Here is a 70,590-nt window from a genome sequence, read left to right as displayed (position 1 = left end):
TAATCTGTTCAACTAGTATTCTTCGATATGATGCAACACGAAGTTACAGTTTTGCATTTTCAAACACGTCATAATGACAAAGAAATATATATAGAATAGGCGAAAACAGGAAATTTAAACTATCGTAAATATCGTTAAATTTCATATTTTGAGTGAATCATTATGGATTCGCCGAACAATAAATGTTTTGTTTAATTTTAACATGTTATAAAATAATATATGTTTATTATGGAACATAAGATACAAGTATCACTTATTCCACGTCATTAAATTTGAATAGGTAGACATTTCTACTCATAGGCAAAGAAGACCGACAGAAAAAGACGGAGTAAAAAAACTCTCGGTACTCTTTTAAAATATCAAATCATCAAACAACACTTTTTTTAAAACTAATATCGCAAATTAATAGCAAATTAAAAGCAGCCTAGTCTAGCACTAGTCCCAGGCCCTTTTAATAAACTAGGTAATCGTTAAATTTGTAAAAAGGCTTTTACACAGCTTCTTTAATAAATTTATTAAAAGGCAGAGATAAAAGAGCCTCTGGAATTTTATTAAAGAAGAGTATCCTTTTTCCCAAAAATGAAATACTAACTTTAGATAGTCTAGTACGGGGAAATTGTAGCTAGACGTATAGTAACTAGTAGAGCTAAAAAGTTTTACCTTCAGCGAAATATGATTATTAACTCTATTGAAGCTTTATGGACATGTATTTGCTGTATTGCCTTATAACAGGGTAATTGAATTCGACTTAGGGTCCTTCAAGAAAAGAGCGTACCAATTATTAAAAGACCCGCAACGCACTTGCGAGCCTTCTAGCAATGAGTATCCATGGGCGTCGATATCACTTAACATCCGGTGAGCCTCCTGCCCGTTTGCCTCTTATTACATAAAAAAGAAATTCAGAAACTAGACTCAGTGCGAGCTTTCACTCCAAATAGTAGTATATACTAGTATATCGAAGTCCAATACGATTTTAACATATGAGTGGAGAACACTTGGCGCTATGTCGTCGTCTACATTATTTATTATTTACATCATCGTCAGTCCTATTTTTCTCAAAAATCGACACAGAACACAAACTAATCTCTACCTACCTTCTACCTTCATGTAATCCTAGTAAGTTTAGTTTAATTAAAAAATTGCAAAAATAAAATACATCAAAAACTTCATCCTTCACATTCATGTTTTTTTTTTTGTATAATCAACGTGCTGTTTTTTTTTAATATAGGCAGCTTTTGGATGGAAACGGAGGCTACGGAACAGCTGGGCGTTTCTCTGTGGAGGCAGTCTCATAAGCCCGAACTTCATCCTGACAGCTGCTCATTGTGGCTCACAATCTAGCGCAGTAGTAGTGAATAAATACTTGAGGAAAGCACAACCAGACATCGTCCGATTGGGATCTAGGTATATCAAGGTCAGTGGGAAGATTTTTACAAAATACATTCAATTTAATATTATATTAGGAGAGAAATACCAAAAAATATACAGGAACATAAAAAGACAACATTAAAAAAATATATTTTATACTATGGATCTAGTGGCTATCTAGTTTGTATTGTATTTTTTTTCACTGAATTTATAAGCCGTAAGAACGAAGTTTATATTAGATGAACCGTACACCGATTTTGACGAGTCAGTTTATTACAGAGACGCTATAATCCAAAAACTGATGTAACAATCAAACAGTTCATACAACATCCATATTGGGATCCGCCCAAACATTATTACGACATAGCGCTGGTGGAGTTGGCCAAACCAGTGTCGTTTTCAAAAACTGTCCAACCAGCATGTCTGCCAGGATCATTTTCATCGAAATATGATGCTTATATTACTGGTTGGGGAGTTACTGATGGTACGTAGTAAATTGAAATCATATAAATAAAAAATACTCAAGTGAGCGTTTAAGTATTACGTAACGAATTTTGGGGGGGGGGTGTTGTCACGAAACGTCTTACTATTTCATGGGAGGGGGTCAAGAATCTCCAAAATTGCGTGACGTAATACTTGAACGGTCCCCAACTCACTCTACTTGTAAAAATTGTTATGAATAATATGAAAAGGAAAAATTTATTACCGCCTCACAATCATTATTTTATATCCTATAATCATCTGATACTACAAATTATATTTTAGAAACAGCTAAAACCCTATCATCAATACTTCGAGCAGCAGAAGTCGACATTATAGATTCAAGTGAATGCAACGCACTGCTTAATCCATTTTCAAATAGAAATTGGTGGGGTCTTATGGACCACCAGTTATGCGCAGGGAAACTTGAAGGTGGTGTTGATACTTGCCAAGTAAGTATAATCTGTAAATAGTATGAGTAGGTACCCTAACCGAAATAAGCGAATCGCAAATATTATTTTAAGCCAACGTATTTTTTTAACCTAAGAGAAAATGTTATTTCCTCATTCCTCGTAACTCAAAGGCTACGGGGATATGTGGGACTGGACTCATACCAGGCACTCTCTATGATCAGAGAGCCGAGTGATCAATACCCACTAAAACAGTCATTAAGTGCATTCCGGCTTACCGCAAATAGATTCCCCCGGGGTCGGTTTCGCATTCTACCGGAGCCCAGAGAAGAGTCTGTTGGCGTAAACCAAAACATCTTCACACCTATTTTCAATATTTATTTAATAAAAAATTTAAAACAATGACAAGCATTCCCAAGTGATGGACCAAAGAGGCAAATCGAGTTTCGTTTTACATTATTTAAGCCTGGGTGAATTTTATAAAGAAAACCAGTATAATCGACATTTTCAAATAGTAAGCAAATCTAATTTATTTATAATTTTTAGGGAGACTCTGGTGGACCTTTACAAGTAAAGCTTCAAGAGACGAAGTATGAAGGAAATATGCACATGGTGATTGGGGTGACATCATTTGGGTTTAAATGCGGAGTCAAAGATCAGCCCGGCATATACACTAGGGTTTCTAGTTTTGTGGAGTGGATAGAAAGTATAGTATGGCCACAATAACTAGGAATTAATGGTATTTCTAACCTTGAAATTTGTGAATAATTGTTAAGTGAAGTGAAGTTACACTTAATAAGCCTACTTGATACTTTATTTGTTGATCGAAAAAACATCCCTGAGTGAAGTGAAGTTATATGATTTTTTGCGGCCTTTTTGACAATTTATTGTCACGATAATTAAGCTGGGCTTATTTAGGAACATGAAGTACAAACACTCATTGTGGTAACGTTACCATAGTCTTTAGTTTTAAGGTAATATTAATAATTTATTCTGTAAATAATTTTATCCATATAAATAAACATAACAAGCAAGTATACAGTATTTACAATTTTTTTACCTACTCAGTAATAACAAAAATAATTAAAATTTGGTAAATTAAAACAAATTTATAAAAAAATATTTATAAATGGTTATTTTTTTATTTTTTTATTATGTAAATTAAAATGTGATATACATTTAAGTAATCTTAGGAAAATACTTTTGTTATATTAGCATAAACCATAACATAGTTGCGATACACTGGATTTTGTATGTAACGACAAAATAACGCATTACTATTATAATGATAAATTAACTAATTAGGTTTTATTAAAACCCTAAGAACAAATCAGGCTCAACCAAGCTATTCCTATTATGTTAATAAGAATTTAATAAATTGCACTTACGGTAGTCAGACCGCAAATATTTTCCTGTTAATATTACCAATTTTATCTGTTAATATGTGGATAATTAGTTCAAATGTCAATTTAATTGTTAATTATTTAAAATAAATTATATGTTAATATATGGTAAATGTATTTATATTTGTTACGAAGGAAACGCAATGTGAAACTATCTACATTCAGTTATATGTTATCAGAATCAAAAATGGACTTGTAGTATGCTGTATAACGCACCATTGTACGTATTTTCAAAAAACACTATTATTACCTAATCTGAACAAGAAGTAAACTAACAGTTTGTTAATCTTTTATTTGGATCACCAAAGGCCTTTCTCCACTCTTTCCCAATCACTGTGATCCTTCAATACGTTCCTCTCTATATACATTATCGTGAATTTGACTTTTGTAATCGTTCTCCAGTACGCTTTTCGTTACGTAGGTACGATTACCACTCCTGACAAACTTTTATAATTTGATCAATCCACTTCCTAGTCGCTCCAACATCCCCCGAGACAAAAGACCATTCTCAAAAATCGTGGTTTTGCACCTGTCAGCTCTTTTTATTCCGGTATATTCCTAATCACTGCCAATTTCTGGACTGAAACAAATACAAATTGACTTGTAACCGTCTGATACAGTAAATAGAATAAAATTGCACGTTTGACATCTGGCATAGCCTTTTAATTACTAGAAAATAATTGATAAGCAATCAATTATTGGTGCGGAAATAACTATACATAGTCTTGGCCCATTTATAAATGTTATTGTTATATAATGATAATGAATTAAAAATATTGTGATTACACTATATTATTTAAAACAATAATTCTCGAGTCGAGTCCATTAAAAAAATATTATGTGTAAAAATACTAGCAATAATAGAATATATTATTTTTTCCGCAAACACATTATTCGTAATAGTACTAGTATACTTCTATAATAATAGATATAATCATTAAAATATTTTAGGTAATATTAATATTTTAATTTAATTTTTTACCCATTAATGTGTCGCATTTATTAATTTTTTATTAGATTTCTGTTTGATACGTTGTTTTTATTTAATTTTAAATCATTGCCTTCATAATATGTAAGACACATTCGATCAAAGTATTAAACAACTCAAGAATTGAGGTATGGAAATACGGACATAAGAGGTTAAACGAGTATTATTATAATTAGTCAGCCATTTTATGATAATATCTCAGAAGAGATACAGATGTGCAGATGACATTACGTTTTGGAGCTATTTTTCCTTAAACGAATTTTTGTAAACATAATGTTTTTGTGTTTTAAAATAAATATTAATCTATGGATTTTTGTGGGTGTTATTATATACAGTACCGGTAAGCTTTGGATATATAACTTATTAATAAGAATAAACAAATATGTTTTTAATATTTTTCAACATTGTTTCTTTGTTATGTATATGCACATATATATTAAATCTTACAGTTAGACTCGTGAACACAAACATTTAAAGTGCTAAAATATTGACTAGTAAAATTTTTCATTGTTATTAATAAAAGATCCCAGACATTCTAATACAAATTATATTTAAAATATATTTGTATATTATAATTATAATTTGTATTAGAATGTCAATTTTTTTAAGGCACGCTTAAATTAGATTTGTAATGCCCGGATTCTATAAAAACATCTAATAATAAATTACGACTTGTGATAAGTAATGGATATAGTAATCAAGGTAAGGGATTGTATTGTAACTAAAATATTAATATAATAATATAGATATTTAATTAAAATCCAGTGGCCTGCGTAGCTAGTAAAGGCAGGTTAGTTCTTATGTTTAATTCCAGGGAAAACAGAAAATCCTTATGGCACATACCGACAAAAGGGTAATGAAACATATATGCTCTGACGTCCACATTTTTAATATATTTTACAGGGTCATTTGCCGTTCTCCACGAATACAAGCCATTTCGGACAAGATATTCAAACGGTACATTATCCGAGGAAGTTCATATTACCTTTAGAGTGAATACAAATTATACCACAGATAGAAATATCAGAAAACCAGTAAATATAGACCCATGTATCAGTTTCACCCCGGTAAAACCACGGTTCTCAATGAATGGTGCTAGAATGAGTGATTTGAGTAGGTTTGCATTATTTAAATCTTTGTAAGAAAATAATAGATTTATATTAAGCACAAAAGCATATATTGCTATAAGATACAATATTGTATTGGGGTATGGGGCAGACAAATATCTGTTGATATTTTATAAGGCAAGTCACTTTTCTGTACAAAACACTTAATATCGGGAATCAAAACATAAACTCTAAATGGAGGGTCCAAGCTACAAGCCAAGCTGTTTACATTTCTAAGTTGTTAATAACTATTTAAAATTATTTTGACAGAATGCGCAGAATTCATGGTAGATCTGGTTAATCGTGAAACGATTAGGGACCGAGAAGAAAGATGTAAGTTTATTATACTTATTTGTTTTACCCAGTGACAATCTCAGGTGATCAGCATAAGCATTGTTAATTAATTATATTTGTGCTTAACTGCAATTGAAATTTACAAACAAAAATTACGAATTTTGAGAGTCTTTTAAAAGGTAATCAGTTTGTTGTTTGAATATTATATTTGATTACGACTTACTCGGATTCCTAGAACGTGTACTAAATTTCGTACGTGTTTGTATGTTTGTCCACAAATTTCTCGGGAAGTAGCTTTATAACATGGATCCAGGCATTTCTATCTATAATGTTAGATGTAGGGAATCACAGGTAAACTCGTCCTTCTCGTGTACATCTTAATAATTAGAGACATTACTTTTATAGAAAAACACGTTACATATAGTATGTAATAGGTATCTTATTTTATACTGACATCACAGGTATTTGAAGGCGGTTTGATTTTATAAATTACTTTTACTCTAAATAATGTTTTCATCAATGGTAATCGAAATAAATGGCTATAATCTTTGAAACTGAAGAATGAGGTTTTTATTATTTCTCACACTTTTTTTTTATTTTGTACAAAATATCTTGTGTCATTCCAGGCAAAGTAAAGCGAGGTCAAAAACCTTCCGAAGTACCAATTCGATTAATAATAAGCAAGTACTCAACCAAACAGGGTGATTATCCGCATATGGTACGAATCATTCTCTAAACTAGAAACATTTAGTTAATTATAATATTTGCCAGTTAGAGACTGCAATATGTGCTTTTATTTTAAAAATCGCCACTTCAGAGGGCTAAGTGGTTTTGTAAACTGCAGCCAGGGTTTCGATTCCGTGCTGAAATTAAATATAAATATAGATAGATGGTAGTTCTCCGCACCTGTAGGTTATATGAACTCGATCCTCTTACATGACAGCTATGGCGAAATTATACTCTTAGGTAGCGTATGTCTAAAGCCAAAAGGGGTAATTTCGCCTTAATAATTCCCATATCAGTTATATTCTCTGAACCTTTAGATCAGTATTTCCTAACTGGGGCCCCCGCCCACAGGGCGGCAATTTGTTATTGATGACGTTGATATTGATTTGTAATTTCGGTTTTCTTATTATATATTTTCAAAATATTTTTGTTTTTTAAGTGAGCAATGCAATTTTAGATATTAAAATTTATGTATAATCCATAGGGGGTGGGTATAAGAATTTTAGGAAAGCTAAGGTGGGGCAGGGCAATAAACATTTTGGTAAACACTGCTTTAGATTGAATAACTTAAACAACCCGGTGACTATTGCACAAATAGACTCAGAACTTAAACCAGAAACTTTTGTGACTCATATAAACCCACAAATTATTGTTTTTCAGGCAGCAATTGGCTGGAAAATAAAAGCGATAAACAAATGGGCATTCCTCTGTGGAGGCTCTTTGATAAGCCCTAGTTTTGTATTAACAGCTGCACATTGCTCTAAAGCTATGAACAGGGAATTGGAGAGTCCAGGACCAGACATTGTTAGACTGGGTACAAGGGATCTAGAGGTAGTGTAAGTTATTTTTGGATATTTTTAAATGATAAATACATCCTTTAGTCACTGTGTTTCGCCTGGGTACCCGGAAGCTATATCCAGGATGCTCCCTTCCCTCGGTGAAATAAAATGCGCTGGTTCGGCTGTCGCGTGTCAGTATAATAAAAAGGAATCCAATAATCGATAAGACTTAAACTAGCACTTATCATCAACGGTGGCCTATCTCACTAAAACACTGGATCCTTCAATAATGAATCAAAAAAAAGTAAATGCTTTACGGTATGCGGTATATATTTAGTGCGCACGCGATAGCGGTTAAAATTTAACTCCCTTGCGCCATTACGCCGGGTACCACCTACCATCTCCGGTTCGTGTGTCAAAGTCAAATCGACAATTGTCATCCTTCTTTGATTGACACCGATTTAGCGCGAACAGTCACATAAATACTTATTGTAGTTATCAGGATTGTAAATGCCTGAGATAAAGCAGAATGTTCTAATCTTTTCTATCAATTTTGTTAAAAGTAGTAGATCATTTGACATGAGCAATAGCCACATTTGATCTCATAATTAATTCTTGCTTTGTCGTATCGCTTAACAAAAGGCATTTGTAGTTGTTGAAATATTCGACAATGTTGACTTTATTATTAATAACGCCCTCAATATTATATTATTTCGTGAGTGGTTTATGCAGGCTGTGAACTTTTAGTGTTGTACTTAAAGGTCAAGTATTTATATAATCAGGATTACCTTTTCCATTGTTGTAATAATTATTACCTTATCCCTACGACTGACAATTGTATGCCTTTTTCGTCAAATTAGTTATAAGAAACGTTCTTTGTGGTACTATAATTTATGTTCGATATATGATAGGCTTAGGTCTCTTCCAAATTCCACTTCGCATGGTACATAATGTATAATCTATTATCCCGAAACAAATTTGAAAGCTAACGAAGTCTAATGACAGCCTTAATAACATAACGATCGTAGAAAATGTCTGCTCAAAATGTTTCAGAATTCAAAATTCGAATCACCCGTGGATATAAATATCAAGAAATTTATTACAAACCCTTATTGGAAGCCTCCTATAAAATATTTTGACATAGCATTAGTGCAGCTTGTTGCTGAAGTGGAATTCTCGAAACTCATCCAACCTGCCTGTCTTGAAGGAAAATACTTTACGTCACGGCATGAAGTTACCGTTTCCGGTTGGGGTATTACAAACGGTGAGGGAAATGGTTTATTGATAAAAATATTGTTTAGACTCTATCTCCCATGTTCAAAAATATTAAATCAGTAAAACAACACTGTTTTCACCAAAGTACTCACATATCTCTTTTCAATAGAGTGTAGCACAATTTAATAGAAAAAGTCGAGGGTATAAATCTTGCTGGAAATTAAAGAATTGTTACTGATGACACGAACTAAATGAGTATTTGTGGAATAACTCAAAGCGGAAGTTAAAACTTCCTTTCTTATTTCTCAAAACGTGATGGTACGAATTACAAAATTACAACTCTTACTAATCTTAGTGATTATAATTGGTCCGAAACGGATGGTAGTAATATATATATAGTACTGATAGTTCATTTGATAGTCGATAAATATCTAGTGGCATAGCTACGTTTACAGACCATTAAAAATGCATCCTGATCTTAGACGAACAGCCAAGAAATTTTGGGTTGTTCCAAATGTTTACTTAAATTGAGTAAACAACTTTTATTCATTCATAAATTAATTAATGATTTCAGAAAAGTCCTTAAAACCATCATCAGAAGTACAGGCCGGAAATGTGGACATCATAGAGTCAAAGTACTGCGATTTCCTACTGCTGGTGTATCGGGACAGAAACTGGGGCGGTCTGACGGACAATCAGATGTGTGCAGGAAATATTAATGGAGGAGTCGATACATGCCAAGTGAGAATTAAACAAAATTGTCCTGTGTACAATTATGCCGTTGAGGCCCTGCTAGAATGCGAGAGCGACCCCGAGCGTTTATAACGAGACGGTTTCAGTTAGTATGGTATATCCAGCCTCTGAAGCAGAGATTCTGGTGTGGATCAAGTCCCACATACCACTGCAACTTTCGGGGGATACATATGTTCACCTCGGATACTAAAAAAAAGGCATTCCTAGTACGAACGATAAGATTATTTTTTTTACTATTTGATCATAGACTACATACGTTGCATATTGCGGGACATATTTCCTAGAGTTAATATAAAATATTTATTACAGGGAGATTCGGGCGGACCCCTACAAGTCAAGATAAAAGATACTAAATACGAAGGTTCTATGCATATGATTATTGGTGTGACGTCATTTGGACATAAGTGTGGAAGGAAGGACCTGCCTGGAGTATATACGAAAATCTCTCCGTTCCTTGATTGGATTGAAAGTGTTGTATGGCCAAAATTATAATGTTTGGTGGTTTTATAATTACCATACATTATAATGGATATGTTTACTGTACTCATGTATAATTATCCTACTGTATGATAAAATACTATGTAGTATTATATATGTCTTGTATTAACGTTTTTTTGCCTTAAAAATTTGAATGAGCGTGTTCCCGCGACTACCGCAAGACTCGTCCCAGACTCAGAATTCGGCTTTGGCCGTCGCGGGGTGGTCAATCACCTGAAGGGCAGGACGAAAGCTCACTGGAGCGAGCGAAATGTGATGTAAAGGCGGTTTTTTACCCTAATCAAAAGGTAATTGGATCATCTGGATCCGCTGGGACATGTACTGGTTGTCGTCGGCAAGGTGGAAGGCAAAAGGCCGTGTGGCTTTTTGCCAACGCACTGGTGACCAAGTCACGATTCTCACGGGTCCAGTGGAGAGATACCACTAGCGGATAAATACATACCTCGTTGCTGTAAAATATAAATAAACTATTTTAACAATGACGAATAATTTTGCTTCCTACTTTACCTTAAATGGACTTAATTTTGTGGTTTTAGTCGTGGTTCAAAAGTACTTATCTCCCTCGTTTCATCGTAGTGTAAAGTGTAAATAATTTGACGGAAAGAGACAATTAACCTGATTTCGCTGATTTATGTTGGGGAATATAACAAAAAAAATCAATGGCGCTACAATTTTTTTAGATCTGGGGCTCAGATTTCGGTATCTGTTTCATGATCGTTTGTAAATTAAATAGACAAGTAGGTGATAAGCCTGTGTTTTGTGCCTGACACACACCGTCGACTTTTTGGGTCTAAGGCAAGCCGGTTTCCTCACGGTGTTTTCCTTCACCGTTCGATCTAATGTTAAATGCGCTCATAGAAAGAAAATCCATTGCACAGCCAGGGATCGAACCTACGACCACAGGGATGAGAGTCGTACACTGAAGCCACTAGGCCAACACTGCTCTTAGGGAGCTCTGCCGTTAGGGAATATACTTGTATATAATTCTATGTGGGTACAGATGTGTTGGCATAGACATGCTCTAAATAACTAAAGTGTCTTATGATAATAAAATTAAGTCACTCTCTAGGAAATTATATTTAATATTCTCTTATGTTACAATTTCAAAATATTTCAGATTATTGCAGCTATATTTAAAACTAATCTAGGGCAAGCCCAGGAGTAGGAAAACAATTGGAATTGAATTTTGCTTTTAGTGTTAAGGTTTTTCCTTATATATGCTCAAGTTGTACTAAAATATAAAGTACCAACTGATTGTATTTAACATTTTATTTCTTTAGTAAAAGAATCAAAAATAATTCCCCCTATTAAAAAGTCGAATAGATCTCTGCTTTTACGTGAATAAACAACTTAACATTTTTCATGAATCAATATAATTTTATCTTATATAGTGTGTGTAAAAAATCAGATGAGCATCGTAAAGAAGCCTTCCAAAGGCGACTTCGTGTCAACTTTTATCGAGATGTTAAAATATATTTTTATAATGTTAAAACGCAACGAAATGGCTGTTATAAATGTTATACAATAAGTTATATTACCTGCATTAATTTAAAACATTTGTAGGCGTGGTTTTCCACCATTATTTTCTTATGAATTCAATATTCATATTTATTTAAGTTATACTTTATTGGCGCGTTAGGGAAAAATTATGAGAGTAAATTATTACGATTCGCGCGCACACCGTCACAAAAAAACGACACCCTAAAATCAAATTTTAAAATAAAAAATGTCAATTTCTTTAATTATATAGAAATGTTTTTTTTTTATATTTAAATAAACTTTATTTAACTAGATAATCCTTTGTAATATAACTTTCAATGTTTTAACCTTCTTTCTATTGTAAGTGTCGTTTTCTCTACAGACGTAGAATAAGGCAAAAGATTAAAAAAAATCTTGTTACGCCAAAGAAGTATACCTTCTAACGCGTGTACATAAGTACACACACATGATTTTTAGTTGCATTTGTACTTATTTGGATAGGAGCAGAGTTGGCGTAGTGGCTAGTACCTACCTGGAATACCTTATAAGAAAACCCGCATGCCTGTGACCTAAAAATCAACGCGTGTCAGGCACATAACACTCGGTAGACATTTTCAGCAACTCCATGGAAAACATTCGCCGAGTCGTTTTAAAATCCTTACAGTTCTTATTATTTGCTATAATTATTATTTTCTTTTTTCCTACATTATTATGTATTTACAATGTATATGCGAGGATGCTTAGCGGACCCATGCGACTTCTTCAATACCAATAGTCCCCTAGTGAGTTATGTGCTGCGAAATTGTGGGCAACTCGATTGTGAGGAAGTTGCTTGGATCTGCTTGGTATTATATTCTAGGTATCAAAAAAACAAATATTGTTTTCTTTTTATCTTAATAATGTGAAGTAAAATTTGTAATTTTCTGTTTATTGGTAATTAATAAATGTAATAAAAACTAAAATACAACATACTTATCATTTTATGTCTAAATATCCATTCATGGTAATAATATTTTGTATATAATAAGTCTTATAACAAGTAATGAATCAGTAATCATCCGAAACTATAACAATTGGACGTGTTTTGGAAATTAACTTGAGATTATAATAATGATGGAAACTTTGTTACAATTGTTTGTGGTAATTTTTATACTGTTACACAGTATATATTCAGGTAAATATGAAACCAAATTCCTAAATTTTTCCGTTCTTTACCATAGAGGATTTTGTATTACCATTTTTTTACGTTTCGGCCATATTTAAATTACGTAATTATTGAGCAGTGTTGACCTAGTGGCTTCAGCATGCGACTCTCATCCCTGACGTCGTAGGTTGGATCCCCGGCTGGGCATCAATGTTTTTTTTTCTATGTGCACATTTAACATTCGCTCGAACGGTGAAGGAAAACATCGTGAGGAAACCGGCTTTCCACAGACCCCAAAAAAAAAGTCGACGGCGTGTGGTAGGCACAGGAGGCTGATCACCAACTTGCCTATTAGCTTAACAAATGATTATGAAACAGATACAGAAATCTGAGGCCTAGACCTAAAAAGGTTGCAGCGCCATTGATTTTATATTTAAATTTCAATACAGTTGTCACTTAATATTTTTAAGTATAAAATACAATTTTATTTAAAAAACTTTAAATGTATTTATTTATTATCACTTCGTTACACTGCAATATAAAAAAATGAACATAATTAATCAAAAGGAGGGCAACTGGCGGCCTTATCGCTTTCGAGCGATCTCTTTCAGGCAACCACTGTGAGTAAAGAAAAAATAAATAAGTAAAAATGTATTAAATTACATAAGATAGGCAAGTAGTGCAAAAATACATGTTATACACAGTTATTAAGATAAAACTAAACAGGAATAGAAAAATAAAAAACTAAACTAAAAAATACATAAAAAATAGAAAGTAAAAAGACACATAAATCACGACAATTTAAGATAAGTCTCACGTCAGTAAGTAGTTAGTAAGAAAACTAGGGATACGATGTGGACCGGTAATGTTTGTACAGAAGAAATTTATAGGAAGATAGAGAAGGAGCTAAGCGAATAGGGACGGGAAGTGAATTCCATAGCCTGACCTGCAGATACCTTAAAGGAATCGCCAAGAAAGGAGGAGTTATGAGATGGATCATATATTCTATATCTTTATTCATTTATGTTTATTTTTTCTTAATGAATAACAATGAAATAATGCCGTATGTCATACGTATACAAAAGTGTGTGTTAAAGTTATAGCAAAGCCGAAATCAGATTTTAATAATTAACTTAATTTAAAACATTAAAATCAGTGGCTCTATAACCCCTTTCTAAGTCTGGGCGTCAGATTTCTGTATCTGTGTCAGTCTAATAGGCAAGTTGGTGATCCGCCTTCTGTGCCTACTACACGCCGACTTTTTGGGTCTAAGGCAAGCCGGTTTATTCATAATGTTTTCCTTCACCGTACGACCGAGTATTACCGCACATAGGTAGAAAGACTATTAGCGTACAGACGATAATGGAAACTACGACCCAGGAATAAGAGTCGCACGGTGAACGCTGTCTTTTTTTATATTTATAAACCTTTATTATTTATAACGACAAGTTAAGTAAGTACTAATGTTTCAATTATTTAACATACATTATTTATTCTAATGTTATGTAATTGTTTTAATGACTAAGAAACCGAAAGCAATGAAAAGTCATGGAACGTACCCAGTTATGATGAATCTGAATACTCTGAAGAAAATTCAAATGAAAAACATATATGCAATTATGAAATGGTATCAAAAGTAAATTTTATCAGCGACAATCATTCAATAAGTATTCGAAGTAAGTATTATCTAATTAACACTTCTGAACTTTATAATTATTAAAACTCCAGCATCGGTCTCGCGTGCCTGTGCGCATGGGAATATCACTTAATATTAGGTAAGCCCGATTGCTTCTGGTATATCATGTCTAAAATTGATAGATATTGAGTTTAATTACTGGTAATATTCTTTTAAACCGTAAAAATAGTTGTACTGTTATGTGATCTGCCTGAAAAGCGATTGTTTTTTACGAGTATTGTGATGCTAATTAATTATTTTTGTAGAGTGTGGCGATTATTTAGTAGAGGTTACGAGACGTCAAGAAGTCAATGAGAAATGTAAGTGTTTCAAAATTACTGTTTATGTATATGTTGCAAATATCATCACTCCATCGATATGGACAGCGTCATTAGTCGTCAAACACGAAGAATTATCGTACAATATATAATTTAGATTGATTACTTCTAACTCTCATCACCACAATGCTCCATTGAATACTCAATTATAACCATGCGTTTCCTGAACGCACCTTCCAAAATAAGAATAAAGATGGCGCGTCGACAGTTTCTGCTCTGATTGGTTGTAACAATATTCGTACTTTTATTTGTTAAGTTATGTTACCAAACTACAATTCAATTAAATAGTAACAAAACAAATCAAAGATAATTAAATTAAGATTCTTAGATGTAATAGAAAGTATCTCAATGATTAACCAAAGTCACAATAAAAATCAACAGTCAATTGACTCGAGCATTCCCTGACATATACTTAATATATCTATATGTTCCATTATTTATTTTAAGGTATGAAACAGTCGACTATTGAATCTAAGTCGGAATATTCTCATATGGTAAGTCTCATTTTTTCTCGTAGAAAATTATTAAAATGTCAATAGCGTTAATAACCTGAAAAATCATATTCATATCGAAATTATTAGTTCTTCATCTGTTATTTGTATATCTTGGTTACAAATTTTCTATTATTTTTGTACTAAGTGCGACTAACACCCTTATCCCAAGTCAAATTAAGCCTGATAAATAAAAAAAAACAGATTATTTTAATTTCCGCTTCACTTTAAGTCGATAGGCGCTCGAGTCTCAACTTCGAGATCGCGAGCCAACACACTGTGTATCATGCGGTGAAGGCAGATGTAAGAAATCTTCTCATCGAAGACTCAAATCTGCATTGTTATACCCAGTAAAGACTTATCTAAAGAAAAATCACCAATTACACAGATATAAAAATCTAAGCCCAATTTGAGTATGTGATAAATTTCAGTTTGTGGTGTCAATGAGTTTCTATTATATTTCCGTATGTCAATGCACAATGTATGAAAATCTCTTCGAAATTTGAGGTTCTGCTCAGATGATCAAGGAAGCGATGCGCTAAACATTATGCAAATTAATTAACAATTTGTTTTTGAAAACAACGGTTACTTTATTCCTGATTAAGAATGAGAGAAGATAAAAATACCTTAGAAAACCTTAAGCTACCTCACACAGTCATACAAGACTCGGCACAATAGTAAATAAGAAGTTACCATAATATAAGATATATGCTTGTAAATAATGACGTGATACATTTTACATAAAAAGACAGTATGTAAGATTTTGGAACCCTTGTACATGTGCCCTGACACAGCTCTTCCATAACAAACTTAAAAGTAAATTTTATAAAAATATATTTTTAATCACAATTTTTTTAACTGTTTATAACAGGCGTAAGTGCATGAGTGAGTGTGTGGGTGTATGTGACTGAGTGAGTGAGTGTTATGTGCCGTGTCCTCCTCCTCCTCCTCCTCCTCCTCCTCGTCCAACCTACCACAGTCTCAATCTCTTCTAATAATGTTTTTTATTTGGCAGTGGGTTCAAACTATTATACCGTTACGTAATACATTCATAACATGTTAGAAACATATCGTCTATTTGCGTACAGCTGGGTTTCGAAGGCATGGCCCTGATTAGGAATAGCATCTTCTCTACTTAGCAAACACTTCTTCTTGACTTTATTATATAAAAATGATTACAGGCAGCAGTTGGTTCCGAAACAAGGAGGGGCAACTTCATATTGCAATGTGCTGGAGCCCTTATCAGCCCCAATTTTGTTTTAACAGCTTACACCTGCTACATCCATCCAAACAAAAACCTAAAGCATGTTTCACCAAATATTGTCAGACTTGGTACTCCAAATATAAAGGTAATATCCGTACTCACCAGTGTACAGGTGCAATTATTATATATATTTAATATAATGATAATTGTTATGCTAAAAATAAAAGTGGAATCTCATCATAGGAGTTAAGTAACATGGACTTATTTTTTTGGGTTATCTTAATGTAATAAGAGGCAAACGGGAAGAGCGTCACCTGATATTAAGTGATACCGCCGCCCATTGACATTCACATTGTCACAAGGGTCGCAAGTACGTTGCCGATCTTTCAAGAATTGGTACGCTCTTTTCTTGAGATGAGATTCCCTATGTCGAATTGGTTCGAGAACTTAAGTAGGTTCTGTACTGTTTCAGTTTCATAGTTATTAGTGATTGCAAAAAAGGTATTCATATAGGATCGGTAGGCACAATTTTTTTAATAGAGCAAACGGACAGGAGGCTTATCTGATAGTAAGTGATACCGCCGCTCATAGACACTCTTAAAGCCAGAAGGCTCGTAAGTGCGTTGCCGGCCGTTTAAGTAATGGCAAGAATGCTCATTACCTACTTATATATGAAGAAAATTCACCCCTGTAAAAATCGAAATGGTCTGTTTGATAATTATTTTAGTCCACTAGGTAAATGCAAGGTCAATATATCAAAGGTCCCGATATAAAATGCATAAATAGGATAATAAAATAATTTAGAATTATAATATATATGTGTCATATATATAAGTTGTGTTATATAAAAGTAAACATTTCAGAACCAACACAATACGGCTATAAACATAGGAATTAAACGAATTATAAAACATCCAATGCAGAAAGACATTTATAATAATCTGGCTCTCGTTGAACTTAGCAATGCTGTAAAATTCTCACAGTTCATCCATCCGATATGCTTATCAACTGTTAACGAGAGTCCCTATCCGTATATATTTGTAACTGGATGGAACTTTAGGAGTAGTAAGTTCTTTAATTATTAAACCTCACTGTGGCCTGCGCCAGTTAGTGTAAATTCACAGACGTCAACACATAGAATCCACTAAAATAGTTACAAATTATTCAAGACAGTCATAAATCATAATGTTCAGCTTCAATGCCATCGTTTTTATGTTGCTGGCGGAATGAAATATTATAAAAATTCAATAACTCAACTTTACATCGACAGTCTCAATATTCTTTAATATCATTATTATTATGCGGGTAAACATACTAGCAGTGTTGGACTAGAGGCTTCAGCGTGCGACTGGCATCGCGCCCCGACTGTGCATCAATGGGCTTTCTTTCTATGTCGCATTTAATAATTTCTCGAACGGTTAAGGGAAGCATCGTGAGGAAACCGGCTTGCGTTAGGCCCAAAAAGTGTCCCAACGACAAGTGTCAGGCATAGGAAGCTGATCAGCTACTTGCCTATTAGATTGAAAATGATCGTGAAGCAGATATCCTAGACCTAAAAACCGTGTCGTGATTTTTATCTGTTAGGACATTCATGACTCGAAGTTTAAATTTAACTACTGTAAGTTGGTCTTCGTTTCAAGCCCATTCTTAATCTGTTAAAATTATATTCAAACCAAGATATTTATTTACCAAGCTTTCATTTGAAAGAACTGTACCAGGAAATAGATTATTGAAGTTTTAAATAGGATTATGTTAATAAAATTCAATATATTAAATAGACTAGGCAAAAATTAAGTAAGCAAGATACCTATTTTACATTTTCAGATAAAAATATAAACAAACCATTTATCTCTACATTGCAGTCGGCCAACATACATTATATTCATAAAAATTGTTCCGCAAATAAAGAAATTTCTAAAAGAGCCTTTTATCAGCAAATGTATTGCTCTGATAATATAAGTATAGATGGGATCGCATCTTGTCCGGTAAGTCATCCATTTAATAATACTTTAGACTATTTTTATTATCATTACTAGCTAACACCTGGAGGTGAAATTTATCATCTAACGGTCATCATCGGATCAGGTCAAATTCAGAATTTCATTTGTAGCCAGTATAATGAGCTTGATAAAGTTGTACGCTCTACATCCGAGTCAATTATTTGTATAAGAAATATTAGTTTTATGTGAAACCAATAGTAATTTTTCATATAAATATTGGCCCAAATGTTTTTTAGACATTTACAACTTTATCAAACTTATGTAGCCTCTTTTTCATCTCGAAGTCATATACATTCCACATCAGAAATATTCTGTAACATAAGATTATTTTATAATCCATCCTTCTAACTGTGCTCCTTTTGTATTTTTGAAGAAAATCTAGTGCTCCTTATCTATCTCTAATAATCTAGTAATCGCTAGTAATCTAAATCTACTAGTAATAAATTTTCTTTAAAAGCTTCGCCAAGACTACGAAAACAATATGTTTTTTGCATATTTTTCATTAATTACAATGAAAGATATACAAGAACAAAGTTAAAGTAATTTATCTAATATAAAATTACTTTTTTTTCAGAGCAAATGCGGTGGTACTTTACAATTTAACTTGAATGTTAGTCAAAATAAGGGTACTTTTTATAAACTATGGGGGATTATATCTCAACCAAATCAACATTCAGAAAATACATGTGATTCTAATGAGGTGATATATATTGACATAAAGCCATATCTAAATTGGATTGAACGCAACGTGTGGCCTGAATACTTTATGTGAAACATTTGACCATAGAATTGTCAATTTCTTGTTGTACCTAGTAATAAACGAAGAACTTTATAAAATACAAGTACTATTCCATGAGTAAATATAGATGTACAAAATCTATGTTAAGATTGTGAGCAACTGTTTGAACAAAACAATAGATAGACTCTAGAATATTTTTATTGATGATGGTAAAATAAAATTTTAGTAGTGTTAGCTTCTAATATTTATTTAATTACACTCTAAACATTGTTATGAAACATATTCTTAAGAATCTTGCTACAAGTGCGCATGTGCAATAGTTATTCATTTGACTCGTTCGGTTGTTTACGAATTGTTACGAATTGACTCGACCATCTCCCCGAAGTGGGATGGCCGAGTCGGGGGAAGGCAGTTGTGATTATAAAAGAGGTTGTAACACATGCGCCGGGCATTCTTTTGTACAAGTTTGAAGTTATACAGTTCACGTAAAATCAGTGAAGTAAATTATAGTGAAGTCATCATTGAAGTGTTTAATTTCCTACCCTAACAACTAGATCAACTACCGCTAACAGTAGTTATAAATATAGTAGTGCTGATAACTCTATTATCAAATCTAACGAAGAGATAGAGATTACTTTTATATATGTTTATATAAGTTTCTTAGATTAACAATTAAGTAATAATACATACACAGACACACACCCACATATACATACTCACACACATACACATGTGGTTTCCTTATATATATTTTTTGTTAACGTTGCAACTATTGCATGATCTACCTTTCCTGGTAGAGAAAAATCATCATATAGTATTGTTTGCTGATGATACATCCTTCCATTTTCAAAATCTAACGTCAATAAACAAATTTTGACGATATGAACAATGTTGTCTCGATTGTCAATTGGTTTAGTATGAATAACCTTCCGCTTAATGCAAAAAAACGAAATGCATTAAATTTTGTGCAAAACATACAAGAGTTATGGATACTAGACCAATTTTAATTGATGAGAAATTGAATCTGGAAGATACAACTGTATTTCTTGGAATCATCATGAACCTCTTTTAACGGATTGGGCAAGAAACTTAGTTCTGTAGCTTACGCGGTTCAAAAGATTCGCTCACTAACTGATGTCGATACAGCTAGACTTGTTTATTTTACATACTTTCACAGTTTAATGACTTATGGCTCATTAGTATGTGGCCATGCTGCTGATGTCGAAACTATTTCCATCCTGCAGAAGAGGGCTATTCGTGCAATCTATAATTAAAAATCCCTGAGAGATAAATTCAAGGAAATTAATATACTTACCTTTCTCTCGTAATATATTTATGAAAATATTATGTAGGTATACAAAAATATAAGTATAAGGGATAAGTTACATAAGTTTACTAGAATAGAACATACGCATAATGTTATTACTCGCACCACTTGCTGTCTTGTAATTTTTTTTTGTCTTTTGTACTTCCTGTCTTGTGCTGCTCTTTTCTTGTACCAGCTTGTTGAGCCTGGAGGAATGGAAATGCGTGAAATGCACACTAGGTTTAGTTTTATTAACCGGGAAGCTGGAGAAGTCATGCTTACTGAAAAGTGACTGGGGCGGTGGCGTTGTGTGACGGGTCGTTTAATTCCCTCAAATATGGTTAAGTAAAACTATAGCTGGCTTACGCGTCATGCCTGTGAACAGGTGCCGCTTCCAGAAACTGGACTGCGAGGTTTCCGTTCAGTTTTGTAATTTAATACAAATAAAGAGCGGACGTGTGATTTGATATTTTAAAAAAGTACAGAGAATATTTACGCCGGCATTTTCTCTCGGACACACTTTGCCTTCTTTGCCGATGAGGAGGGATATCTACCGATACAGATTTAATGACGTGGAATAAGTAATACCTTTATCTTACATTCCTTTATAAACAAATTTTATATTAATATTATTATAGTAACAACTAAACTACAACCATTTAGTAATAATTAAGTGTATATGGTATTTATAAACTAAAATAACTTAGGTAGCTGTAACTGTAAATATTAATTAAGTAAACTTCAGAGTATATTTTAATACACATTATATTTTACTTTATTTAAATCAAATATCGCTCATCATCGAGAAAATCAAAAACCATCGGGAAACCATGGATAACCAAAAGTCTCTAAAAATGTGTAAGACCTTATGATACTCTACGCAAAGCCACTAGAAAACATCAAAAAGATCATAGAACTCCCATTTCTGGAAAAACAATTACTCTTCTCTGACAACCAATTCGGGTTGAGAAATCAAAGATTATCTAAAGACGCTGTTACTAAACTTACTGAGTTAATAAGGGAGTGAATTGGATTTAAGGAATCGGTGTCTTCCTAGACCTGGTAAAAGCCTCGATCTCTCATTGTATATTGATTTGAAAATTTTAATTGTTAGGAGCTCTGCAATGGTTTAAATCTTAGGATAAAGATAGACAGACAGTAAGCGCAACAGACTGCGCTTAGTGGTTACACAAATTTAAATCACATATGGCACATATTTGCCACATCTTTTTAATTTACATTAGCGACAGTACATAAAATAAAATAATAATGATGATAGGACACGGCCCTTTTGCACAATACCTACAATTTAAGCTTCGTATCAGTGCAACATGCTGCTGCAATAGTAACTGAACAAACAGCGCTGCACATGCTGCTGGACTGACGGCGTATGGGGCATCCAGGTACGAACTAGAGCAGAAACGTGGCTCTGATAAAAGCTTCATTGCCCCAGTTAGCATAGACTCCGACCACAGCATGAACACAGCATGAACGGATAGTTCAGCAATTTCATATGAGAAATAAGAATGCAATGTGTTTCACAACCTGCGACGACACAAGCTAATTTGGCATCACATATAATGTAGTCCCAGAAGATTAAAGTGGGTAGAGGGTAGGTGCATTGGAGCAGCGTTTCCATGAGATGGAACAGGAGAAACTTGCTAATTCTATAGAAATAGCAAACGTCCCCCCTGCGAGTGAAGAGAATGTGAGAAAATTAGTTGAAAATGTAGCATTAAAACTTAAACAGCCCTTCGACGGTATCCGTAACACAATGCGATACCAAGGTAAAAACGAACAACCAGGCATTATACAAGTAAAACTTAATGATAAAGCAACCCAAGAAAAGTGGATTAAAGCTGCAAAAACCATTAAAACTATGGTGGCCGATGTTTGCCCCTATGAATCCAACAATAACAAAATAGTATTCATCAGGGAAGCAATGACTAAATACAACAAAAGCATTTTATGGGAAGCCAAACAGGAATTAAAGAATAAACAAAGATATAAATACGTATGGTTTAAAAACGGTATGGTGCGTGCAAGAAAGGATGAAAACACTAAAATACAAAACCTAAGATCAGTGTTGGATACACAAGTGTTAAAAAAAAGACAGAATGTCAATTAACTGCCCAAATTAAATGCATATAAATTATTATTATTAAGATGGATAGTTTAACTAGTGCTATTTGTGAATTAGAAGACTGTTTAAACATAAATGATTTTGTGAGTAAAATTCCCAGCAAACATTTAAATCTACTGTGTGTACACATAAACATAAGGTCAATCATAAAATACTTTGCTAGTCTCGAGCAATGTATATATGCGGCTAACACTGTTGACGTTATTGTTCTTAGAGAGGTTAACATTTCTGATAGAATCAGTTGTTTGTACAATTTAAGTGGATACCATATGTTTTCAGCTCTTAGAAATAGTAGGAAAGGTGGAGGTATCTTAGTATATGTAAAAAATAAACATAAATTTAATATACAAATTGTAAAAAGCCAACATTTCGAGAATATACTTTTTACCATCACAACTCAGACAAAATACACTGCACAAATTTGTGCTATTTACCGCCCACCTAGCCTAAGCAAGCAAGCAAGAACCTGTTTATTGACGAACTTCATAATATTATTAAGAACAACTGTCAGAAAAATATTGACTTGTATCTATTGGTTGACGTTAATATAAATCTAAAGCTAGACATTCCTATAAAACATAAATATTGCAACACATTACACAGTTTAGGCCTTATGTGTGGGATCACAACATACACTAGGGCGGAACTATACAAAGGAACCATTACAAAATCATGCATAGACCACATATACGCTCGATCCCAAACACACGACCTATACACGGCAGCGGTTGGCACAAAACTAGCGGACCATCGAGCGATCGTGCTTGCTTGCACTAAAACACAGCTACAGGATGTTCCAACATATAAAACATTAATTGACAATAATAAATTAACGATCCTTCTAGAGCAAATTGATTGGAAGCCGACAATAGAAATGAAGTGTACTATTGGTATATACAACTTCATACAAAATAAATTAACTCAAGCATATAAAAAATCTGAATTTACAGTTAAGCTTAAATCTAACTCTCTTCGAAATAATAACCATTGGATTAATAATAGAATTATTAATGCATGTCAGTACAGAGACAAACTTTTTACTCAATATATAAAAGATCCAAACAACTTAATACTCAAACAAAAATATAATAAAACCAGAAATTATGTCAATAAATTAATAAATAAAACTAAAAATAAAACAATTAGAACTAATATAGAAGCTAATAAAAATAATCTAAAAAAATCAATGGGATATATTAAACCAACTAACAGGAAAAATTAAAACATCCATCGACGTAGCTATACAGAAATCATTTGCAAATCAAAATATTACATGTAAAGAAATTCTAAATAATTTTGCAACTTCCTTCCACAATAGTATTAGTAATAAACCAACCAACATTGTAAATCCACTGTTAGATAAAAGCTCTTACCAGCGTCCAGAAAATACTAGTATGAGATTTCAGTCAGCAGACCCTAAATCAGTTGCAAAGATAATTAAATCATTAAACGACAGAAAGTCTCCAGGTGCAGATAAAATACGAGCAATAGATATTAAAACATGTATATGTATGTAATAAAATCAACGTAGCCATAGCTAACCTTATTAATACGAGCATTTACACTGGAAAATATCCTAACTTATTAAAAACAGGCATAGTATGACCAATATACAAAAATGGTAGCAAAAAAATCTATAATAATTATCGTCCAATAACTATATTGCCAACAATTAACAAAATAATAGAAAAATACATATGTGTACAAATTCAAAATTATTATAAAAAACACAATATTCTTTCTAACAAACAATATGGATTCCAACCAAATAAAAATACCACACAATTGCTATCCGCATTCACAGACCACATTTATAAACATTTAAATAAAAAAGATCATGTTCTAGTAGTGTTTATTGACTACAGTAAGGCATTCGACACATTAAAGCACAGCGTAATCCTACAGAACTTAAATGACTGCGGAGTACGAGGAAACCTGCTCAAGTGGTGTGAAAACTATCTGCAAGACAGAACTTATCGTGTTAAAGTGTGCAACGAAGAAAGTTTTCCAATATCTATTACAGAAGGTACGGCTCAGGGCTCAGTCATTGGGCCTTTACACTACCTTACCTACGTTAACACATTACCTAACATAATAAATTATTCTCAGATATTCCAATTTGCAGATGATACATGCCTAGTAGCCGCTGGGCCTAACATCCAAGAAGCAGAAACAATTCTACAATCTGATTTCGATACATTGGCTAAATGGTCCCACGACGTAGGACTTGTACTAAATCCTAACAAAACAAAGTTCATGCATATCCGATCCAGTCACAATCTAAGCTCACGTACACTTCTCATCTTAATCCTACACAACCACACATGTGCACATTCTTATAACTCGTATCCCAAAAGCTGCAACTGCAACGCCTTAGAATTAGTTCATAACCATAAGTACCTGGGGCTTACAATAGATGACCGAATGTCCTGGAAAATGCACATTAATTCTGTCTGTGAAAGGCTAAGAGCGATACTTGCCAAATGCACTTTAATAAAAAATAAAATACCTCTTAAAACTCTGCTACTATTATACAAAGCACTAGCCGAATCCATTATAACATATGGACTTTCAAGCTATGGGAGAACATGCAAAACTTATCTAAATCAAATATTTGCAATACAAATACGTATTTTAAAAACAATTGCTCCCATAAAATTAAAATCACAATATAAAGATTACTACAGAAAGTTATTTGCATTTTTCAAAATTATACCTATACACGAGAAAGTGCAACTAGGATTATTAAATGAAAACTACTTTACAGAAAATTACCTCAAAACAATTAAAACTCACTATCACTATTCAACACGTAGGAAATTAAAAAACGAATTTCTATTACCCAAATACAATAATTTATATGGGAAAAAAACATTAGATTACATTATTGCAAATTTAAAAAACTCGATACCAGCTACACTTCTTACTAATATAACAAGAAACAATATCAAATTTAAATTAAAAAAATACTACATAAGTCAAACAATTATAAATTATTCATAACAAAAATTATGCTATATACGTCATTAAAACATATTCGAATATAGAAACTCATCCTGTATGTAAATGAGAATTCTCGACAAGAACAGGTTTCTTGCATCGGCTATCTATCGTGCAATTTTAAATCGCTTGAATGGTTTGATTGTTATAAATTTACAGTTTATATGTCACTGGCCTTAGTATATATATGTTAATGATTTAAATATGTTCGACGTCCTGGTCGATAGAAAATAAAATCTCCCGATTGACTTATATATTCTGTGATACTCAAACTATCCAGATATATACTTACAAAATACATAAAAATTATGATAGCAGATGTGGATTTCGATTCTACAGGAGCTATAGTACATGTGTTCATGACTCAGAGGTTGCATAAAATAACCCAGCTTAAAACAACTGTCAGATATACACACATATACTTAAAGTCATACATGATTTTTCTTGAATTAGATTTAACATTAAGAGTATTTTTTCTTAAATTGAGATAGAGACTAGCGTCAGATCAACTTTGTCACAATCATATTTAATTATGAAGCTTATTATTATCAATCGAAAAAATGTCCCACGAAAAGAGCGTGCATTTCTTATAAGTCCGGCAACACAGTTTCGAGCCTTCCGGCAATGTGCAGCGGTATCACTTAATAACAGGTGATCCTATGGCTCTCCGATATATAGACGTTCATCCCCAGTTAAAAACATATTGAAATACCAATAGTACAAGTGATGTCATAAATTTACGAATTTGATACAAAATATTAGGTCCTTACATATGAAATTGGCGTTTTGTATGGGAGGAACAAAAAGTCGAATATTTTTAAATATAATATATCACGGGAATCAATAAAATCTGTGAAGGCGATTTGGACTGCCCCATCAGAGTTAATTTTTTTCCCTTGCAAGAAGTTGTCTAAATTTCGAAAAAAATGGTAATCTGTTGGAGCAAGGTCCGGGGAGTACGGAGGATGTCTTAGACATTCCAATTGAAGCTCTTCTAATTTGGTAGCCGTCTGTTTTGCAGTGTGTGGTCTAGCGTTGTCGTGAAGTAGCAGTGGCGTGGAGCGATTGACCAGCCTAGGTTGTTTAGCCGCTAGCTTTTACATCATGATTTGCAATTGCTGACAATAGACATCAGCCGTAATAGTCTGGCCAGATTTGAGAAAACTGCAATGAATAATACCGGCACTAGTCCACCAAACGCTTACAAGTAACTTTTTTGGGGTTAATTTTCGCTTGGGGCAGGATTTGGCTGGCTGGCCAGGATCCAACCATTGCGCTGAGCGTTTCCGATTACAGTAAAGAATTCATTCATCACAGGTAATGATTCGGTTTAAAATACCTTCATTATTGTGCCGGTTCAGTAATGTAACGCAGCAGTCAACGCGCGTTTGCCGGTTTGTTTGAAAGGTGGGTACCTCACGAATTGACTGAAATTCGTGAGGTACCCACCTTTCAAGCTTTTTAATCTTCCCAATTTGCTTCAAGTGAATTAAAACAGTTTTATCACTAACACCGCAGCCTGCAGCTAACTCGGACGTGGTTTGTGATGGATCCGCTTCCACAATAGCCTTCAATACTTCATTATCAACTTGGGTCACAGGCCGTCCACGGGGCTTGTTCTGCAGGCCGAAATTTCCAGGACGAAAACATTGGAACCAAAAACGAACTGTGTTTTCTTTTGCAACATGACCGCCATACACATCATTCACCCTTCGAGTCATTTCCGCAGCACTAGTGCCACGGCGGAACTCGTACTCGTAAATAATGCGATACTTTAAGTTTTCCATTTTGTAAAATGAGTGACGCAAACAGAAAAAAAACAAATGAATGACGGTCATCGAAGCACAAATACATCAGTAAATAGCTGTACAAATTTGAATTTGAAATTCCTAACCAAAAAGTGGCCAGTACGACAAAACGCCAATTTCATATGTAAGGACCTAATACATCTGAGTAATATAAAGCTTGCTGGAGCAAATAATGCATAATAACTACGTGAATTGGAACCTGTTTACAAGGTCAAAGTAAAACGCGAAGACGATGTTAGCTGCTCAAATAATAATACAACTTAATACCAATAATATTGTATATTAATATACATGTACGTTTAATAATATTATTGTTATACTTGTGCTAATACATACATATATGTACAAATTGTAAAGTCCGTATTTAACATTTTGTAATATGATATGATAATAAGTTAAAGTTTAACAAAATAATGATTTTATGATAATAAAGCCTTTTGTTATACTTTAACTTATTTAACCAATTTTTGTAAAGTTGCATATAGTGGATCATTTTTCGTAAAATAAGGTCATACAGAAGTTCTTACGTGTGTACACTAGTACACGCACACTTTTTTTATTAACGTAACATTACGATCCTTAAATAATATGTCATTATATTCAAGCCAGGATTGCAGAAAGTGCTAACAAATAGTCAATGAAAACAGAATCTATAAATCGGCACATAGTCCGAATAACGGATATCCGATGGGGCAATGGAGGCCGAGGAGAGGTCAGTGAAGCGTTGAAGCCTCCCACTATGTGGACAGACCTGGTGAGGGAGGAAGGAATATTGGATGCAAAGCACAGGAACCAGTCGTACCTATGCCCAACATTCCTGGCTAAAATGACGACGAAATCGCCAACCTATCTAAAACAGTTTATGGAGGTCCTTTTGAGTTATGTTATTTTAAATACATATTTACAATGCTGATAATATTACTAAACAAACAGGAAATGTGCTTCATTAATTGGGATAACATTTGTATAATAATGCCATCCATATAAGGAAGAACGCAATTTATGAGCTAATAAAAGCATTTTTTTAACTTATTGTACAGAATAATATAATAAAATCATTATTTGTTACACTACAAAACCGCTGTGGTTTGTAATATATAGTCCAATACAACGTCCAATATACAAAATTTGTTATTATGTATATATTTGGGCATTTAGATGTCATATTAGAATAAACGTTGAGCCCCTTTGTACGTCAGTTTAGGGGTTCACTTCCTCAGTGAAGCGTTGTGGTTGGTTAAGTGATCACTGATCATAGCTTGTGTCGCGATTTTGTCGCTGGACTAGATAATCCAATTATAGTTTCATGCTTGAACATTTAAATCGTTTGTTTCTCAGAGAAACAATAAGTGTATTGGTAATCAAAGAAGGCCGTTTGTCTACCGGTCTAAAAAAATATAACCTTTGTGTTTAAAGGGTTCACGGTCAATGCTTCAAAAAATTCTTGTTTTAAAAAAGAATTATTAAATTAACACAGTTTACCTGGATCTCTAAATAATAACACTTTATTTATTAGCAAGCAAATTTTTAATTTACTTAGATACATAAGTATAAGTATCTAAGTAAATTTAAGATTTTCCTTATAACAAATGTGCGTTCACCAACAAAGCCCGCTTGTGGTTAATTACATTAATTAAATTATAATTATTTAATTATGTTCTATAAACTGTTTTCACTTACCTTTGTATGTTTAATAAGTGTGTGTAATGGAGGTAAGTTGTCATAAAAAATGACAGTTCAGATTCCATTTTTCTCCAAATATGTAAAAAAAAGCCTTTATTCGAGTACCAGTCCATATCATTATTTTTAACATGGGTACACGACCTCCAGCGAGTGAAGGTCACTTGTCTCTCATACCCGCCACCATTTTTCAATCCTTCCCGCTATCCCTTTTTCTCAACTTCCCAGGTTTCTAGTGGGTGTCTTTTATTTTAAATCTAAATGCCAAGTGAATTTTAGCCTCTGAAACAAGCGTCCCAGATCCCGACATGTTTTAATGCATTTCGATCGAGACGCGAGAAGCGTTCTTCACATGATACAAAATCTTATTAAGTTACACAAGGGCTCTGTTCTAAATAATCGCCTCCGATAACCAATGCGAAATTTTTATGTTATGTTTTTAAAACATGGCCATTCTTCGCCGCAAGACCCCGTTGTTTTAGAATAACTGTGTTGTTGTAATTCATATCTGATAAACCATCATTTAGAAAAATCGTAAAGACGTATACATCTAGTTACTATACTATGTCACTTTAATACTACCTACACATTTCTTTTTCAGACGTTGATACCCTCGATTTTTCAAACAGTGAAGTAGAGAGCATCATTTTGGAGGCATTAAAGGTAAAACATTTTTATTAGACCTTCAATTTGTTATTTGTGTCATATATTCTATTATTTTATATTCAGAACAATGCAACTGTATTATCGGACTTTTCAAACGCAACAGATGAAGTATGCAAGCCTTTGGCATCCGTCGAGCCAGATTTCGATAGGCCAGGGCAAAGCATAAGTGAAACAAGTATGTATTTGTTTAGATACCGAATTACCTATTTCTATCTTTTCAATCCATGGAATAATCCACAACCTCTTAAATTAAATATGCTTATGTATCGTTCTGTAAAATTTCGTCAATTTTTGAGAGTTTACATAGCTTTATAAGGCTAGTGGAGGCTAAATAGTAATCACATTTATTTTATAAACATAATTCTATATCAACAGGTTAATGTTACAGGTTAAGGTTACAAATGAACTATGTTGTTGTATGTTTGGTGACTTAATTAATTCAATGGCAAGCTCTGTGGAGGTGTGGAAAGGACGTACTGGATTTCTTATGATCTTTTAATAAATATTGTATTATCATTTCAGAATGCTTGCAATACATGTGGAAAGTGAAAAACTTAAAAGATCAAGACAAAGCAGACGAAGATTGTAAGTTTATTATCGCTATAAATAAATACATGTAAATTTTGCTTCTATGACGCGTCTACTGCCTCCGAAGTTCAGTTGTCTCGTTGTTTCATTATCGCCATTGCTACATATTATGTACAGTAAAAAATATGTTTAATAGTAATTGAAGTAATATTTTGACTTTAGTTTAACACTAATAAGAAGTATTTGTAATAGTTAATTGGAATGATTTGATTTGTAATTGAAAATGCACTTGCTTCATTATTTCAATTTTTAGTTTACTTGACTTTACTAAGTAACTGTTTACTAACTCTTTTATACTAAATAAAATCTTATTAACATATTAAAGAGGGGTTCCTTTTTTCAGGCCGCGTTTATCTCATATCTCAAATAAAGCGAGGTATAATTCCTGAAATATTAATATTTATTCCTCCAACAGTCATATTTGGTGGTAGGGATGCTAGACCAGCTGAATTCCCTCATATGGTACGTACTTAATTGGAAGTAATTAATTTAAAAGCGAAAAGAAGAGAAACAAATCTAACAAAAACTAAAAACTACTATACTAAAACAACCGTTACAACTAAATCACTTCTGTATCTGTTTCGTGATGATTTATTTTTCTTAATACACAAGGTAATCAGCCTTCTTTGTCTGACACACGCCGTAGACATTTATGGGTCTAAGGCCTGACGGTTTCCTCAAGATTTTTTCCTCACCGTACGAGTGAGTATTGAGTTAGTCGGGACTTGAACCTACGACAAGAGTTGCATTGAGTACAAGTAGTACTCATAAGAGCAGTGTTGATCTAGAGGTAGAGACATAAGCGTGCGATCACGTCTGTGCACCAATGGTGAGTCACTCATTCGGTTAAAATAAGTATTGTGATCGTGTCGACGAGTGTCAGGCACAAGGATAATCACCTACTAGATTATAACATTCTATCGACGGAACTATAGAAGATATCACTAACGATGTGACGCTGGTAACCTGCTTCTATAGTCCTATTATAGTCACCAGCTTCTTATGAGAGCCAGATATTAACTTGTCATAAAGCAAATAATTACATTTTATTATTATCAATAATGACCATAGAAATGGATGCCTTCTGAGACTGTAGCGCCACTTTATTATCATTTGTGTTAGTTAGTCATCAGCGTCACGTAAAGAGATATTCAACTAATGAAGCACTTAAATTTAATTGACATAATCAGTTAGATCAATCAGAATTTAACGAGAACGATGTCAAAGTACTATAGGTAGTCTGTTATTTTTTGTTACCAGGGAGCCATAGGATGGCGAGCGAAAGACAAACCTAAGTGGCATTTTAAATGTGGTGGATCATTGATAAGTGAAAAATTTGTTGTAACCGCTGCTCATTGCACTTGGCTTTCATTGTATCATCATTATGACGTCAGTAATAATACACCGGAAGTTGTGCGATTTGGTGTAGAAAATATAGAGGATGATAAGGTTGTATTAAGGCTATTAGTACATTGTCTAAGAATATACGAATATATAATAATGTATGTTGTTAATGCCACAGCAGATGTTTTCGAATGTGTTTAGTACTAAAATATATTTTCACACTTACGACTTATCTATAAAACTTTAGTATTCATACAAGCTTTTGGAAAATAATGACTGAATCGAAACAGTGCGAGGCAACTCAATTATAAAAAACTACTTCATAGGTCTTCTGTAGATTCCTATAGATATATAAAAAATTAATATGAATATGATCGATTTTATTTGATTTAAATTTTTTAAAACACCCAACTAACGTTTCCATTTTTCAGTTTAATTTATACGGAAATCCAATTGATGTGATAATTAAAAATATAATTAGACACCCGCGGTATAGGCCCCCTCGGAAGTATTTTGACATAGCGTTATTGGAGTTAAAGAGCAAGGTCAAGTTCAGCCTTAAAGTACATCCTGCCTGCTTGTGGACGAAGCCATCCACGCGTGAACTCGGCACTAGAAGTATTCTCACCGGATGGGGTCTCACAGAACATGGTTAGAATTCAAAGTGTTTAAGATTATAAGCTTTTCAGAAGAAGTTGTTTGACTGTATACTACTTCTTGTTGCAGTACAGGATCATTCGGATGTGATTTTTTGTGTACTTGTCAACTTCCTCGTTATTATGATTGAATCATCAACCGCAAATCAAAATCAGCACAGTTTAATTTAATTTACCCCTATCACCTTAATATTTTTGTTACAGGAAAACCTTCAACTATTCTTCAGGCTGCTGTGGTGGATGTGTTAAATACTAAAAAGTGTAACTCCCTCTTGCACAGCTCTCGGAATAGAAACTGGCATGGTTTTGCTAAGCACCAGTTATGTGCTGGCAATTTAAATGGAAATGTTGACACATGTCAGGTATTTTAGTAATTTTGGTGTCAATTTTTGGTTCAAATTTTCACAACAGTTACATTTCATACATTACCAGGCATTGCCAGGCCTGGAAATCATGCAACAACATTGGTCTGAGCTTTAGCTATAGTATGGCTCGCAAGTATTGATGCCATATTTTTTATTAAAACCAATTTCAAATTCAATTTGAATATAAAATTACATTTTGCGATACATAAATCTGTACTTTTCAAAAGTCAAAAGTGAACGAAATGTATTGGGACTTACTTGAGACACAAATGTCACCAATAATCATACATCTCTAGATAACATAATTAAGAAATGCGCTATACTACGAACTTAATTATTGGACTATAAATCATGAGCAAAATTTTAATTTAGTTCTGTATAAATTTAAATTTAATTTATTTTTATTCCAGGGAGATTCAGGAGGTCCCATACAAGTGAAGATAGAATCTGGATCAAATTCGTCTATAAATATGGTAGTTGGTGTGACATCATTTGGGATCAACTGTGGACAAAAGAATCGACCCGGAATTTATACAAAAGTTTCAAATTTCATAAAATGGATAGAAAATAACGTATGGAACAATAATGTTACGGAAATTAAGGAGACTAAAGTGACATCACTTTTTAAGAGGAAGAATGTCACTTTGAGTGGTGGTCTGGTAACATTTTAACCAAATAATCTGTACCATAAGAGAAAGAGAAACAAAGAAGAAATTGAATTTAAGTTCATAACACTGCTTAATATATTTCTGGCTAGTTTATAAGCATACTAGATAATTACAGTCAAATCATTTTTACTAAAGAAATACCTTATTTGTTTTTTTAATCATAACCCTCTCCAGACCACATCTTCTATCCAGTCAGTAAAACTGGCGATCCTTGTGTATACCCCAGGAATGTTTTTCTGAGCACAGCCAGCACCAAAGGATGTGATTCCAATGATGTAGTGCATTGACCCCTGTGACTTTACTGGTAAAGGTATCTTTACCTGCAAAGGTCCACCTGAGTCACCCTAAAAAAATCATTTATATAAATAAAAATACATTGTACTTAATATTTTCACAGAATATTACCAATAATACTTTGTATATTCAAGAATGAAGCGATTTCGACTATAATAAAAGATTATTTTCGTTTTAATATCATTATAGATTCAATAAAGAAACAAAATAAATGGCCAGGGCTGTAGTAGGTTTATAAAACCTAACATTGAATTTCAAAAGTAAATCATGATTCATCACCACTCCATAAATCACAGGTGCGTGATTCATATTATGTTATTAAACACGTAATTTATCAGACGCCCATGTTGCAAAAAGAGACCCACTCCATACCTGACAAGCGTCAACCCCTCCCGCTAGTTTTCCAGCACAAAGCTGATGCAAGTCTAGTCCCCTCCAGAGGCGATTAGAATAGAGCCGAAGTAAACTTTGACATTTGTCTGAATCAATAATGTCAACATCCGCTGCTTGTAACTCTGGGGATGTCTTCCTTCCACCTGGAATTAAATCAGAAAATAAACGGAACAATCTCCTCATTCACAACAAATATAATTCATTGAATTATTTACTTTTAACATTTTAAATACTCTCATCGGGTTTTAGTAATTCCTGTAGGATGTCTTTGATTTACCTGATTCTATGACTCCCCATCCTGTAAGTGTCGCCTTTGTTCCAAGTTGGCTTGTATCGTAGTTGGTCCATAGACAAGCTGGTTGAACTAATTTTGTGAACATAAGCTCAGTCGTTACTTCAATAATTGCAATGTCAAAGTATTTCTTGGGCGGACTGAAGTTCGGATGTTTTACAATTCTTTTGATTTTCACATCTTGTGGATAGACTCCATTTGAAAACTGAATAATAATATTGAATGTACATTAGCGAGTAGGTAGGCTATCAATTTAAATTAAACTTTAATAATATTTACACAGCAATCTTGTTTAACGAGAAAGTTCAGTAGTTGTATTTTTTAATGAGTAAATTTAAAATATTGATTAAAATTATAATCAGTTTTTAATTCTGTTGAGCCAAATATCGAGTATGTTAATAACCTAAAATAAATATGGTCACATGGTCTTACTCACAACATCAGCAATATTCTTATCTCCTAGTCTTACGATCTCCGGTTCAGGGTTCGCCACACTGGTGTCACGCGGAGATACTTTAGAGCAGTGAGCAGCAGTGAGCAGGAATTTTGAACTGATTAAGGAACTGCCGCACTTAAATATCCAGGTTCCAACAGCAGCTTTCCATCCTACAGCTCCCTAAATAATCAGTATTACATTTAAATAATTGTAGTTTCACTCAATGTTATTAATTTTGTTTTATTTATCCAAAATCTTATAAAAACCAAATATAGTTTTATTTAGTTTTTATCAAGTACAGCATGTTAAACACAGTTTATAAGCTGATATTAAAACATAAGTTGGGTAATTTGAAAATTTTGTAATAAAATACTAAAACAGTCCCAGATTTAATCAGAATATACAAACACTAGAATACATCAAAGTTAGATCATCATTATAAATTCTACACTTATTATTATATTATATAATTATAAAATTGTCCCTTAATTCCGTCAAACTTTATAATATTTTTGCAAAAATCACAAAATCTTTATATATAATTCTTCTTTTAGTGGCTCTCCATTATTTTGTTGCTATGTTAGCCGTGAGTCTCGTTAAGAGAGTCTTGTCCTGTGCCAGATACAGCACTCTTCCACAATCGCAATATGCGTCAACTTTCTAGTGTTATGAAGCCATGATTTTTTCCTTCGTCAACTTGCCGATTGCCGTTTATTTTACCAATTATAATTAATTCAAGGAGGTGGTAGCGATCATGGAGCAACACTTGGCCCGTGTACGCAATTTTCCGTTGTTTGATGATTTGCATAAGTTTGTTGTTCAAATGACGACAGCAGATAATTTTTAATTTTTACGGCAATTTTTTATTTTGATACCTAATTCCCTGATCAAGACTACTCTCTACTACTTCTACTGGTTTGTAACGCAAGTTCCCAACCTTTATTGCCGCACTTGTTTCAACGTCTTTTCTACTACAAACAGGTTAGTCTTGTTCTCTGTAATTCAATACATGTATTTTCCATCTACAGTCTAATTTCCCATCTGAAATTATATTTTTTTAACTGACTAGAATTTAAATAATATTATCTATATAGGTTTTATGATTTGTTAACAAGCAGTTTCAAAAATGGAATTTGCAACGTTCCTAAATTATACAAATTTGTTTTAAACCTCTGAGCATAACTGTCGTCAAAGAGCCGGGAAATGTTCGTATCTCCTTGCTACTACTAATGACGAACTACGCTGACGGTTATGCGTTGTCAAAAAATCATTTAATCATAAAAGTTATCACTGGTATCACCAGCTAAAAGTTATATGAAATTATTAATTCTAAATAATGCAAATAAATATGACATACCATATGGGGAAATTCACCTGGCGTGGTGGGTCGACCAGCAATCACATAAGGAACGGAAGGTATACCACGTTGATGCTTTCTTATCCACTCTGAACCTTTTAATTAATTATTAATTGCTTTAATTTTAACAAAAAGAGGTAAGGAAAAATTATTTTCTAAACTATATGCATACCTTCACGTTAAGTTAAAAAAACACACGTAACAAAAAAGCAAACATATCTGATGTTTGCTTTTTATAATAATATATTTAAAACTACATTCATAAAAACTAAACCAGTCTATTTCCACTCTCTTATCTAAAGTTTGTTAGTTCGTCTCTTTCGGTGAAGTCTATGTTTACGTTGTGACGAAAAGTGACAGATAGTACATAAGCTAAAACGGTGAATTATTTCTTTAAACAAGGGGTTGAGTCACTACACTTACATTTAGTAGTTCTTGTTATGTCGTCCTGTCTTTTCTTTGTCTCCCAAATGTATTCATAACACTCTGAAATTTGAATTCATCTTAATATTAATTCTATAGATAAAATATAATCCTCTGTAGATCCGAGTATTTCTATTTCCTTAATTTAGTCCCGACGCCTGATTCTTATAAACGACATGGAAAGTCCCTTGTTATAGGCATGTTACATCATGAGGATAAGGTAAAGTTGGTTTCTTCTTTACACGGTACGAAACTACAATATGAATAAATAATTGACTAAAAAGCCTGGAACCTATCAATATTCAACCCGAAATAATTATGTATCTTGAATCTCAAAGTTTTTGTGCGTTAACAAATAAGCCATTAGGCGATAAGTGTAAGATTATAAGAAGTGAGGGGGGGTATATTTGAGATGTATTAAGTCTTCTAGTTCTATTAGAAAAGGTATGATAATATTAATAAATAAAATGAATCTGCAGTAATATATTTCATCAAAGAGGAGTGATACGCCATAGAAACTTACTTGCTTCACTAATTCTTCGACCAGGTGCTGAGAAGTCAGGCTTAGGTGGTGCGGTATTGTTACATGGGTTTTCGGATTCATCGGCTCTTGCTTTTATTGTAATCTAAAAGTATATTTTTGTCTGTTTATACATATTTAAGCAACTCCAAAAAATTATGGTTTATATTATGAAATGATTGATTTGCAAACTGCAAATTTTTGAAGAGTCATGTTGATCTCTTTTATTCTTTTAATTAAATTTTTAGAACATGTAAATAATAAATATAATATACGTACGTCATTTAAAGTCGTACAGTTTTTACTTTTTCTTATAAATACCCCGTGCACAAAGTGTAGGTATTGAAACTTCTTAATATGGAATAATAGAAATATTTTGCGATTTAATTGTTTTATAACGTTGTTCTTAGAGGTGAAATACATTTGTAATAAATTTAAGCGAATTTCATAAAACTTTCAATTTTCATTTATATAAAAAATAAATTTAGGTATGTCACAAAGTACTAAATTTTTAAATCGTCCAAAGGAACCCCTTAACAATATACAATGTATAATAAGAAATACATACATGTCCCAAACTTGTATTTAATATGTTGGAGCCGTTTACGACATATATTACTGAAAAAAAATCATAAATCATAACACTGATCTCACATTATCACACTTCTTATAAGATAAACAAACCTTCAAACAACGTTAATACTATTAATACTTTCATTTTCACAATTTTAATTGATCTCAAATATTTATTTGCTAAGATGTCGCGATGCAATAGGTATGCTACCGTACACTGGAGTCAACTGAAACTAACATATCATTGGGTTGGAACTATACTAACATAATCTATAACGGTAATGCCCCGAACGATGGAATACTTTATGAAAACCTGTTTTATTGATACTAAAAGTAAAAGGTCTAAAAAAGGCTTAAGGTCAGTTGTAATTTATAAGTGCATACCAACAAATTATAATTTGTTAGTTCTGGTAGCTGTAAATTTTTTTATACATTCATAAATTATAATATAGTATTCTCGTTTCCGAGAATAACCAATAGGTTAATAAATTAATAGGTAAATAACTTATATTCGTTATAGGTGACAGTGTGTCAGTTAGTTTTAATAACTCAAGATACAGTTTTTTTGCAAATCAACAATTTATCAAATGTATAGTAAATAAAAGGATATTTTAAACGTGTTTTAATATTTATTTATTTATTTACCAAGCCACAGATAAGAAAGAAAAGAAACAAACTGGAACCCATGTGTGGCCCTGATAATAGGTACACGCCGCTACCCTGTCCAAGTAAATATAGCAAAAGAACCTAAGAGAGTGATAACAGAATGCCCTTCCTATAATAATCGGATAGGCAGTCCGAAGTATCAAGATGAACGATCTAGCAGGGCCTTGCAACAGAATTCACCGCATATTTATTTATTACGTAAATTATATATAACAAACAAGTATACTAAAATACATATAGCCAAATATGAAATACATAATATGTATTTACAAAGGGAAAAAAACCAATAAAAATTATTAAATACATTTAACTAAGTAGTAACCAATTCGGCTGTGTTGAGTGAATGTAAGAGGGTGTGTATGTGGAGTAAGCTCATGATGCAGCTGATTTAGCGCTATGGATATTCTTAATACATACAAGCATATCCCGCGATAGCATAAACAAGTGAAGGCTCAAATATCGTTGTGTGTCCTGGCTGCGCAACAAAAAATTGATTTTTTTGCAATGTTGGTGTTGATGTGAGGAACGTGAAACGAAACACGATTACGAGTCTCGTAGGCGGGAACTTGGAAGTGCAATTTTTCTAGAAGTTGTTGTGTAGAACATTCTTGCCATTCTGTTTAATTTAGCGTAACATCCTAAGATGGTTAGTAGAGATAAAAAGTTCAACGTCTCAAACCTTTACAAACAGAAATGTTCAATATAGTACATAAGGTGAGTCAAGAAATTTGATTTTATAGAGAAAGTATGATCCAGCAAACTAAAAAAGCATAGCAGCGTCCCTACGATAATTAAATAGCATAAAGTAATAGTGTTGTAGACCATCACTAAACGAAGGATTTTTTTTCCCGCAAGGTTGTCTTTAAAAAAACTCTGCCTAAACAGAACACACCTCATAGTGGGGGTTGCACATGACACTACAGTATTCCAAATTAATTCGCACAAGAGCATTGTATACAACAATCATAGTACTGGGTTTCATCAAAACTTAGCAGTTGCGTAAAATGGAACCCCGAGGTTTCATGCTTTTTCTGGTAATGTCGATTGTAACTTGAACTTTAGTTTAGTGTTTTTTTTTCACATAACAAACGGGCAAACACGAGCTCGCAACCTCCTCAGGCTATTCAAATGCAACGAATGAAGTGCATAATTCGATAGGCTAGGGCAAAGCATAAGAGAAACAAGTATGTATTTGTTTGAATAGCGCATTACCAACCTTATCAATAATCCAGTATTGCTCTATGGAATAAGCTACTCTGTTATATTCAAGCAGGCAATTGAGGACGACTTAATTGCTAGCATAGATAGTGTTTTGACGCACGACCTACGACGCTTAAACTAAAGGCCAACACTGCTTTTGTGTCTTTTTAGGCACCAGACTTTCACAAAGATAACAATTAGTGAAAAGACAAATATTTTTTTTTTATTATTAATGATCAAAAAAGCATCTGAGGCCATTTAGTATTAGTTAGTCATTAGTCGTGTAATGAGAGAGTAATTCATCTAATTAAGCACTTAAATTAAGCACAGTTTTAGTGCCCATATAATCATAATATTTTTTGATTGCAGGTAAACCTTCAACTGTACTTCAGGTTACTCTGCAGTGTATGTGCTGAATATTCCGTCCATGCGTCGAATTGTCTCTCTCCCTAAAATATGGCCAGAGGGCCGATGGCTGACCATGCGTGATCCTCGTGAACGGGTGCTACTTGTGGTGACTGGTCGTACTTGAATACGTGTATGCGGTGATGTTAGTCATTTTAGACTATGTATTTGCGTGTTGTTCCCACGAGTATGTAAGTGTGTGCTCCTATTTTACCATGCCTGCTGCAGATGTCATGTGGAACATGGTGTCATGGTTGCAGCTCCTTAAAAAGAGTGGCGGAGAGTTTATTGCCAGTTCTTCTCTTTCGTTCTACGCCCTTGATTTGGGAACTGGCAGTAAATGTAACATTAGAAGCATTTAATGTATATTTTTTATTGACGTTCATAAGTGTACATTGTGTTACCTATAAGAATAAAGGATTTTTGACTTTGACTAAACAGTGTAACTCCCTCTTGCAAACGTCCTGGAATTGAAACTGGCATGTTTTGTTAAGCATCAGTTATGTGCTGGAAATTTAATCATGGAAATCATGCAATAACACTTATTAGTAACAATAACAACATGGTTGTCCCTCGAACTTGTTACTAAATTCTAATAAAACAATATGTATAAAATTTTCTTTGCCTAGTGTAAAACAGGTTACAACAAATATTAACATTAATGAGGAAAAAATTCAATGTGTTGATTCAACTGTATTTCTAGGGATCAATCTAGATTCTCGTTTGCCATGGAAGCCTCATATTACCACCCTATCGGGAAGACTTAGTTCGGCTACTTTTGCGATAAAAAAGATAAGATTTTATCTTTATATCGTGTGATATTGATACGGCGAGGCTTGTATATTTCAGCAACTTCCATAGAGTTATGACATATGGTATGTGGTTGTGGGGCTCAGTGGCCGATATTCAAGATATTTTGTATTACAAAAAAGAGCAATACATCATATTAGATCATTTTATACCAAAGTTTCAAATTTCATAAAACTGATAGAAGATAACGTATGTAATAATAATGATGCGGAAATCAAGGATGACTGACGAGAAGGAGAGAATGAGAAGGAGACTAATGGTGAGACTTTGCGTGGTGGTCGGGTGATATTTTAACCAAATAATTTGTGTAATAAGAAGAAATTTACTTTAATTTCATAACAAACATACCGCTGCTTAATAAATTCCTGACTAGTTTATAAGCATGTGTTTTTATTAAAAAATACCACAATTGTTTTTTTTTAATCATAACCCTCGCCAGACCACATCTTCTATCCAGTCAATAAAGCTGGAGACTCTTGTGTATATCCCAGGAATGTTTTTCTGAGCACAGCCAGCACCAAAGGATGTAATTCCAATGATGTAGTGCATTGACCCCTGTGACTTTACTGGTATAGGTATCTTTACCTGCAGAGGTCCACCTGAGTCACCCTGAAAAGAAAATTACATATCAATTATATAAATCGCTCTTAAATACAAGGTATTTTTACAGACAATTATCAATAATACTTTGTATATTCAAGAATGAAGCAATTTCGACTGTAATATAAGTTTATTTCCGTTTTAATATCATTATCCTACTAGTATTATGAACGATATGGGTGGATGATTGTTACCCTTTCACGGAAAAACTACTGAATGGATTTTAATGAAACTTTACAATATAGCTTATACATGAGAATAAAACATATTCTACAATTTATAAAGATATTGTGTGTTTGGCGTACGCTACCAAAACCGCAAGAGTTACACATATGTAATGTGTAATGGAATCTCTATCTTAAATAGTCCTACAAAAAAGACACCGACGTCCAACGCAGGGTGGGTGAAGTTGTAAAAAGTCGCTTATCGCTGAGTGCGCGACCCGAACACGCAGTAGCTAATATGCCTATGATTAGGGCTCTGCAGTGCTTAGTTACCATATTTCTTATTCTGACAATATTGTTACGTCACTATATATAATGCGACTGTAACATCTCAACATTGTCAGGCTGTTATATTTTTTCAAATCCGACCCAAAAATGATTTATGTCATAATCTTAGTTCTTTTCTACGCCACGCTAATATATTATATATTCGAAATACTATTCCTGCGCAGACGAAGTTGCGGACATCAGATAACAATTTTAATAAAGCAACAAACTTAGTGGCTAGGATTGTAGTATCATTAAAAAACCTAAAATTTATTTATAAGACAGTGAACCCACTCCATACCTGACAAGCGTCGACCCCTCCCGTTAGTTTTCCAGCACAAAGCTGATGCAAGTCTACTCCCCTCCAGAGGCGATTAAAATAGCGCCGAAGTAAACTTTGACATTCGTCTGAATCAATAATGTCAACATCCGCTGCTTGTAACTCTGGGGATGTCTTCCTACCACCTGGAATTAAATCAGAAAATAAACGGAACAATCTCCTCATTCACAACAAATATAATTCATTGAATTATTTACTTTTAACACTTTAAATACTCTCATGGAGTTTTAGTAATTCCTGTAGGATGTCTTTGACTTACCTGATTCTATGACACCCCATCCTGTAAGTGTCGCCTTTGTTCCAAGTTGGCTTGTATCGTAGTTGGTCCATAGACAAGCTGGTTGAACTAATTTTGTGAATATAACCGCAGTCTTTACTTCAATAATTGCAATGTCAAAGTATTTCTTGGGCGGACTAAAGTTCGGATGTTTTACAATTCTTTTGATTTTCACATCTTGTGGGTATACTCCATTTGAAAACTGAATAATAATATTGAATTTACATTAGCGAGTAGGTACTTCTAATTTCAATTAAACTTCTTTAACATACGTACATATTTTTAATATTATTCACACAACGTACCGTGATCTTTATCAATCTTGTTTAGCAAGAAAGTTCAGTATTTGTATTGTTTTTAATGAGTAGATTTAATACATTTATTTATTAATATAATAATTAATTTTTAATAATTGTTAGCAGTTAGTTTGTTTAATATTTATTTAATTAAATTCCTAACATTTTTATGACACACATTCTTATGAATCTTGCTACAAGTGCGCATGTGCAATAGTTATTTATTTGACTCGTTCCGTTGTTTACGAATTGTTACAAATTGACTCGAAAATCTCCCCGAAGTGGGATGGTCGAGTCGGAGTGATGATTAAAAACGAGGTTGTGACACATGCGCACGGACAATTCCTTTGTACAAGTTTGAAGTTATACAATTTACGTAAATCAGTGAAGTAAATTACAGTGAATTAAGTCATCATTGAAGTGTTTAATTTCCTACCCTAAGAACGAGATCAACTACCTCTAACATTATGTTGAGTAAAATATCATGTATGTTAATTAACTAAAATAAAAATGGTCACATCGTGTTACTCACAACATCAGCAATATTCGTATCTCCTAGTCTTACGATCTCCGGTTCAGAGTTCGCCACACTGGTGTCACGCGAAGATACATTAGAGCAATGAGCAGCAGTGAGCAGGAATTTCGAACTGATTAAGGAACTGCCGCACTTAAATATCCAGGTTCCAACAGCAGCTTTCCATCCAACAGCTCCCTAAATAATCAGTACTACATTGAAATAATTGTAGTTTCACTCAATGTTATTAATTTTGTTTTATTTATTCAAAAACTTATAAAAACCAAATTTGGTTTTAATTAGTTTTTAATTAAAGCATGTTAAACATAAGTTGGGTAATTTGCAAATTTTGTATTAAAATACTAAAACAGTCCTTAATCGATTTAGGATATACAAAAACTATGCATCAGTCAAAGTTAGATCATCATTATAAATTCTACACTTATCGTTCCATTTTTAATTTTTCTATCGTCGCGCGTTGTACTCGTGATGCGTGTCTTGTCCTGTGCCAGATGCAAAAACTCTTCCGCAGTCGCAATACGCGTCCAATCCCTACCGTTACCAGGAGGTACGCAATTTTCCATTGTTTGATAATCTTCATAATTTTTTTCGACATTTCAACTCAGAACTTTCTCCATCGAGAGCTTCTGGATCTACCCAATACGAAGCAAACGACGATAACACTACATCAGAATTGTTTCTAAGCGGTGGGTATCTTCTTTTATTGTCCAAGCTTACAGCTGTGCAGAACATTTGGATGTTATAAAGAAAAATCTGACGCGGTGTAAATTTTGTTGAAATATCCACACACCATCAGAAATTTCCATTCAAGTCCTAATTTCCTGATCAGAATTTCACTCGTTTGTAACGCATGTTCCCAACTACATGTATTTTCCAACTACAGACATGTTAGGCTTTAAAGTGTTGTGTTGTTAGACGTCTCTCATTAATAATTTCACAATATCTAAATATATTTTCACAAACGTATAGTAACCAATCTGAGAGATCATGTCATTAGTTCTCTGTAATTCAATACAATACGTGTATTTTCCGTGTACAGTTTTTATACAGGTTTTATTCATAATTTTCCACAAGTAATTTATTTTAACCTAACTGGAAGTTACATATATATGTATATATAAAGCATTTTTGTTCCGTTAACGAGTAGTTTAAAAAAACAATTTTGAAACACCCTAACATAGGATATAAATACGTGTTTTTAATCTGTGACCATAACTTTAACTTTGACTGTCTTCAAAGAGCCGGCAAAAGTTCGTATCTACTTGCTACTACTAAAATTACGTTACACAATCTACGTTTTCAGTTGGCCTACGCTGATTAACGTGGTCAAAAACCATATATCTAATCAAAATTTAAAAAAGTTATCACTGGTATCACCAGCTCATCTTTATATTATTATTCTAAATAATGCAAATAAATATGACATACCATATGGGGAAATTCACCTGGCGTGGTGGGTCGACCAGCAATCACATAATAAACGGTAGGTCTACCACTTTGATGGCTTCTTATCCACTCTGAACCTTTAAATTAAATATTAATTGCTTTAGTTTTACCAAAAAGATGTAAAGAAATATTATTTCCTAAACTATATTGATAACTTGTCCTTCAGTTAATAAAACACACACAACGAACAGATATGTTTGCTTTTTATAATAATATATTTAAAACAACATTCATAAAATCTAAACCAGTCTAATTCCACTTTCTTATCTAAAGTTTGTTTGTTGAGTCACTACACTTACATTTAGTAGTTCTTGTTATGTCGTCCTGTCTTTTCTTTGTCTGCCAAATGTATTCATAACACTCTGAAATTTGAATTAATTTTAATATTAATTCTGTAGATAAAATATAATCCTTTGTAGATCCGAGTATTTTTATTTCCTTAATTTAGTCCCGACGCCTGATTCTTATAAACGACATGGAAAGTCCCTTTTCATAGGCATGTTACATCATGAGGATAAGGTAAGGTTGGTTTCTTCTTAAAGCGGTACAAAACTACAAAATAAATAAATCTAAAATATCTGACTAAAAATCCTGAAACCTATCAACCCGAAATAATTATGTATCTCGGATCTCAAAGTTACACTTTTTGTGCCAGCCATTAAACGATAAATATAACAGAATTATACGAAGTGATGGGGGATATACTTGAGATGTGTCAAGTCTATGTATTCAATCTTGGCATGATAACATAAATAGATGAAATGAATCTGCATATATTTAATCTACATATATTTAATCAAAAATTAGTGATACGATAGAAACTTACTTGCTTCACTAATTCTTCGACCAGGCGCTGAGAAGTTAGGCTTTGGTGGTGCGGTATTGTTGCATGGATTTGTGGATTTATCGGCTCTTGCTTTTCTTGTCATCTGAAAATATATCTTTGTCTAAAAAAGCTTTATACATTTTAAGCAACTTAAAAAAAATGCGGTTTGATCTGTAGGTATGTGATATTGTTAGAATTTTTATAAAACATTTTGAAAATGTTGGTCTATTGAGTCAAACTAAATTTGGGAAGGATTGCCGTTTGTTCACAAATTTCCTGAACTCTTAAGGGTCATGTTGAACTTCTTTATTCTGATTTAGTCTATTTAACTTAGGGAACAGCTTATGGTTAAGCAAATACGGTTTAGTAGTTTTTGAGAATATACGTATATATTTTAGTAATTTCAAGACTTTACTAAACTTTATACACAATATGTTATACTACGGGAGATATTTAATATTAATAGATACGTACTTGTCCCAAACTTGTATTTAATATTTGGAAACCTGTCACGTACATTACTGAAAATAAATCATAAATCAAACACTGATCTCGCATTACTACACTACTTTTTAAATAAACAAACCTTCAAATAACGTTAATATAATTAATACTTTCATTTTCACAATTTTTATTTAAACTCGGAAGTATATTATTTCAGATTTATTTTTGCTAAGATGTCGCGATGCAATAGGTATGCTACCGTACACTGGCGTCAACTGAAAGTAACATAGCATATTGTTACTATAATAACATAGTCTACATCATAACATAACAGCGGTGATGCCCCGAACGGTGGAATACTTTACTTGAAAACCTGTTTTATTGATTATAAGATTACGTGCTGACCTAAGATAAATAAAGGTCTAAAAAAGGCTTAAGGTTACTTGTAATTTAAAAGCGCATACCAATAAATTATAATTTGTTATATAGTTTTGGTAGTAATAAATGAGGCCTTTAGTTATTCATTCATTCAATAATTACAATATAACATGCTCGTTGCCGTTCCAAATGTACTGTTCTAAGTGTAGGTCAATATTACTCTTATTCATTAGAAGTCACTTGGTTTTAAAAACTCATAAATAACTCAAGTTACAGTTTTTTGTTAGTCCAGCATCGCAACCCCTAATTTTATGTTAGTTACAAGCTCTTGTTGTAAACGGTTAAAAGACACTTATCCACCGAACTTCACTCGAGGCACGATCTTAATTACAACATTATCTCAATTCTGCTTTTATTTTTATTGTAGATGCATTTATTTTTATTGTAATTTACGCTATATACACTTATACAATTGAACATTTATATAGAGTTAACAATTTTTTTTATGAGTTCCCTATAAAATGGAACAGGCTCTCATTGTACTCACCCACCTGTCTCAAAAAAAATGTATACACTTCTTTGTCACGTCTCAAACCTTTACAGACAGAATATGGAAAAGAAACCAAGACAATCGGGCGTACATGCGTCGGGTTGTCACTCTAAAATATGGCGAGGGGTTCGATGGCTGTCCATGCGTGTCACTCGTGAACGGGTGCTACTTGTGTTGCCTGGTCGTACTTGAATTCGTGTATGCGGTGATGTTAGTTATTTCGACTATGTGTTTGCGTGTTGTTCCCACGAGAATGTAAGTGCGTTCTCCTATTTCACCATGCCTCCTGCTGAAAGAGGATCTTTGACAATCTGAGACAAATTTATTGCTTAAGATGTCCTGTGGACAATGGTGTTATGGTTGCAGCTCCTTACAAACGTTGTGTTATACAGAAAATAAACTTTGCGAATAAAAAGAGTGGCGGGGAGTTTGATGCCAGTTCTTCTCTTCCGTTCTACGCCCGTGATTTGAGAACTGGCAGTAAAGTAGAAGAATTTAATGTATATTTTTTTACGTTCATAAGTATACATTGTCTTACCTATATGAATAAATGATTTTTGACTTTGAATCAAACATCGTGAGCTCCGTCCCTACGACAATGAAGTATTAGCATTAGGTAGTACTGCTCTAGACCATCACTAAACGAAGGATTTTTTCGCAAGGTTGTCTTTAAGAGTATTCAGTAAGTAGTTCTCAAAAAGCAGCAGCAGCTCTTAGCAGTTGCGTAAACCAACACTTTTAAAGTAAGTGGAAGAATAGTTTACCATTTTTTTCTTCTTCATATAACGAGATCAAACGGGCAGAAGGCTAGGACACTCACAATGCAAGAGGACTCGCAAGTGCGTTGCTCGACTTTTAAGAATTGTAACGCTCTGGTTAACAGGTGTATTCTTGTTGATATATAATAATTTAGTTCTGGTATTCTTGGATCATGACTATTCTTCTCTTCATTTATTTTGGCACCAAACACCAACTGAAGTTCAACCGCCACATGGCTGTATTATTTAATAAATGAAAACCATAGGACTAACCTAATAATGACTTACGTATCGCATTTGGCAATCCTATACATTTTGACGTTCGTAAGTCACTAATAGTACCAACTATGTTGCAACTGGGAATATCACCCCGAGACAACAAATATGATACTAATTTTTACATTTGACATGTATGAGACAATGTTGAATTGTGGGTGGCAATAATTCAGTTGTTTCCATACTTGAACTAGAGGTGAATCGTAGCAAACAAGTCAGCCTTATCTTTTGCTGTATGACCAAGTGAGCCATCAGGTCTTAGTAATTGTGGCAATGATGGGTGACAGGAGTTCGATTCGATCACTTTGGCAAGGGCAAAGTGTAAATTTTATTAAGAATTTACTTTGATATTTTCTATTAACTTTGAAGCAAACGATAAGAAGCAACTGCACATGTAAAAGTTTAACTCGAAACATTATTTTTATAAAAAAAAACATTTTTTATCATATATAACTTCCACGATACATAAATGCTACCGTAACGCATATTAGACGCATCACTGTACTAATTACAAGTTGGTGTTAACATAAGACCGGTTTCTTTGAGGAAAAAATATGTTTTAATGTCAAATATTAAATCACATTGATTATTCAAAACAGTGCAAATATTACGCTTAGGCGTTAGCTTAGCTTTTTCCGCAATTAACATGTTGAAACACAAACGTCAGTAAAATCAGAAGCAAATGGACATATATAATTGGTATTATGCCAAAAAATTACAGCAAGGCTCAGAACTGAAACTTTTAAAGTATTTTATTCTATCATTTGTATAATATATTTTATAATCATATAAGAGCAATGTAAGTTTATGTTCGGGCTATTCAAATGCAACGAATGAAGTACATAAGCCTTTTGTCAAGTCAAGCCAGATTTCGATAGGGCATGTCAAAGCCTAAGTGAAACGAGTATGTATTTGTTTGGTTAGCGCAATATCTACTACTACCATATCAATAATTCAGTAGTGCTCCATGGAATAAGCTACCTTTTTTCATTGTAGCACATTGCGTCGAATCAGTTTCTATGTCAGCAATTAAGACGTGCTCAGATATGCATCTGAGCACGACGTGAGCAGATATGCATAGAAACTGATTCGACGCACGACCCTCGACGCTTAAACTAAAGAAAGGCCAATACTGATTTTGTGATTCCGTGAAATAAATAATATAAACTATCATGTAAATAATAATTTAGGGTTCTGTCCTAACCTATATAAGACTGGACAAAATAAGTGGAGGGTAAATAATAATAATATTTATATCGAAACATAAATCATATACATTACATTAATAAAGTGAATGGTTATTAAATTATTTTGTTTAGGTTAGTTTAATGACCAAATGAACGATTAGTTTAGTTCCGTCAATAGCAAGCACAACCCACATGTGCCTCCATGGCTAGATTTCTATTTTCTCTTAATAAATATCATTTAAGAATGCTTTGAATACATAAACATCGTCGACGTGTCAGGCACAAGGAATACTTTTCTATCCATGATGGTAGACTGTTGACCTGCGAGCGAAAGAGGAGGAGGATCGAGGATCATTAAGAAATAAAAATTTTGTTCACTTTGCTTTCATTGTATCATCATTATGACGTCAATGCTAATACACCGGTAGTGCGTAGGTGTGTAAAAAATGAGGATAAGGCTGTACGGATTGCCTTTTAACCAAATAATTTATTGCATGAGAGACAGTGAAAGAATGAAAAAAAAATACTTTCATAACAAAAACAACGCTGCTTAATATATTCCTGGAAGGTTTATAAGCATAATACATAGATTCAACACGTTTTTATTAAAAAAACACCTAAATTAAAATATGTTTTTTAATTGTGACCTTATCCAGACCACATCTTCTATCCAGTCAATAAAGCTGGAGACCCTTGTGTATATCCCAGGAATGTTTGGCTGAGCACAGCCAATACCAAAGGATGTGATTCCAATGACGTAGTGAATTGAGCCCTGTGACGTTATCGGTAAAGGTATCTTTACCTGCAGAGGTCCCCCTGAGTCCCCCTGAAATAAAAATTATATCGTTGTATCATGTCCACATGTATATAAATCGTTTTTAAATACAATTTACTTTAACGGACAATTACTAATAATACTTTGTATATTGAAGAATGAAGCAATTACAACTTTAATCTGACGATGGGCCTGTATAGTTTTTATAAAGAAAAAAACCAGGGTGGTGGTTTTTTAAAGGTCCATATTCGGTTCCAGTATTCGCCACTCGATAAATCACACCTTAATAACATACCTAATTTATCAGACGTCCATGTTACAAAAAGAGACAACGCCATACCTGACAAGCGTCGACACCACCTGCAAATTTCCCAGCACAAAGTTGATTCAAGTCGACCCCCCACCAAAGGCGGTTAAAATAATATCGAAGTAAACTTTGACATTCGTCTGAATCAATAATGTCGACATCCGCTGCTTGTAACTCTGGGGTTGCCTCTCTTCCACCTGGAATTAGAAAACACAAAAGAAACGGAAGAATATTCTTATGGTTCACAACAAATATAATTCATTAAATTATTTACTTTTAACACTTTAAATACTCTCATGGAGTTTTAGTAATTCCTGTAGGATGTCTTTGACTTACCTGATTCTATGACACCCCATCCTGTAAGTGTCGCCTTTGTTCCAAGTTGGCTTGTATCGTGGTTGGTCCATAGACAAGCTGGTTGAACTAATTTTGTGAATATAACCTCAGTCGTTACTTCAATAATTGCAATATCAAAGTATTTCTTTGGAGCACTGTAGTTCGGATGTTTTACAATTCTATTGATTTTCACATCTTGAGGGAAGACGCCCTTTGAGAACTGAATAATAATAGTTAGTGCTTTAATGTTTAAGTTCTACAATTTAAATAAAAATAAAAATTATTTCTTTATATTATTTACACAACGTTCCGTGTAATCAGCAATCTTGGTTTGCAAGAAAATTCAGTAGTTGTAAGAGAACATAATGATTAGATTGATAATTCGTTATCAAATTTCGTGTTGACAATTTAACTTAAAATGAAAATAGTTACATCGTGTTACTTACAACATCAGCAATATTTTTATCTCCTAGTCTTACGATCTCCGGTTCAACGTTTGCCACACTAGTGTCATGTGGAGATACTTTAGAGCAGTGAGCAGCCGTGAGCAGGAATTTCGAACTGATTAAGGTACTGCCGCACTTAAATATCCAGGTTCCAACAGCAGCTTTCCATCCTACAGCACCCTAAAAAATGAGTATTACACTGATGTAATTGTAGTTTTTCTTCTTGTCTTATTGCCTATCACTCCTATTATCATTATATTATTGTTGGTACGTGTTGACCGTTTTGTCAAAATTTGCTTTACGTGTATTCATTTACATGATTATAAGAATACTGATTTCGTCAGACAATTAGTTTCTTTAATTAACGGAAATCGATCTTAGAACGTTATTTACCTAAGGTGCCCATTTTTAGCAAAATAGTTTATATTCTCGAGTTTTTATTTCCAAAAATAAAATTTATGTACTGCTGACCATATTTATACCATATTTTAAATAATTACGAGAATATGCAATGCTTTTCCATAAAGCTATTGTATTATTTATATTAACGAGTTGCTTAAACATTAAATTTACAACGCTCCTACTCGTAGGTAAGTTATAAATACAGTGTATACTCTGCATATTTTAACGTTACAAAGAGTTGTCGTTAAATGGAATAGCAAGAATCTGTATTAGAAAAAGATAACGTTTATTTCATACTAGTGTTTCTTATTTGAACGCTATTGCGTAGAGTTATTTTTGCATGATGTCTTTTACTGTACCAGTAATTATGTTGTATTTTTTTATTTATTTTATTAATATCTTGCGATATTGAGGTATCTTCGTGTGAAAGCACTTGAGGGCAATTCCAATTTGTAAACAAAAGAACTGATTTCTTAAAAAGTTCGGTTCGTAAGATGCCGACAGTCGAGTTTATAGGCTAGGACAATAGACCGACAAAAGATCTTAAACAGTTCAGCAGTTTGGGTGTAATGCTATGTAGAGTGTATCATTGTAAGGAAAACAAGCTAAACCGACCAAAGCCGAGTGATTCCTACACTTTGCACTATATAATTAAATCGAGGGACGTAACATCGAGTTTACACTGCATTTTTTTTAAACATATGACCATAACTGTCCATACCAAATCATAAAATCAAAATGTTATAAATTTACCAACTTTATACAAAATAATGGATTATAACACAATTAAAAAATAATTAATGCAAGTAAAAATGGCATACCTACCATGTGGGGAAATTCACCTGGTGATGTAAGTACACCACCTACAATTGGAGGTATGTATGGGTATTCCTTTTGCCAACCTTTAAATTCATAATTATATGCTATAATCTTATCAAAAGCAAGGAAATATCATATCTTAAACTATTTTCATACCTGGGTCAGTTGAAAAAACACACGCAACGAGCAAAGATCGTTTATCAAAAATCTTTATGATATCAATGTAAATCATTCTAATTGAACTCTTTTATCTAAGGTACTCTTTCTCTCCCTCTTTCTCTTAAGTAAAATGTTATATTCATATTTTGTTTTTGAGAGTTGACTTACATTTAATTGTGCTCTTTGAGTCGTCCTCTCGTTTCTTTATCTCCCATATGAATTCATAACACACTAAAATTTGAACTTAATTAAAATCTTGATAAATTAAATATTAATTGTATAGATAAATTAAAATCCTCTGTGGAGTGTTGGTTTTCCTTAATATTATCGACGCACGCGACACCTGATTCATAAAATGGACATGGAAAGTTGTAAATATTATAGACATAGAGGTGATGTCATATCATAAGTTGTTTAAACGGTACAAAACTATAAAATAAATAAATCTAAAATAACTGACTAAAAAGCCTAGAACCTATCAACTCAAAATAATTATGCATCCTGTATCTCAAAATTACACTTTTTGTGCGTTAACAAATAACCCAATAGGCGATAAGTGTGACAGAATATTCAGATTCGAGATGTATCCAGTCTTCTAGTTCTATTAGAAAAGGCATGATAACATGAATAAATAATATGAATGTTCAGAATTACATTTAATGAAAGAGAAGTGATATGCTATAGAAACTTACTTGCTTCACTAATTCTTCGACCAGACGCTGAGAAGTCAGGCTTCGGTGGTGCGGTATAGTTACATGGATCTTCGGATTCATCAGCTCGTGCTTTTCTCGTAATCTGAAATTATATTTTTGTCTAAAAAATTATGTATCATATTATCAAATTATTAGATTTAGGAAGGATAAATGTTTTTTTAGATAATAGTATCACCGCACTATACATGTCGTATATAATAAATATAATATACACATGTAGTTCAGTATTTTAATATCTTCACAAAATATACACAATATGTTATACTATGGGAGATATTTAATATTAATAGATACGTACTTGTCCCAAACTTGTATTTAATATTTGGAAACCTGTCACGTACATTACTGAAACTAAATCATAAATCAAACACTGATCTCGCATTACTACACTACTTTTTAAATAAACAAACCTTCAAATAACGTTAATATAATTAATATTTTCATTTTCACAATTTTTAATTATACTCGGATATATATTTGTTAAGATCGCTATGCAATAGTTACGCTAACGTACACTGGCGTCAACTCAACGTAACATAGCATATTGAATAACAAAGTCTACAGCGGTGATGCCCTGATAGAAGCTTGACAAATACTTTATGAAAACCTGTTTATTTGATAATAAAACTCAGTACACCTTAAATAATTTATAAAGGAAGGTCTAAAAAAACGCAAACCAATAAATTATAATTTGTTTTTTTTGTTGGTAGCAATAAATGAGGCCTTTAGTTATTCAGTCATTCATTAATTACAGTATGATATTCTCGTTTCCGAATGTACTGTTTCGAATGTAGGTCGATCACTTTAAATGTTCGTTAGAGGAAACAGGTATTGTAGTTTTAAGAACGCATAAATAACTCCTGCTACAGTTTTTTGTTAGTCCAGCATCGCAACCCCACTGCTCCCTAATTTTATGTTAGTACCAAGCTCTTGTTGTAAACGGTTAAAGTCAGTTGACACTTATCCACCGAACTTCACTCGAGGCATGAGATAATTTAAATATTACTCAATTCTTCTTTTATTTTAAATGAATTGCACATTTATATAGAGTTAACATTTTTTTTGAAAAAATGATTCAACGACTTTTGTAGTCTATGAGTAGTGTTGGCCTAGTGGCTTCAGCATGCGACTCTCATCTCTAAGGTCGTAGGTTCGATTGCCAGCTGTTCGCCAATGGACCTTCTTTCTATGTGCGCATTTAACATTAGCTCGAATGGTCAAGGAAAACATCGTGAGGAAACATCGACGGCGTGCGTCAGGCACAGAAGGTTGATCACCTACTTGCCTATTCGATGAAAAAAATAGCCTGAAACAGAAGCAGAAATCTGAGGCCCATACCTAAAAAGGTTGTAGCGCCATTGATTTATTTTTTTATTGTAAGTCTACAAATATATAAAAGGATATTTTAAACTTTAAGAAAAGAAAAAAAGAAACAAGTTACACAAACTGGATTCAATATGGCCACGAAAAAAGGTTCAGACGGCTCTTATTTATTCGGCTATTAAGGTGCACGTGGTCACGGCGTGCACGTAAATGAAGCAAATGAACCTAAGAGAGTGGTAACCCTACCTATAGGAGGACGGTCAAAAAAATAATGTGTTGAACAAACTTGCTGATTCCACCGATTGCACATTCTTGCCATTCTGTTTAGTTGAGCGTAAAACCCTATGTTTCGAGCGCTTAACGGAGATAAAAAATGTATCCACTTCTTTGGCACGTCTCAAACCTTTACAAACAGAATATTGAAAAGAAACCAAGACATTATCAAACATAGCGGCCTCCGTCCCTACGACAATGATGAATTAGCGTTAGGTAGTACTACTCTAGACCATCATTATACGAAGGATTTTTTCGCAAGGTTGTGTTTTACAATATTCTGCCAAAAAGTGCCAAACGTTCTCCACCCTTTTTCTGTAGACCAGTGAGAGATTCGCGTGACCGTACAATATTCCAAATGGCATTGTATACAGAAATAATAGTACTATGGTTCTTAAAAACTTAGATGCGTAAAATTAAATCAAGACTTCTGTAAGTTTGAAAGTCTTTTTAAGTTTCCACTTAGTTAATAAGTTCAGTTTATGTTTTTTCTTCATATAACAGGGCAAGCAGGTAGAGACACACTCACATTGCAAGAGGACGTAGCCGCCTTTTAAGAATTTTAACGCTATGGTTATCAGATGTATTCGTGTTGATATATAATAATTCATTTAATTCTTGGATACATAATAATTGATTTCATGACCAAACACCAACTGAAGTTAAACGGCAATATTTATTACAGAAAACCTTTGGCATTTACCTAAGTATAACTTACGTATTGGATTTGACAATCCTATACATTTCGACGTACGGAAGTGAATGTTAGGACTGCCTCGACTTTGAATATCACCCCGAGACAACAAAGGTGATACTTACAGTGCATTCGTACAACGACTTATTCGCCAAACGATGGGAGGCGTAAGTTAAAGCAAGTTTCCTCTCTTGTTTATATCAATTTTTTACTATTGACATGTATGAGACAATGTTGAAGTATGGTTGGCTGTAATTCAGTTGTTTACATACTTGAACTAGAGGGGAATCGTAGCAAACAAGTCAGCCTTATCTTTTGCTGTATGAACAAGTGAGCCATCAGGTCTTAGTAATGGTGGCAATGATGGGTGACAGAAGTTCGATTCGACCGCTTTGGCAAGTGCATAGTGTAAATTATGTGCATATTAAAATTTACTTTGATGTTTTCTCTTAAACTTGAATCATACTATAAGACGCAACTGCACATGTAAAAGTTTAACTCGAAACATTATTTTTATAAAAACAATTTTTATCATATAGGTATAACTTCGACGATACATTAATACTGGCGTAACGCGTATTAGACGCATCGCTGTACTAATTACAAGTTGTTGTTAAAAAAAGACCGGTTTCTTTAAGGAAAAATATTGTTAAATGTCAAATATTAAATCACATTGATTATTCAAAACAGTGTAAATATTACGCTTAGGCATAATATTAGTAATGTACTCGGCAACTTCTGAACGTTCAATAACCTTGGCAACAATGACAAGATAAAATGTAATTTATGAGAATATGATTCTCAACAACTATTTCACATTTTAATAGCAAATATTTTCTCACCAATAAAATGTTGATATACAAACGCCTGTAAAAACAGAACAAAGTGGACATGTATAATTATGCCAAAAATTACAGCAAGGCTCAAAACTGAAACTTTTAAAGCTTTTATTATATTATTTGTGCAATAGATTATATTATTTTATAATTAGATCAATGCAACTCATCATCGGACTTTTGAAATGCAACAAATCAAACAAAGCCTTTAGTCAAGTCAAGCCAGATTTCGATAGGGTCAAGCCTAAGTCAAACGAGTATGTATATGTTTGGATAGCGCATTACCTATTACTACCATATCAATAATTCCGTATTACTTCATGGAATAAGCTACTCTGTTTTATTCAAGCATGCATCTGAGTACGTCTTAATTGCTGACATAGAAACTGATTTGACGCACGACACACTACGCTTAAACTAAAGGCAAAAACAATACTGATTTTGGGTCTTGTGATCCTGTGATAAAAAACTACCATGTAAATAATAACTTAGGGGTCTGTCAAATACGTACAAAACGTAAGACTGTTTGGTCAAAAGAAGTCGAGGCTAAATACTTTACTACTAATCGTATGTACTTTAGAAATATAGATCTATGTGAACAGGTTAATAGTTACTAACTAAATTATTTTGTTTTGTTTAGTTTAATGACTTAGTTACGTCAATCACAAGCGCAACCCACCCGTGCCTCCATGGTGACGTGGTGTATTAAAGCTATTAGTAAATTGTCAAAGAATATACGACATTGTGGTAATGTTATTAAAGTTCGATGTTGTTTTTGTCACAGTTGTACACACAAATATTTTTAGTAAATTATATGGGTTTCCGTCGGAAGTCTAAAAAAAAAAGTTCCATAAACTACTTTAATTAAAATAAACCTGTAAATACAAAGTGTGGCAGCACGATTCCGCGCACGTTTGCCTTCTTACAAATCTAAATTCTATGTAACTTATACTAAAATACCCCACGGTTCTCATAACACCGAGTAAGCCCAATTGCAACTGGTATGGAACTTAGTATAACAGGGAATAACTGAATCGAGACGGTGGGAGAAAATTCAGTTTTATAAGCTAGACTAATTCAAATGTTTTTTTTAATCATGATCCTCTCCAAACCATATCTTCTATCCAGTCAATAAAGCTGGAAACTCTTGTGTATATCCCAGGAATGTTTTTCTGAGCACAGCCAACACCAAAGGATGTGACTCCAATGACGTAGTGAATTGAACCCTGTGACGTTACCGGTAAAGGTATCTTTACCTGCAGAGGTCCACCTGAGTCACCCTGAAATAAAAATAAATCGCTTTTAAATACAATGTACTTTAACGCACAATTACCAATAATACTTTAGTATATTGAAGAATGAAGCAATTACAATCTGACGATGGGCCTGTATAGTTTTTATAAAGAAACAAACGAGCTTAAAAGGTCCATTATGACTTCGCCACTTGATAAATCACACTTTAATAATCATAGAAGAATGTAGCAATTTCAACTATAATCTCACGTTGGTCAGTTACCTTTGATAGTTTGAAAAAAAACCAACTGGCCAGAGTGGTAGTACCAACTAACAATGATTTTGCAAAAGTGCATTATGACTCATCACCACCACATATATAGGCTAATAATAGACGTCCATTTTGCGATGTTGCATTAAGAGACAACTCCATACCTGACAAGCGTCGACACCTCCTGCTAATTTCCCAGCACAGAGCTGATGCAAGTCTACCCCACACCAAAGGCGGTTAAAATAGATTCGAAGTAAACGTTGACATTCGTCTGAATCAATAATGTCGACATCCGCTGCTTGTAACTCTGGAGATATCTCTCTTCCAGCTGGAGTTAGAAAACAGAAAATAAACGAAAGAATCTTCTTATTATTTACAAAAATCATGATTACGCTCCTTTCCTTTAATTTAAATTTTAACACTTAAAATAATCTTATGAGGTTTTAGTAATTCCTGTAAGATGTGTCTGACTTACTTGTTTCAACGACACCCCATCCTGTAAGTGTCGCCTTTGTTCCAAGTTGGCTTGTATCGTGGTTGGTCCATAGACAAGCTGGTTGAACTAATTTTGTAAATATAACCTCTGTCGTTACTTCAATAATTGCAATGTCAAAGTATTTCTTGGGCGCACTGAAGTTCGGATGTTTAACAATTCTTTTAATTTTCACATCTTGTGGGGATACACCCTTTGAAAACTGGATATAAATAGTGTCTTTGCATTAGCGAGATTCTTCGATTAAATCGAACAAAAAATTAAAATCTAAGTTTAAGAATTAGCGGTTGACAACATCCTTGAAGTTTTTATATTATTTTCACAACGTTCCGTGATCTTCAGTAATTTTGGTTATCGAGAAAGTTCAGTAGTTGTAAAAAAATACAAGAAATAGATTTTTAATTTTGTTGCATCAAATCTCGTGACAATTTAACTTAAAATGGAAATAGTTATATCGCCTTACTTACAACATCTGCAATATTCTTATCACCAAGTCTTACGATCTCCGGTTCGACGTTTGCGACACTGGTGTCACGTGGAGATACTTTAGAGCAATGAGCAGCAGTGAGCAGGAATTTTGAACTGACTAAGGAACTGCCGCACTTAAATATCCAGGTTCCAACAGCAGCTTTCCATCCCACAGCACCCTAAAAAATGAGTACCACACTGATGTAATTGTAGTTTTTCTTCTTGTCTTATTACCGACCACTTCTATTATCATTCTATCATATGGCCACCAAATCACCAAATCATATCATCAAAATGTAACTTAACTAACACAATTTAAAAAATAACGCAAGTAAAAATGGCATACCATGTGGGGAAATTCACCTGGTGATGTGCGTCGACCACCAATTGCATGTCTGCCTGGGTGTTTCTTTTTCCAACCTTAAAAATATGAATTATATGCTATAAGTTTACCAAAAAGGTACAAGAAAATATTATTCCTCAAACTATTTTCATATCTTCTGGGTCACTAGAAAAATACATGCAACGAGCAATGATTGTTTCTTTCTTATGATAACATATTAATTATTTAAAACAACATTAAATATAAATCAGTCTAAGTCAGTCAGTCAGTCTCTTTCTCTTTCTCTTTAGTTAAAATGGTAAATTCATATTTTTTTATGGTTTGACTTACAGTTAGTTTTTCTGGTTGAGTCGTCCTCACGTTTTTTCATCTCCCACATGTATTCATAACACTCTAAAATTTGAACTTAATTAAAATCTCCATAAATTAATTATAAATTCAATAGATAAAATAAAATCCTATACAGAGTTTATTTTCCTTAATATTATCGACGCACGCGACACCTGATTCATAAAATGGTCATGGAAATTCCCTTATTAATGTTACAGACATGAAAGTTATATCATATCATGAGGGTAAAGTAACGTTGTTTTCTTATTTAAACGGTACAAAACTAGAAAATACATAAATGTAAAATAACTGACTTAAAAGCCTGGAACCTATAAACTCGAAATAATTATGTATCCGGGATCTCAAAGTTACACTTTTTGTGCGTTAACAAGAAATTAATAAAATTCAAGTTCAGAAATATATTTAATCAAAGAGGAATGATATGCTATAGAAACTTACTTGCTTCACTAATTCTTCGACCAGGCGCTGAGAAGTCAGGCTTAGGTGGTGCGGTATAGTTACATGGATTTACGGATTCAACAGCTCGTGTTTTTTTTGTAATCTGAAAGTATATTTTACTTTATAAGCGTATAAATCTTTATCAACTTCCGAAAAAATGAGGGTTTTAGTTTGATGTATTTGTAGGTATGAGATATTGTGGAGCATTTAACACTCGCTCCTACGGTAAAGGAAAATATCGTTTGGAAACCATGCCTTAGATCCAAAAAGTCGTCGGCGTGTCTCAGGTACAGAAGTTTGATCTACTTGTCTATTAGATGATCATGGAACAGATACAGAAAGGCCCAGACCTAAAAGATTGTAGCGCCATATATATGATATTGTTAAAATTGGGATATATTTGGGGTTATGTTTGGGGAATAATATATGGCCTCTTTAAACTGACAAAAACTGTGTTAAATTCGTGTTTGCAATTTTTCTACAGATGTGTTGGAAACTAAAAGTCAAATACATTTTATTTTAGTTCGTTATATACTGACTTAGGGAAAAATTTATGATTAATCAAAATCAGGTTTAATAGTTTTTACGATACGGCTATCATCGTACGATATAGGTATTTGGTACTTGGTTCTGGTATAATATGTATTTTTTCCTATCAAGTTATTTAATTTGTTTATTATTTATATTATGTATAATATAGTAGTTATTTAAGAGTAAAAATCAAATACTTACTTGTCCCAAACTTGGCCTTAATACGTTGGAGCCGGTTACGACAAATATTACTGAAAATAAATCATAAATCAAAACACTCAGATCTCACATTATTACACCTCTTATTAGATAAACAAACCTTCAAACCACGTTAATACTATTATGATTTTCATTTTCACCATTTTTAATTAAATTCAGATATTTATTTGCTTAGATTTCGCGTTGCAATTGTTATTTTACCGTACCCTGGAGTCAACTGAGAATAATTTAGCATTGTCTTTAATATAATAACAGTCTACAGCGGTAGTGCCCCGAATGATGGAAGCATGACAATTATCTTACGAAAACCTGTTTTATTGATAATAAATAAAAGTTGACCTTAGAGAATTTTTTATAGTTTTGCATTCCTACGCTATCATAAATTATACATCAAAAACAATTATACTAAACATATAACCAAAGATGATACATAATATATAAAAGGTTCAAAAATTTACGAAAATAAAAAATCTATAAAATGTATTATAAATGTATGGTGTGGAAGTAAGGTTAATTGTGATGCAGGTGATTAAGCGCTATGGATGAAGCAATTCCTATTACTCCCTAAAAGCTTTTTCTGAGATAGCTTAAACAAGTTAAGGCTAAAATATTAGTATGTCCTGGCTGTTCGAGTCAAAACTGAGTTTTTAACACGCTATACTATAAGTCAGTTGTTTAAATTCAAAAATATTATATATAGTAACTAGACTCGACTTAAATTTCAATCCCGATGTTGCTATTTTTTAATCGCAGGCGCATTTAAAATATGTTAACTTTATAATTTTCATTTTACATTGCGTATCGCAAGTTTTTATAAAATGGAGGATTTATATTATATAGAATTCAGAAATTTTCATTTTTTGTAAGTAGAGAACTTAGTAGAGAGGTAGTGGAAGTGTAAGACCCCTTGGAGCCTGGAGATATTGAGATACGAAAGACCCACAAAAAAAGACCACGTGTACACGTGTATGAATGTATATTCATTAGAATTTAAACGTTCTAGATCTAATAAGTATACCCCATACTTTAAAAATTCGGACTTTTTAAATCTTCTATTAAAAATATATTAGGGTTGTTATTACGACCTCTCTTGTAACTCTACTATTGAAAACTTCCGAACTTACTTTGATAATTAGGATCAACTATATATAGCTATATAACTATAGCTAAGTCTCCCAGTATATATTAACACTTCAGGGCTGCCTTGGATTATTTTTTATTAGGAAATATTAGGTCCTTACATATGAAATTGGCGTTTTGTCGTACTGGCCACTTTGACCTCAAATACCTCCTCTTTGGTTAGGAATTTCAAATTCAAATTTGTACAGCTATTTACTCATGTATTTGTGCTTCGATGACCGTCATTCATTTGGTTTTTCTTCTGTTTTTTTCTGTTTGCGTCACTCATTTTACAAAATGGAAAACTTAAAGTATCGCATTATTTACGAGTACGAGTTCCGCCGTGGCACTAGTGCTGCGGAAACGACTCGAAGGGTGAATGATGTGTATGGCGGTCATGTTGCAAAAGAAAACACAGTTCGTTTTTGGTTCCAACGTTTTCGTTCTGGAAATGTCGACCTGCAGAACAAGCCCCGTGAACTGCCTGAGACCCAAGTTGATAATGAAGTATTGAAGGCTATTGTGGAAGCGGATCCATCGCAAACCACGTCCGACCAACCGCTGCGGTGTTAGTGATAAAACTGTTTTTATTCACTTGAAGCAAATTGGGAAGATTAAAAAGCTTGAAAGGTGGGTACCTCACGAATTGACTAAAGCAAACCGACAAACGCGCGTCGACTGCTGCGTTACATTACTGAACCGGCACAATAATGAAGGTATTTTAAACCTGTGATGAAAAATGGATTCTTTACGATAATCGGAAGCGCTCAGCGCAATGGTTGGATCCTGGCCAGCCAGCCAAATCCTGCCCCAAGCGAAAATTAACCCCAAAAAGTTACTTGTAAGCGTTTGGTGGACTAGTGCCGGTATTGTTCATTGCAGTTTTCTCAAATCTGGCCAGACTATTACGGCTGATGTCTATTGTCAGCAATTGCAAACCATGATGGAAAAGCAAGCGGCTAAACAACCCAGGCTGGTCAATCGCTCCACGCCACTGCTACTTCACGACAATGCTAGACGACACACTGCACAGAGACGGCTATCAAATTAGAAGAGCTTCAATTGGAATGTCTAAGACATCCTCCGTACTCCCAGGACCTTGCTCTAACAGATTACCATTTTTTTCGAAATTTGGACAACTTCTTGCAAGGGAAAAAAATTAACTCTGATGGGGCAGTCCAAATCGCCTTCACAGATTTTATTGATTCCCGTCCGACTGGTTTTTTTAGTAAAGGGATCAATGAACTACCTATGAGATGGCAAAAGTGCATAGAAAACAATGGTTCATACTTTGATTAATTAAATATATTATATTTAAAAATATTCGACTTTTTGTTCCTCCCATACAAAACGCCAATTTCATATGTAAGGACCTAATATATAAAAAATAAAGTTATAACCCAAGTTACAACTTTAAGTTACCAGACCAGTTACCATTATGATATGATAACATTTATTTCGGGTAATTATAAAAACAGATCTAAACAAAACATCTCAGTAAAAAATTTATTGTTATTGCTTTACAATCCTCTCCACACTACGTCTTCTATCCAGTCAGCAAAACTGGCTATTCTTGTATAAACTCCTGGGAGGTTAGCTACAGCGCAGCGTATTCCGAAAGATGTCACTCCTACTAGATAATGAATACCGTTGGGAATCAACGGATTCCTCTTCGTTAATTTATATTTTACTTGAAGTGGTCCACCGGAATCACCCTGTAATTTAAAAATATATATAATACACATTATGTACGTACATAATAAGCTAAACTTTTAAATGGTAATCATTCTTATACTAAACAGTAAGTCATTAAAGATATCTGGGATAAAGTAAAAGCAAGCACAAATATCGTATAGCAGCTGTGTACCAGCTAATGCTTCTTCAAATTAAATAATTTATACATAGACGCAGTTTGTGGGAACTGTAGAGATTATTTTTAATAGACTTCTGTGGAAACGCTAGGTGCGCAAATCCCAGCTGTGAAAAAAACAGAAATATGTTCGATATATATGTACACGAGAAGAAGAAAAATGGTACGCCCACCAGAAATGTGGGAATATGAAATGAAAGGGATAGAGGGGAAGGATTGGAAAATGGTGTCCGGTATGAGAGAAAAGTGGAAGGCCTTCATTTCGCTGGAGATCGTGTACTAATGTTAAACATAATGACATGGACTTTATTTAATCCTGATTATAGAGTTCTCAAATACAGACTATTTTTATTTTATTCTATTTATTTATATTTACATATATAGAAAGTGATTTCAGGTGATTTACTAGTAAAGTAAAACTCTTCACCATGCAAAATCAAATATACCTAACCTTGCAAGAATCTGCACCACCAGCAAGTTTTCCAGCACACAGTTGATGCGCATCTAGTCCATGCCATTGTCTGCTTCTGTATTTCATCAAGAGCCGGTCACAATCATTTGAATCTATGAAGTCCAGCAACACAGCTTGCAACTCTGGTGACGTCGTTTTTCCAGCTATAAAATTATAATACTCGTATGTAAAATCTATGAGAAATTACGACAAAGCTGTACACGTCCTGCCTTATTTTTTCGCTTTGTCCACCTAATTAGTGAGTCATGCTTTGCTCTTTTAGTGATTTTTTGCATCTATATCAATTAATAAGAATTATTTGTATGTTTAAATATCTTCTTACCCATAGAGCAATCTTAAATCTCGAGTATATTAATAAGATTTTACGAAATATAAGATACGTAATCTTAGAAGTTAACTACATACAGGTTATAAAAACCAGGCTATATATATTCCGATTAAACATATCTACTTGTTTATATATTGCAATGTATTTTTGGATTTTTATTTCGATAATAGCTCGAAACTGCGAGATGCACAGGCAGAGAGTACAGCGAAGACAGAAATTGGGAAAATTTGTAGGAATCCTTTATTAAAAAAGGCACACGAGAAATATGCAAATTTACATAGATAATAATAAATGTATTTATAATGTAAGTATCTAAAATAAAAGGCTATTATAACATTCATTAAATGATTTCTGTCCTAGACTGCTTTTCCAAGTTTTGTATGGCCTGACACTGACTGCGACAGATTTAAACATGTCAAAAATTCACACAATATCAAAACTAACCTGTTTCTGTAACACCCCACCCAGTGATAGTGGCTTCTTTACCAAGCGTTCCAATATTAGAAGCTGTCCAAAGGCACGCAGGTTGTATGAGATCCGAAAACTTTACTTGGTCCATTAACTCTATAATTGCAATATCAAAATATTTCAGCGGCGAATTAAAGTTCGGGTGTTTAACAATTCTTTTGATTTTTACGTCATATGGATCAATGCCGTTAGTATACTGTAAACAAACAAAAGCTAAAATTATTTTATGTTGCGGCTATGGCTATGCTATATTTCGAGTATTTGAAGGTCTATATTAATCACTTAAACTAAAGCCAACAGCTCTTCTGTAATATACTATATCTTACGAAGAAATACGCACGGTTATTGTGATTAGACAAACGAATATGATGCTGGATTAAGGGCGATCTATAACATTGGTTATAGATCCATGATCCTATTTTTAAAAAGTACAAACTTACCACATCCGCTATATTTTTATCCCCAAGTCTTACGATTTCTGGGACAGGATTGGCCACACTAGTGTCTCGAGCAGGTACTCTAGAGCAGTGAGCAGCGGTCAGAAGGAATTTAGAGCTAATCAAGGAACTTCCGCACTTGAATACCCACGTTCCGACAGTAGCTCTCCACCCTAATGCGCCCTGTGTACAAACATTCATACCGTTGACAAATATTATTTATAATTGGCATACTATATGATTATTTATAAATTGAAGAACTCATGACTATCTCGATTTAGACGACTTATCTTTTTTATCACTATCAACATTATATAATATCGTTATTATGAATTCCGTATTAAATAGATATAAAAATCGTGTAATTTATTTTCCTAAAAAAATATATTTATGTATTATTATGAATTCCATAAAATTTAATTCTCACAAAAAAAAGTTCGTTCTTATCTATAAAAGTCCGGCAACGCACTCGCGAGCCCGCAGGCACTGAGAGTGTCCATGGACGGCGTATTACTTCAAGTGAGCCTCCTGCACGTTTTCCCCTGTTCTATAAAAAACGAGTGTAACCATGTAACGATTTCTAGTCCTAATATCGTAAGGTACAAAAATTCCATGGTACAAAAAGTCAATATTGTAATCGGAATCACAAAAGCCCGTTTTCCTTAGCTCGAACTTAACTATTGCAAAAAAGCGATCCTTTCTATAACCCAAAACATGTAGTGTTGTATGTTTTGGGTGCATAACATTTTCTTTACATTAATTAATTGTAAGCAAACGTGACAATTTCATTATTATTAAGATTCTGGATTATTACTTGGAGAAATTGTGTCGTAATTTGCAGAAGTTAAGAGAACTAGTATTTATTATAGGACAGGTTTTTGCCAAATTTAAAATGATATTAATCACACACACGCTGGCTGTGTGACCTAAAATCTATCTTGGCTTTGTAAACGCGAAACATCACTTGTCAAATAATAAAGCTCAGGCGGGCTCATCTGATGTTAAGTGATACCGCTGCTAATATACACATGCACTGCCAAAAGGCTCGCAAGTGAGTTTTCAGCCTTTAACTATTCTGGATAACAGATCTGTTCGTGTTGATACATAAATAATTTAGACCTTAAAGCATACCATATGTGGAAACTCTCCAGCCTTAGTGTTACGTCCTCCGATACCACCTCCAGAAAAAAATTCGTCGTTCCTGTGTTGCCAGTTGTAGCCTAAACATAATTGGTTTTCTAACTATAATAGCATCTTCGTCATCTTAAAGTCTTATCAAAAGTACTGAATCAATAAATTAGCCACAAAATGCACGTCATAATTGAAATACCAAAAGAAAAGAAAAATACGTTATTATTTAGCCAAAGTCAATTAACTAAAAGTCCATCCGTCTTTATAAGCACCTCGATTGTTAAAAATATAATTTATCCATAAATACAGCATTATAGTGATAACTGTTCACGTTAATAAAAAACTTAAGAAGGTTTGAGTGAAATGTTGGTCGAATGTGATTATTCTACTTTAAGATTATGCCCTCAAATGCGACTGACTGACAACATTGTCATAGTGTAAACGATTTAGACAGATAAAGCTTATTAAGCAAGTACGCAGCTTTGATAATCATTTAACAATATCTGACAAATGATATAAATTGAAAAATAATATATATAACTTAAGACCAATTTGCTAGCGGTTTCCGAAGATAAGTTCTGGGATCATGACTACTTTTTTATTCATTTATTTTAGCACCAAACACCAATTGAAGTTTAAACAGAAAACCTTAACCTAAGAATAACTAACGTATCGGATTTCGATCGACAAACCTATACATTTTGACATACGGAAGTGACTGTTAGCACTGCCTGGACTTTGAATATCACCCCAAGACGACAAATGTGATACTTACAGTGCAATCGTTGTAATTGGTCCTGTTTTTGGCGCTTCATGACCCAGAAATGTTCTATACATTCTGGAATATAAAAAAATACTTAAAATTAGTTAAAGCAAGTTCTCTCTCTTGATTTTTTAAAAAGAAAGAGAAACATATACTGTGGTCAAAATATCTATATTTCTCCCACGGACGTCCCTAAAACCTTAAGCTAAGATAATATTAAGATTTCCCTATGTTCTCATTTCGACAAATTATATCTACTTATAATTAGGATTTAACGACGTCGCCTAAATATTGTACATGTAATGTACAGTTTATTTTAGTTGTGTTTCTACTCTTATTTTAACAAAAAAATATGTGAAGCATCTTTAGGATACTTCTTTAATTACAAACAATTTTTTTATATTCTGTATTTGTGATGCATTAAGATTCCTTTTTGAATAATTAAGTGAATATGTTGCAACTAAAGCTTATTAAATACGTCGATCATATAAAACCACACAATTTCCTTTTATTATCATTTGTCGTCTTATACATAAAATATCTCTCGTCATGTGCCCACAAGATAGCAAGTTGAAATGGACATAAAAATTAACAGAATGGCAACTACTCGATGGAAAATGGAAAAGAGGAAGACAGAGCAAAATATGGGCAGACGACATAAAGAGAATAGGAGGCACAATTTGGACAAGAATAGCTTATATTAGAAAAAAATGGAAGTAGCTGGGAAATGTGTCACAGGACACGCTGATTACCCAAAATGAGTCAAGTGCTGTATTAGAATTAAGTTTTTTATGTAACTTAAATATATGTTAATATATTATACTGGGTGTCAGCAATAAAGGCTTAATAATAATAACATATATAGTGTAAAATAAATAAAAACTAGAATATTTGTCTCGTTGTTTTTAAGGCCCACAAAATATTATATATTTAACAAATACATCATTTAAACAGATTTTAATACTCACTAACTGCGCTGAGTCTTAGACCAGGTCTGGAGAAGTCCGGTTTTGGCGATGCGGTGTAGTTACAAGGATTTTCATAGTACTCTGGAGATCCGAATACTATTTGTCGTTTCTCTCTTCCACTATATACAATTAAAGTTAGTGTCAACAGTGGCCTAGACCAACACAGTGATTGAAAACATTGTGAGGAAACTGCCATGGCTTAGTACCAAAAAGGTGGGTTCAGAAGGGTCACGAAACATACAGAAATCTTAGGATCAAGACCACCAGTTTTGTTTTTAATTTGACAAGTGATGTTTCCCGTTTCCGACGCTGTGTGACCCATTTTGGGTCAGGCCAGCGTGTATGTGAAGTATTTGGATGAGGACTGTTAGTCCTCATTTTAAATTTGGCAATAATTAATTACATATAGGTACATGGATTAAATGTTGTAACGCCACTGGATTGGGATCACAAGCTCACGGACAAATCAAAAATAAATCTAATTTCTAGTTTTATAGAAGCAAGTAACAAAGCAGTTTAATAACACTCACTTTACATATGAATTAGAATATGGACTGAACAATATCACTTGCAATTTAGTTGTCATTCATATGAACTTGTTCCACGAAGAGAGACCACAGATAAAGACCGAACAACACTATATTTAAATACAATTTTAAAATATGATAAGCGTTCCGTTGTAATTAAAATTTTTGTTTTATATAATGTTTTTTTTTAACTTACTTTGATATTTTCTTGCCTTCCGTCAAGCCCGCCACTGTGAATAATGTAAAAGTTAAACAAAACTCGAAACATTAATATAATAATAAACAAAGTTATGTCACCTAGAAGTAAGATCCACGTTAGTCTAGGTTTCATTATTTGTCTTGTGGATAAACCTAATAATAGTACGAACAATGCGCTTACAATTTTAATACTGGACTAACGTATATTAGCAGTCGTTGCTAACAATGGACCGGTTTCTTTAAGGAAAATATTGTTAAATATTATATACGTTAACGTATAAGTTGTTCGAATTAATACCTGCAGATGACTTTCATCATCGGACGTCGAGGCAGAATACGAAATCCATATGAACTCGCCGTTTGTTAAACAACTGAAGGTTTTTTAAGGCAGTCTTTGCAGCGCACCACCACGATGTGGAACCAGCTGCCCACTGAAGTATTTCAGAACCAATTCTATTTTGGGTACTTCAAGAAAACTGGCAACGTCCTCGGGAGCCTTCTTGCATTGAGTGTCCATCACATACCCATACACACAATGAGAGTTACTAGGATAAACAGGTGGCATACAGCAACAAAACATGAGTTAAATAGTAAAAGTCAAAATCTTATTCTAAGACATCCAAATATCTAAATTATGATTATTTTTGCACTGGTGAGCATCCGGCGCCTGTTATATAAAAAAATATACTATTTCTCATTGATACTTTGAAGCGGTGTAAATATTACAAAGTACTTATGGTTTAGCTAGTAATGTACTCAGCAACTACTAAACCGAAATATTTAATTCTTATACTAGTAAATAGCCACGTTACTGTTTAGTGACAATTACTAAATTGAATATTATTTATTAGATCAATATACGCAGGAGCTAGTTTATGATTTTGTAATCAACATACAAGTTCCGGCAATGATCAGAGAACATGAACCCTACAGTGTTTTTGGCTAAGGATAATATATACCTACAACTTTTCGACCTTATCCATCGGCTTTGGGCTAGTCAGTGGTTCAACTATTCGAGAATCATTCCTTTAAGCTGTATGTTGGAGGAACAACGTACAACAACCTTCCACCTGAATTTTATATTAAAATAAAAATTACCGGTTTGAAATTACTTCCACAGATTCGTTAAAATAATTTAATATTTCTTCAGTAAGGAACAAATCCAATGCCAACTTAAACCACATAGCAAATCTAGATGCAGTCTTAAAACAAAAATCCTTTTAAAATAACAAACGAAGTTCCTTAGTGGAAAATAATTGAGTACATTTGTCACTTTCGTCGCCGTACAAGCATCCATTTAAAACCACGACAGTTTAAATTGTTGTAAATAAATTAAGGGGAGTAGAAGTACTCCTACGTGATTGGAAAGATGATGTGTGCTCTTACTGCATGTAATCATAACTATGAGATGAATTTTTCATTTCTTTATCAGCGTTACGAAAACGATGTAGTTATAATTGAATGCCCGGTTTTTCATTGTAAATAATACGGTGTATAAATAGGACAAAGGCTTCCTTAATAATTGGAAAAGCTTATTATTAAACACAGTTTAATTATTATTTAGTAATGAGTATAATAGAAAATTTATAAATAGAAAATTAAAACAAACTTAAAAACTTTGGTCCCTGTGTTACTGTACCTTTAACGCTGGCAGCGTTTCCGCACTGTATTACGATACTTATTCGTAAATTCAAAAGCACCAGTTCAGGAGTCACCGGAACTATCTACCAGGCGCCAACTTAAATCTTTAATCAGCGCAATGCACTTGAACCCGGCCAAGAGTCTCCAGTAC

At 33.4% G+C, this 70,590-nt stretch overlaps 8 protein-coding genes across 20 annotated transcripts in view; 3 read left to right on the top strand and 5 right to left on the bottom strand.

The window, feature by feature from the left end:
- Positions 1-2,984, top strand: part of LOC123707779 (clotting factor G beta subunit-like) — a 6,360-nt gene extending 3,376 nt beyond the window's left edge. Inside the window, exons 2-5 of the mRNA XM_045658116.1 lie at positions 1,229-1,414; positions 1,648-1,852; positions 2,134-2,300; positions 2,805-2,984. Of these exons, the coding sequence (XP_045514072.1) occupies positions 1,229-1,414; positions 1,648-1,852; positions 2,134-2,300; positions 2,805-2,984 (738 nt within the window). The remainder of the gene's footprint in view (positions 1-1,228; positions 1,415-1,647; positions 1,853-2,133; positions 2,301-2,804) is intronic.
- Positions 2,985-4,864: 1,880 nt separating this feature from the next.
- LOC123707643 (serine protease snake-like) lies at positions 4,865-10,735 on the top strand. Of its 5 annotated transcripts, XM_045657881.1 has the most exons (9): positions 4,905-4,989; positions 5,259-5,351; positions 5,553-5,762; positions 6,026-6,088; positions 6,676-6,767; positions 7,436-7,606; positions 8,608-8,818; positions 9,344-9,510; positions 9,832-10,735. In XM_045657881.1, the coding sequence occupies exons 3-9, from the start codon at positions 5,735-5,737 to the stop codon at positions 10,012-10,014; spliced, it is 915 nt and encodes a 304-aa protein (XP_045513837.1). In that variant the 5' UTR covers positions 4,905-4,989; positions 5,259-5,351; positions 5,553-5,734; the 3' UTR covers positions 10,015-10,735. The 5 variants fall into 5 exon arrangements, with proteins under 5 accessions (XP_045513834.1, XP_045513833.1, XP_045513838.1 ...); XM_045657878.1 differs by lacking the exon at positions 5,259-5,351 and having other exon boundaries at positions 4,865-4,989; positions 5,553-5,606; XM_045657877.1 differs by lacking the exon at positions 5,259-5,351 and having other exon boundaries at positions 4,865-4,989.
- An 18,147-nt stretch (positions 10,736-28,882) lies between these two features.
- On the top strand, positions 28,883-33,454 carry LOC123706993 (serine protease snake-like). Its single transcript, XM_045656711.1, has 9 exons — positions 28,883-29,059; positions 29,629-29,690; positions 29,757-29,868; positions 30,216-30,278; positions 30,625-30,743; positions 31,542-31,730; positions 32,057-32,276; positions 32,486-32,643; positions 33,057-33,454. Exons 1-9 carry the CDS (start codon positions 29,002-29,004, stop codon positions 33,315-33,317), a joined length of 1,242 nt encoding a protein of 413 aa, XP_045512667.1. The 5' UTR covers positions 28,883-29,001; the 3' UTR covers positions 33,318-33,454.
- Positions 33,056-37,813, bottom strand: LOC123706995 (serine protease snake-like). The gene is made up of 10 exons (XM_045656719.1): positions 37,714-37,813; positions 37,598-37,647; positions 37,033-37,135; positions 36,510-36,572; positions 36,087-36,181; positions 34,730-34,909; positions 34,279-34,498; positions 33,981-34,144; positions 33,456-33,658; positions 33,056-33,148 (listed from the first exon to the last, which is right to left on the bottom strand). The coding sequence occupies exons 1-9, from the start codon at positions 37,745-37,747 to the stop codon at positions 33,473-33,475; spliced, it is 1,095 nt and encodes a 364-aa protein (XP_045512675.1). The 5' UTR covers positions 37,748-37,813; the 3' UTR covers positions 33,056-33,148; positions 33,456-33,472.
- A 3,163-nt stretch (positions 37,814-40,976) lies between these two features.
- On the bottom strand, positions 40,977-46,207 carry LOC123706996 (serine protease snake-like). Of its 3 annotated transcripts, XM_045656721.1 has the most exons (9): positions 46,081-46,207; positions 45,969-46,015; positions 45,495-45,597; positions 44,968-45,030; positions 44,651-44,745; positions 43,220-43,399; positions 42,374-42,593; positions 42,076-42,239; positions 40,977-41,292 (listed from the first exon to the last, which is right to left on the bottom strand). In XM_045656721.1, the coding sequence occupies exons 1-9, from the start codon at positions 46,112-46,114 to the stop codon at positions 41,107-41,109; spliced, it is 1,092 nt and encodes a 363-aa protein (XP_045512677.1). In that variant the 5' UTR covers positions 46,115-46,207; the 3' UTR covers positions 40,977-41,106. The 3 variants fall into 3 exon arrangements, with proteins under 3 accessions (XP_045512677.1, XP_045512678.1, XP_045512676.1); XM_045656722.1 differs by lacking the exon at positions 45,969-46,015 and having other exon boundaries at positions 46,081-46,199; XM_045656720.1 differs by lacking the exon at positions 46,081-46,207 and having other exon boundaries at positions 45,969-46,070.
- Positions 46,208-49,242: 3,035 nt separating this feature from the next.
- Positions 49,243-53,641, bottom strand: LOC123706994 (serine protease snake-like). Of its 6 annotated transcripts, XM_045656713.1 has the most exons (10): positions 53,455-53,641; positions 53,343-53,395; positions 53,024-53,126; positions 52,500-52,562; positions 52,179-52,255; positions 50,952-51,131; positions 50,506-50,725; positions 50,203-50,366; positions 49,735-49,913; positions 49,243-49,408 (listed from the first exon to the last, which is right to left on the bottom strand). In XM_045656713.1, exons 1-10 carry the CDS (start codon positions 53,486-53,488, stop codon positions 49,384-49,386), a joined length of 1,098 nt encoding a protein of 365 aa, XP_045512669.1. In that variant the 5' UTR covers positions 53,489-53,641; the 3' UTR covers positions 49,243-49,383. The 6 variants fall into 6 exon arrangements, with proteins under 6 accessions (XP_045512669.1, XP_045512672.1, XP_045512668.1 ...); XM_045656716.1 differs by lacking the exon at positions 49,243-49,408 and having other exon boundaries at positions 49,499-49,913; positions 52,179-52,216; XM_045656712.1 differs by lacking the exon at positions 49,243-49,408 and having other exon boundaries at positions 49,499-49,913; positions 53,455-53,640.
- Positions 53,642-57,000: 3,359 nt separating this feature from the next.
- On the bottom strand, positions 57,001-60,788 carry LOC123707006 (serine protease snake-like). Its single transcript, XM_045656747.1, has 9 exons — positions 60,618-60,788; positions 60,500-60,549; positions 59,768-59,870; positions 59,309-59,371; positions 58,982-59,055; positions 58,635-58,814; positions 58,150-58,369; positions 57,839-58,002; positions 57,001-57,450 (listed from the first exon to the last, which is right to left on the bottom strand). The coding sequence occupies exons 1-9, from the start codon at positions 60,658-60,660 to the stop codon at positions 57,265-57,267; spliced, it is 1,083 nt and encodes a 360-aa protein (XP_045512703.1). The 5' UTR covers positions 60,661-60,788; the 3' UTR covers positions 57,001-57,264.
- A 2,346-nt stretch (positions 60,789-63,134) lies between these two features.
- LOC123707663 (serine protease snake-like) lies at positions 63,135-68,987 on the bottom strand. 2 transcript variants are annotated; one of them, XM_045657923.1, is made up of 9 exons: positions 68,898-68,987; positions 68,797-68,830; positions 68,074-68,192; positions 67,118-67,180; positions 66,343-66,431; positions 65,215-65,394; positions 64,751-64,970; positions 63,958-64,121; positions 63,135-63,351 (listed from the first exon to the last, which is right to left on the bottom strand). In XM_045657923.1, the coding sequence occupies exons 1-9, from the start codon at positions 68,929-68,931 to the stop codon at positions 63,157-63,159; spliced, it is 1,098 nt and encodes a 365-aa protein (XP_045513879.1). In that variant the 5' UTR covers positions 68,932-68,987; the 3' UTR covers positions 63,135-63,156. The 2 variants fall into 2 exon arrangements, with proteins under 2 accessions (XP_045513879.1, XP_045513880.1); XM_045657924.1 differs by having other exon boundaries at positions 68,797-68,812; positions 68,898-68,962.
- Positions 68,988-70,590: the final 1,603 nt, after the last annotated feature.

The sequence above is a fragment of the Pieris brassicae genome, chromosome 3 (genome assembly GCF_905147105.1).
Source record: "Pieris brassicae chromosome 3, ilPieBrab1.1, whole genome shotgun sequence".
NCBI lineage: Eukaryota > Metazoa > Arthropoda > Insecta > Lepidoptera > Pieridae > Pieris > Pieris brassicae.
Note: the sequence above shows the minus strand (reverse complement) of the source record. Positions and strands in the feature narration are given on the sequence as shown.

Coding starts and splice junctions, on each gene's coding strand:
- LOC123706996 (XM_045656720.1), bottom strand. CDS start 46,052: ATGCGAGATCAGTGTTTGATTTATGATTTATTTTCAGTAATGTACGTG. Junction 44,746..44,967: donor CATAACAAGAACTACTAAAT/GTAAGTGTAGTG, acceptor TTTAATTTAAAG/GTTCAGAGTGGATAAGAAGC. Junction 41,293..42,075: donor GAGGGGTCGACGCTTGTCAG/GTATGGAGTGGG, acceptor TTTTCTTTTCAG/GGTGACTCAGGTGGACCTCT.
- LOC123706993 (XM_045656711.1), top strand. CDS start 29,002: ATGTTCTATAAACTGTTTTCACTTACCTTTGTATGTTTAATAAGTGTG. Junction 29,869..30,215: donor GCAAAGCATAAGTGAAACAA/GTATGTATTTGT, acceptor TTATCATTTCAG/AATGCTTGCAATACATGTGG. Junction 31,731..32,056: donor AAAATATAGAGGATGATAAG/GTTGTATTAAGG, acceptor TCCATTTTTCAG/TTTAATTTATACGGAAATCC.
- LOC123707643 (XM_045657877.1), top strand. CDS start 4,923: ATGTTTTTGTGTTTTAAAATAAATATTAATCTATGGATTTTTGTGGGT. Junction 4,990..5,552: donor TGTTATTATATACAGTACCG/GTAAGCTTTGGA, acceptor TATATTTTACAG/GGTCATTTGCCGTTCTCCAC. Junction 7,607..8,607: donor TGGGTACAAGGGATCTAGAG/GTAGTGTAAGTT, acceptor AAAATGTTTCAG/AATTCAAAATTCGAATCACC.
- LOC123707663 (XM_045657923.1), bottom strand. CDS start 68,931: ATGAAACCTAGACTAACGTGGATCTTACTTCTAG. Junction 67,181..68,073: donor TCTAAGACTCAGCGCAGTTA/GTGAGTATTAAA, acceptor TTTATATTCCAG/AATGTATAGAACATTTCTGG. Junction 66,432..67,117: donor CCAATTACAACGATTGCACT/GTAAGTATCACA, acceptor AATTATGTTTAG/GCTACAACTGGCAACACAGG.
- LOC123707006 (XM_045656747.1), bottom strand. CDS start 60,660: ATGGTGAAAATGAAAATCATAATAGTATTAACGTGGTTTGAAG. Junction 59,871..60,499: donor TAAGGCCAAGTTTGGGACAA/GTAAGTATTTGA, acceptor ATATACTTTCAG/ATTACAAAAAAAACACGAGC. Junction 59,056..59,308: donor CTCAACCAGAAAAACTAACT/GTAAGTCAAACC, acceptor CATATTTTTAAG/GTTGGAAAAAGAAACACCCA.
- LOC123706994 (XM_045656713.1), bottom strand. CDS start 53,488: ATGAAAATATTAATTATATTAACGTTATTTGAAG. Junction 53,396..53,454: donor TATATTAACGTTATTTGAAG/GTTTGTTTATTT, acceptor TTTATGATTTAG/TTTCAGTAATGTACGTGACA. Junction 52,256..52,499: donor CTCAAAGAGCACAATTAAAT/GTAAGTCAACTC, acceptor ATGAATTTAAAG/GTTGGCAAAAGGAATACCCA.
- LOC123706995 (XM_045656719.1), bottom strand. CDS start 37,747: ATGAAAGTATTAATAGTATTAACGTTGTTTGAAG. Junction 37,648..37,713: donor AGTATTAACGTTGTTTGAAG/GTTTGTTTATCT, acceptor ATTTTTTTTCAG/TAATATATGTCGTAAACGGC. Junction 34,499..34,729: donor ATAAGAATATTGCTGATGTT/GTGAGTAAGACC, acceptor ATTATTATTCAG/TTTTCAAATGGAGTCTATCC.